The sequence below is a fragment of the Aquarana catesbeiana genome, linkage group LG08 (genome assembly GCF_042186555.1).
Source record: "Aquarana catesbeiana isolate 2022-GZ linkage group LG08, ASM4218655v1, whole genome shotgun sequence".
Taxonomy (NCBI): domain Eukaryota; kingdom Metazoa; phylum Chordata; class Amphibia; order Anura; family Ranidae; genus Aquarana; species Aquarana catesbeiana.
The window spans coordinates 291,376,673-291,448,761 of NC_133331.1; the positions used below are offsets into that span (position 1 = coordinate 291,376,673).

General features: G+C 45.7%; 2 protein-coding genes and 1 pseudogene across 4 annotated transcripts; all 3 read right to left on the bottom strand.

Annotated features, from left to right (window-relative positions):
• Positions 1-1,442: 1,442 nt before the first annotated feature.
• On the bottom strand, positions 1,443-19,549 carry LOC141104776 (uncharacterized). 3 transcript variants are annotated; one of them, XM_073594509.1, is made up of 7 exons: positions 19,452-19,546; positions 9,574-9,687; positions 9,022-9,156; positions 4,712-4,918; positions 4,401-4,622; positions 4,152-4,293; positions 1,443-3,537 (listed from the first exon to the last, which is right to left on the bottom strand). In XM_073594509.1, the coding sequence occupies exons 2-7, from the start codon at positions 9,667-9,669 to the stop codon at positions 2,084-2,086; spliced, it is 2,256 nt and encodes a 751-aa protein (XP_073450610.1). In that variant the 5' UTR covers positions 9,670-9,687; positions 19,452-19,546; the 3' UTR covers positions 1,443-2,083. The 3 variants fall into 3 exon arrangements, with proteins under 3 accessions (XP_073450610.1, XP_073450611.1, XP_073450612.1); XM_073594510.1 differs by having other exon boundaries at positions 9,574-9,683; positions 19,452-19,532; XM_073594511.1 differs by lacking the exons at positions 9,022-9,156; positions 9,574-9,687 and having other exon boundaries at positions 19,452-19,549.
• Positions 19,550-21,087: 1,538 nt separating this feature from the next.
• Positions 21,088-58,058, bottom strand: LOC141106796 (uncharacterized). Its single transcript, XM_073597724.1, has 13 exons — positions 57,918-58,058; positions 57,726-57,839; positions 56,922-57,056; positions 56,712-56,835; positions 56,498-56,595; positions 56,254-56,401; positions 54,113-55,092; positions 45,901-46,029; positions 45,689-45,812; positions 45,475-45,572; positions 45,243-45,384; positions 37,331-38,795; positions 21,088-22,496 (listed from the first exon to the last, which is right to left on the bottom strand). The coding sequence occupies exons 2-13, from the start codon at positions 57,819-57,821 to the stop codon at positions 21,956-21,958; spliced, it is 4,080 nt and encodes a 1,359-aa protein (XP_073453825.1). The 5' UTR covers positions 57,822-57,839; positions 57,918-58,058; the 3' UTR covers positions 21,088-21,955.
• A 6,561-nt stretch (positions 58,059-64,619) lies between these two features.
• Positions 64,620-72,089, bottom strand: part of LOC141104995 (uncharacterized) — a 23,073-nt pseudogene continuing 15,603 nt past the window's right edge.

Genomic DNA, 72,089 nt, shown 5'->3' on the forward strand with positions numbered 1-72,089 from the left:
TCATCTCCCGCCTTGACTACTGCAACTCCCTCCTCATTGGTTTACCTCTAAATAGGCTATCCCCACTTCAGTCCATCATGAACGCTGCGGCCAGGCTCATCCACCACACAAACCGCTCAGCGTCTGCTACACCCCTCTGCCAATCCCTCCATTGGCTGCCACTCAGTCACCGAATTAAATTCAAGATACTAACTATAACTTACAAAGCCATCCACAACCTGGCCCCTAGCTACATCTCTAACCTAGTCACAAAATACCAACCTAATCGTTCTCTTCGCTCCTCCCAAGACCTCCTGCTCTCAAACTCCCTTGTCACCTCATCCCATGCTCGCCTCCAGGACTTCTCCAGAGCCTCCCCCATCCTCTGGAATGCTCTACCCCAATCCGTCCGATTTTCTCCTACTTTATCCACTTTCAGACGATCCCTGAAAACTCATCTCTTCAGAGAAGCCTATCTGGCATCCACCTAACAACTGTACATTTTATCTTCTCAATCAGCACATCACCCACAGTTATTACCTCTTGTATCTCTTGACCTTCCCTCTTAGATTGTAAGCTCTAAGGAGCAGGGCCCTCAGATTCCTACTGTATCAAATTGTATTGTATTTGTACTGTCTACCCTCAAGTTGTAAAGCGCTACGTAAACTGTTGGCGCTATATAAATACTGTATAATAATAATAATAATAATAATAATCTTTTTCCTATTGGGTCACCAATATAGGGGACTGCTACACTGACCACTGATAGAAAGGGTTCCTTCTTCCATTGGTCGCCAATGTAAGGGACGACTACACTGACCACTAATATAAGGGGTTCCATCTCCCATTGGTTGCCATTGTAAGGGACCACTACACTGACCACTGATATAAGGGGTTCCATCTCCCATTGGTTGCCATTGTAAGGGACCACTACACTGACCACTGATATAAGGGGTTCCATCTCCCATTGGTTGCCAAGGTAAGGGACCACTACACTGATATAAGGGGATACTTTTCCTAGAGAGCAACAATTTCAGGCCCATTATTCAGCTCCGTCCACATCCACCTGTCCACCGTTTTCCACTACTACTCCTCAGTAGCTTAGTGGGCCCCGCCGTGCACTCTCCACATGTGCACTTAACTTAACTCTCAAACTTCCGTACCTCTCTATGTGAGGGGAACCTCTGGGGAGCAAATCCACTCCTGTTGCTCTGAGAGACAGACCGCTGGCAGGAGTGCCGAATATCTTTCTCGCTGCTAGAGTCCGCTGCCACTTATAACAGGGACACACTACCGACAGGCTGCTAATAAAATGTCCATTACTCTTGGCAACCACTTATGTCTTTGCATTACTCCACTTAACACCTATATCTTCATACGCCAATGTGTTAAGACCCACTCGGTGAACTATGTGTGCTGGTTACTTGCAATACACCCCTTTCAGTAACTTCAGACCATGTAAGGACAATGTTTCAATACTTTACTTAATAAAAGTGAAAAAAAACATTTACAGAATCCAGCAGTCACCAACGTAATTCTTCCCTACTTCCCCAACTCTAATTACAGGCTGCCCCAGCATACCCTCAAAAGTAGAGTCCATAAAAATACAGTCCTTCAGAGTCTCATGTCGAAGTAAATCCTTCAGAGGCATACTCCAGTGTTGGTGTGTTCAGGGCGAACCCCGGCTTCAGAGGTCTTTGCATTTCACTGGTGATAGATGAGCTCCTTCTTCTCCCCATGGGTATATTTCTCTGTCTCTCTCTCCCTTACGGGCCCCGGTACTCAGCCAATGAGAGGTAATGACTCCATTTTTATTTTTCTCCTGCTATCAATGGCCAACACAGTACAACACTTCATCCATGTCTTTGGTGATCTCTGATCTCCTTATCAACTGTTTCTTACATGATGAAGATCAGCCATGGAGTATATCTGAGGTGTATATCAGGGTGTGCTTCTTCCCCACATGTCCAGCAACATTCATATACAAGACATTTCCCACACTCACTAATACACCTCGAGGGTTGTGTGGGACCCCCTGATGTAGAGGAAGACTGGACTTTAGTCAGGAACAATTCCCTAACTCAGGACAGGGAAGTAGCTTTTTTCACTTGTGAGATCTTTGATGTCTATAAAGGTTGGATGTCCTTGAAAAACATTTCCCGCACTCAGGACAGGAATACGGCTTTTCCCCCGTGTGAGACCTTTGATGACTGGCAAGCTCTGATTTTCTCACAAAACATTTCCCGCACTCAGAACATAAATGTGGCTTCTCCCCCGTGTGAGACATCTGATGTGTGAGAAGATCCGATTTTTGTACAAAATATTTCCCGCAGTCAGTACAGGGATACGGCTTCTCCCCTGTGTGCAATCTCTGATGCCTGTAAAGACTACACTTGTATGAAAAACATTTCCCGCACTCAGCACAGGAATACGGCTTCTCCCCCATATGAGACCTTTGATGTGTGACAAGTTCTGCTGCTTGTAAAAAACATTTCCCGCACTCAGGACATGCATGCAGTTTTTCCTCCGTGTGAGATCTCTGATGTGTGACAAGATCAGATTTTTCTACATAACATTGCCCGCACTCAGAACAGGTATACGGCTTTTCCTCCTTGTGGAGTGTCCGATGTTTGTAAAGATTGGACTTCTGTGAAAAACATTTCCCGCACTCAGAACAGGAATGTGGCTTCTCCCCCGTGTGAGACTTCTGATGTTTAGTAAAATCTGCTTTACGTATAAAAAAATTCCCGCACTCAGCACACGAGAACAGCTTCTGGCCCATGTGAGATCTTTTATGCATATTAAGATTGGATTTGAAATGGAACCTCTTCCCGCACTCAGTACAGGGAAACCTCTTATCTGTTGGAAGGATGGCACCGTCCCTCACAGTCTGAGGTTCCTCAGGATAAGAGGAATACGATGGTCCGGCACCGTCCCTCACAGTCTGAGGTTCCTCAGGATAAGAGGAATACGATGGTCCGGCACCGTCCCTCACAGTCTGAGGTTCCCCAGGATAAGAAGAATACGATGGTCCGGCACCGTCCCTCACAGTCTGAGGTTCCTCAGGATAAGAGGAATACGATGGTCCGGCACCGTCCCTCACAGTCTGAGGTTCCTCAGGATAGGAGGAATACGATGGTCCGGCACCGTCCCGCACAGTCTGAGGTTCCTCAGGATAAGAGGAATACGATGGTCCGGCACCGTCCCGCACAGTCTGAGGTTCCTCAGGATAAGAGGAATACGATGGTCCGGCACCGTCCCGCACAGTCTGAGGTTCCTCAGGATAAGAGGAATACGATGGTCCGGCACCGTCCCGCACAGTCTGAGGTTCCTCAGGATAAGAGGAATACGATGGTCCGGCACCGTCCCGCACAGTCTGAGGTTCCTCAGGATAAGAGGAATACGATGGTCGATCTACACTGTGTGGTGCCGGATGGACATTTGAGGTAGTCGGGTTTTCTCCTGGACTATACTGTGTGATGTCCTCATCTTCTACTTTACAGTCTGGAGACAAAGTGAGACAATCCTCTGAGGTTTTCCTCATCTCCCGTCCATCTACTAAAATAGAGATACAAAGAGTGACAGTGATGAGGATATAGTGCAGGGGTCAGGAGTATGTAATGTACAATATAAATTATCTATTTAAAGAGTCAGGACTTATATTACTGGTGCTTAGAAATCAGTGGTGGCTAAATATTTACTTAACTGAGACAAGTTGCAGAGGTCCCACACCGCTGCCTCCCATCTCCTGAGACTGCACTCAGTGACTTGGGTCTGAGACTATACAGACATATCCCTCCACCCGGCACAGCCAGCAGATAACAGAGCAAGTAACCCCGGGAGAAGTGTTTTGTCAGAGATCCTACTAGACCCGAACATGGGGCAGAAGACTCAAGGTACATGCCCAAGGTGCCCAGGCCGAGCACATTTATAAAGAGAATTAACATTCTGCTTCCTGCTAAACCCCAGAATCTCCATAAATCCAGTCTAGATACATAAATTGTGTCTGCAGCTTAGAGAAGGAAGATTATCCGAGAGAAATACAGGAATACAGGACGGGGAACACAGCTCAGGAAAGTGACCACAGGCTGATATCACCCAGTCCCCGCCCTATTCTGGACCAATCAGTGAGCAGTATGGGTGGAGGAATGTATTTAGTGTTAATGACCCACCTGTGCTGATCTCTGTAGGAGTGTCCTCCTCTATAAATGTCCCCGTTATTCCATCCTCCTCCATAGACTGCTGATCATCCTTCACATACGTCTCTTCTTCTTCTGATTTAACCTCAACTTTTATATCCATCAGATCTTCATCCTGAACCAAGAAAATTAGAGAAAATATCATCTGTAAAATATAACCTCACATAATAAATCCACACATCATCTCCATGAGTCCATGTCCTAGATGCTCCATCCACCTACCTGATGATGGTGAGGGATGGTGTGACCTTCCTGTGTGGAATCCCGGGAATACAGAGGACGGGGACATCTCTCTGGTGGGTTCCTGTTACTTGAAGGCTCCATCTTGATGTTCTTGTAGAAATCCTTGTGTCCTTCAGAAAGCTGCTTCATCATCCAATCCTCATCATCCTTCTCTTTTACCTCTTCTTTAACCTCAACTTTAGAATCTCTCAGGTTTCCACTCTGAATATATAATAAAAATGACATCAATGGTAACAATGCAGATAATGTACAGATCCTAATGATACTATCAGTGATTGTTCCTCATCTACCTGATGATGGTGAGGGATGGTGTGACCTTCCTGTGTGGAATCCCGGGAATACAGAGGACGGGGACATCTCTCTGGTGGGTTCCTGTAACTGGGTGGCTCCAATGTGACATCCATATGTCCTGAGAACTCCTTCATCACACCGTAGGACTCATCCTCCTCTTTATACTCTTCTTTAACAGAGATGTTATATTCCTCGAGGGCTCCACTCTAAATATAAAATAAGGAGATTCATTGTAAGAAACATGATTGTGCATACAGTGGGGGGAAATAGTGATTCGATCCCCTGCAGATTTTGAAAGTTTGCCCACTTACGAAGAAGCGAAGGGTCTATCGTTTTTAAACATAGGTGTATTTTAACCCCTTGCCTACCGGGCACTTTCACCCCCTTCCTGCCCAGGTCAGTTTTCAGCTTTCAGCGCCGTCACACTTTGAATGACAATTGCGCGGTCATACAACACTGTACCCAAAATTACAGTTTTATCAATTTTTTCACACAAATAGAGCTTTCTTTTGGTGGTATTTATTTTGCCTGGTTTTAATTTTTTGCTAAACAAACAAAAAAAAGAACAAAAATTTAAAAAAAAAATAAATTAATAAAAAAATAATTTTTCATATTTTGTTATAAAATTTTGCAAACAGGTAATTTTTCTCCTTCACTGATGGGCACTGATAGATGACACTAATGAGGAGGCACTAACTGGCGGCACTGTAGGGACTGCACTGATAATCAGTCTTGCCTTTTTTTTTTGGCCGTTTTTGCGCATTTGTATGCAGCGTTTTTGGGCTTCAGCGTTTTTTTTTTTTTTTATTAGCCAATAGAGAAAACTATTATCTGTTGCATCATTTGTTGCTATGTATTTTGTTTTTTTTAGCTTTTCCATTAGCTTTTATTTCTGTTTTTTATTATTATTCATTTATTATAATTTTTTTTCGTTAAAGTAAGGGGTTGGAGTTCAGTATAGGTTAGCGGTAGGGTTAAGAGTTGGGGTTATCTATTATTTTTTTATTTATTGTTTATTTTATTTTATTAATTATTATTATTATTATTATACGTATAATAATAAATGAATAAATAAATGTAAAATGAATACACAAATAAATAAAAATAAATAAGTTCAATAAATTAATACTAAGTAACAATAAATAAATAATTAACCCTTTACTTTAACCCTTACCCCTTAAAAAAACTAAATAATAATAAATAACTAAACACCCTAACACAAAAATAATAATAATAATTATTATTATTATTATTATTATTATTATACAAATAATAATAAATGATTAAATAAATGTATAATGAATACACAAATAAATAAAACTCCTAAATAAAAAATAAATAAATTCAATAAATTAATACTAAGTAACAATTAATAAATAATTAACCCTTAACTTTAAACCTTAGGAGTTGGGGTTATTTATTGTTTTTTTATTTATTGTTTATTTTATTTTATTCATTATTATTATTATATGTATAATAATAAATGAATAAATAAATGTAAAATGAATACACAAATAAATAAAAAATAAATAAATTCAATAAATTAATACTAAGTAACAATAAATAAATAATTAACCCTTAACTTTAACCCTTACCCCTTAAAAAAATAAAATAATAATAAATAACTAAACACCCTAACACAAAAATAATAATAATAATTATTATTATTATTATACAAATAATAATAAATGATTAAATAAATGTATAATGAATACACAAATAAATAAAACTCCTAAATAAAAAATAAATAAATTCAATAAATTAATACTAAGTAACAATTAATAAATAATTAACCCTTAACTTTAAACCTTACCCCTTAAAAAAAATAAAAAATAATAATAATAAATAACTAAACACCCTAACACAAAAATAATCATTATTATTATTATTATTATTATTATTATTATTATTAAACGAATAATAATAAATTAATAAATAAATGTAAAATGAATACACAAATAAAAATCATAAATAAAAAAAAATAATTAATACTGAATTATTATTATTATTAATAATGTATTTTTTTGTTCAAGTTTGTTGTTATTTTATTTTTATTAATAATAATAATAATAATAATAAATTTAATATTTTTTAAGGTTAGAGGTTAATTATTATTTATGAATGTATTATTTCATATTATTCATTTATTTTACTTATTTATGATGATTTTTAGTTATTTGTGTATTATTTGACATTTATTTATTCATATATTATTACTATTTTATTTTTTCCATTTGAGCAGAAAATCGTGCAAAAAAACGCGCGACAAAATGCGCGAATACGCACAAAAAGCGTGCTTCTATTTATTTTAAGCACTGCGTAAACTGTTGGCGCTATATAAATCCTGAATAATAATAATAATAATAATAATAATTTCTATGAGAATACAAAACGCCCAAATCTGCCCGATTCGAGCAACAAAAAGAAAGCTCCAGAACTCGTTTGAGCTTCAGACGACACGGAGGAGTGGAGATAAGAACCGTCTCCATAGAGAATCATTGACTTTTTTTTTTCCCCTTCAGCGTTTTGGAGCTTCAAGCTACAAAATGCTGAGGTGTGAATGGGGCCTTAGGACTCAGTGATCACAGAGCGCAACCACCCACGCACTGCAGGGGGCACCGCGGGCAAAGCCATCACGGGAGGGTGTCAATGTATGCCATCCCGGCAAATTAAAGGGGTTGTAAAGGTTTGTGTTTTTTGTTTTAATTAAAATAACAAACTGACTGACAGCAGTGGGAGTCAATGGCCCCTGCTGCTATCAATCTGTCCAATGAGAGAGACAGCGCTGGATCAGATCGGGGCGCAGGTAAGTAAAAGGTGGGATTTGGGGGGGGGGAGCTAAGTCATTCCCAAGCAAAACATGACTTAGTAGTTGGTGGAGAAACCCTTGTTGGCAGCACAGAGGTCAGACGTTTTCTTGTGGTTGGTGACCAGGTTTTCACACATCTCAGGAGGGATTTTGGTCCACTCTTCTATACAGATCTTCTCTAAATCCTTAAGGTTTCTTGGCTGTCGCTTGGCCACTCGAAGTTTCAGCTCCCTCCATACATTTTCTATAGGATTAAGGTCTGGAGACTGGCTAGGCCAATCCCTGACCTCAGTGTGCTTCTTCTTGAGCTACTACTTTGTTGCCTTGATGGTATGTTTTGGGTCATTGTCATGTTGGAAGACCCATCCACGACCCATCTTCAGTGTTCTGGCTGAGGGAAGAAGGTTCTCATCCAAGATTTTACAATACAAGGCCCCCGTCCATTGGCCCCTCAATGTGGCAAAGTTGGTCTGTACCATTAGCAGAGAAACAGCCCCAAAGATCATGTTTCCACCTCTGTGCTTGACTGTAGGGATGGTGTCCTTAGGGTCATAGTCAGCATTTTTCTTCCTCCAAACACGGCGAGTTGAGTTAATGCCAAAGAGCTAAATTTTGGTCTCATCTGACCACAGCACTTTCTCCCAATCCTTCTCTGAATCATTTAGATGTTCATTGGCAAATGTCAGACGGGCCTGTACACGTGTCTTCTTGAGAAGGGGAACCTTGCGGGAGTTGCAGGATTTCAATTCATGGCGGCGTATTGTGTTACCAATGGTTTGTTTGGTGACTGTGGTCCCAACTGCCTTGAGATCATTCACAAGCTCCTCCTGTGTAGTTCTGGGCTGATCCCTCACTTTTCTCAAGATCATCCTTACCCCATGAGGCCAAATCATGCATGGAGCTCCAGACCGAGGGGCGATTAATGGTTATTTTGTATTTTTTCCATTTGCGAATAATCAATCCAACAGTTGTCTTCTACTCACCAAGCTTCTTGCTGATGGTCTTGTAGCCCATTCCAGCCTTGTGCAGGTCTTCAATCTTGTCCCTGACGTCCTTTGACAGTTCTTTGGTCTTGCCCATGATGGTGAGGTTTGAATGGAAGAAAGAGATTCTGTGGACAGGTGTCTTTTATACACATAACGAGTTGTCGTTAGGAGAACCTTCTTACATTGACAGGACTAATCTGTGTACCACATGAGCACCTACTGTAGTCAGGCTGTAGGGAACACACACTGGCTGAATACATTGTTTCTATGTGTTTATCAGATGATGGGGGATCTAGGTGGAGCCTCCGTACTGCTCTCTCCTTTACAATAAAGTCTCCTCTTACCCGGTGATGTGAGGGGCGGCTGATTATCCATCATGACGTCCTTGTAGAGATCCTTGTGTCCTTCTACATACGCCTACATTACAGAAGTAGACATGTATAGTACAGTCACCCTCTAGACACCACCCCTGTATTTTACTGGATAATGTCCCAGAATTCCCGGCACCGCTCACCTCTCCTGTCAGCAGCTCCATCATCTCCTCAGTGACTCTTAGGATCTTCTCCATGTTGTGTCTCTCAGGTTTTAGGGAGTCACATGGAGGCACTGTGATGGTCATATGATCACCTGACTTCACAAGAGGAAATCTCTGTATTGGAGAACCAATAGGAATATCATGTTAGAATCCCAGAATCCACCTCACCTCTCCGGTCAGGTCTGTGTTTTATTAATAGAGATGAGAGTGATGTCATGTGACCTCCCAGAATCCTCCTCACCTCTCCGGTCAGGTCTGTGTTTTATTAATAGAGATAAGAGTGATGTCATGTGACCTCCCAGAATCCTCCTCACCTCTCCGGTCAGGTCTGTGTTTTATTAATAGAGATAAGAGTGATGTCATGTGACCTCCCAGAATCCTCCTCACCTCTCCGGTCAGGTCTGTTTTATTAATAGAGATAAGAGTGATGTCATGTGACCTCCCAGAATCCTCCTCACCTCTCTGGTCAGGTCTGTGTTTTATTAATAGAGATAAGAGTGATGTCATGTGACCTCCCAGAATCCTCCTCACCTCTCCAGTCAGCAGGTAGATGATCTCCAGGGTGAGGTTTAGTATCTTCTCGGTCATGTGACTCCGGTCCTCCTCCATCCTCATTCGTGTCATCATTTTATCTATTCAGGCTTTCTTATAGAGAGATCATTTTGGCAAATTAAAGTAAGAATTATTTGGAGTTTCTTGTAAATAAAAAATAATATAATTTTACCTCCTCTGCTGCCAGGTCCAGCAATGTCACCTCTTTACTTTGTAGCGCATGGAATGTCCTGTCTTTACCTGACATCACTTCCTGTCTGACCCTTACATCACTTCCTGGCTGTACCTGACATCACTTCCTGTCTGACCCTTACATCACTTCCTGGCTGTACCTGACATCACTTCCTGGCTGTACCTGACATCACTTCCTGTCTTCCATAGAGACTTCTTGTCTGGGCAGAATGGAGATTACCACCTTGTGGAGCTCAGAGTAACTGCAGCCCTAAAAACATCTCTTATGCCCCGTACACACGGTCGGATTTTCCGACGGAAAATGTGTGATAGGACCTTGTTGTTGGAAATTCTGACCGTGTGTAGGCTCCATCACACATTTTCCATTGGATTTTCCGACACACAAAGTTTGAGAGCAGGCTATAAAATTTTCCGACAAATCCGTTGTCGGAAATTCCGATCGTGTGTACACAAATCCGACGGACAAAGTGCCACGCATGCTCAGAATAAATAAAGAGATGAAAGCTATTGGCCACTGCCCCGTTTATAGTCCCAACGTACTTGTTTTACGTCACCGCGTTTAGAACGATCGGATTTTCCGACAACTTTGTGTGACCGTGTGTATGCAAGACAAGTTTGAGCCAACAACCGTCGGAAAAAATCCTAGGATTTTGTTGTCGGAATGTCCGAACAAAGTCCGACCGTGTGTACGGGGCATTAGTGTGAACACGCCGTTGTGTTGTGTGTGTATGTACTGTATATCTGTAGGGTCGGTGCTGGGCTTCTACTTTACAAAAGGAGGTAAATGACACACAGGGTTCTCAATAGTGCATGTTGGTTACACAATAATAGGATGTGGATGTGAGGAGGGTAATAGTAGGTGTATTGAAGATTTAGGAACTACTTCCCCTCATAGGAACACACTTAGTCTGGACTGTTTAGTGATTGCTACAATTGTGAGGACTCAGGACCTTCTTGGACCAACAAATTCTCTGTTGGTTTTCTGCACAAAGAGACCACCTCTACCAACTAGTGATCTCCAAGGGGTTAAGGATCACTCTTCTTCATTCTTGGTATCCTAGAACATATCACCTGGGGAGTGATATGGTGAGAAGGTGAAAGCCCAAAAAATAAGGGCAGATGGGGAGGGAGGACCATCACAGACCCAGAGACCCCCTCTCCCTCAGAGTCCCCCCCCAGATGTTCAGCTTCCTATTCCCTCAGAGCTCTCCCATCCGAGAACCCCATCAGAGTTCTTAACCACTCCCTACCGGGCACTTTTACCCCCTTCCCGCCCAGGCCAATATTCAGCTTTTAGCGCTGTCACACTTTGAAGGACAATTGCACGGTCATGCAACACTGGACCCAAATTACATTTCTGGGGGTGCACCGAATGGAAATTTTGGTGCCAAAACTCGAAAATGCAGGATGCACTTAGCCGAAACCGCAAATTACGATTTTTAAAAAATATTTATATATTTTTTTTCCAATTGTACTATATTCGATTTTTTAATTAATATCATCAATTTAAGTTAATATGAATTTATTGTTGGCCATTATTGACAACTTTAGTGCAAGAAAAGCTCAAGAAAAATGCAGCCTGCAGTCTCTGACCATCTCCTGTATCATGTCTGCAGTCTCTGACCATCTCCTGTATCATGTCTGCAGTCTCTGACCATCTCCTGTATCATGTCTGCAGTCTCTGACCATCTCCTGTATCATGTCTGCAGTCTCTGATCATCTCCTGTATTATGTCTGCAGTCTCTGACCATCTCCTGTATCATGTCTGCAGTCTCTGACCATCTCCTGTATCATATCCGCAGTCTCTGACCATCTCTTTTATCATGTCTGCAATCTCTTACTTAAACTTAAACACACTGCTAATAGTATTTGTAGTCAGAGTCTTCGAGTGAGAAAGTGATACTCCTAAGCACCAAGGCCTGAGGTGTGCCTTGGCCTGACTGGTCAGTATGCCTGAAAAGAGGGCATACCCTGAATATAAGAAAAAGTAATATGAGTATGTATGAAGATTGGGGGAAACGGGTGGGTGGGAACCCAGAAACTCCGACGAGCCCTGGCCTGACAGAGGAGGAGGCTTAAGTAGCCCTCTCAGCCTCCTCCCACAAATACAGGCTAGCCTCCGGCTAGCCTTTACACTTGTAGTCAGAGTCTTCGAGTGAGAAAGTGATACTCCTAAGCACCAAGGCCTGAGGTGTGCCTTGGCCTCACTGGTCAGTATGCCTGAAAAGAGGGCAAAAAGACACAAATTTCGGTGAAGAAGGGAAGGTAACAATCCATCAAGAGGAGTAGCGTGCGCCCGAATGGCAACAGTATATATCCGAAAAGTGTCCACTATGACCGGAGAACCCCCCCCGACTCCTGACTTGGTGATGAGACAGAACCCCCTACAGAACCTGCGAAGCTACCCAGAACCCAACTAAACGTCCCGTGAACGATTGGACAGAGCCTGAAGTCCGAGACAACCCAGACATGAGAATGAACTGCTTGTGAATGAGGATGCGTGGGGGAAGGGGAGCAATGGCTGTCCTGAGGAGCACCTGCAAAATGAATGGCCGAGAGACGATCGAAACTTCAAGTGGACACCAGTGAAGTGCTCAGTGAAACCCCTCCCAAGCCCTGGCCTAGCCATACTGGTATGGGGAAGTGCGAGGGTAAATGCCAAAGGACAACTGGTAGGAGTTCAAAATGCTAAATATCTGAAGGATGTGATGGAGTAGGTGGATGAGGCCCATGCACTATGGCAATAAATATTGACATCATGGAGAAACCATGCCAGACACAGAATACTGGTCCCACCTGATGCGATCGGGTCATGCTTCAGTCTGTGACCTGGCAACCGAGTCTGACACCTGAACCGAGGAAGGAGGGCCAGACTCCACCCCAGGGATATAAGTCCCATGGCATGAAAACAGTCATACCCAAAGTGACTGAAACCCCCCTACCTGGAACCGGCTGAGAAACGGAAAAGATGACTGGACTGACGTCCCTGAGCAGTCTTCCAGGCCACATCCTAGCCAAGAGATCCGAGCCGAGAGTGGAATCCAGAATCATGACGACATTTGCCCAAACCTACCACTTAAGGACCAACAAGGGGATGACGAATGCCAATACAGCCCAACCTGAGAACACGAACAAGAGAAATGACAGACAACAAGACATGAGATCAACAATGCCCCTCTGTGCCTACGAGAACATAAGAAGAAATGTCAAGACCACTGTGCGTGAATGAACCTGATGATGGACCCCCCCCCCACCCTCGTGTAAGTAGTGAGTGAGCCCGAGTAACCTGCCGCGCAGAGACAGGTAATTAACTGAAAACTCAGGGCTGGTGTACCCACAGACCGTGGTGGGTAATCGTACAGGTGTGGTAAATGAACGTGCATCGTATGACGTATGTTATACGGGCGAGAAGATTGTGATCAACAATCATTAACAAATGAAACCTCAGCCCGTATGGATCTGTAGACGTGACAGATCCTGACATGTGAGCCCTAGCTACCTGACGCAGGTACAAACATGAACAAACAACGATAAGACATGACAAACAACGAAGATAAAACAGCTACCAGAGTATGCCGTGACTGAACAACAATGCCCCTCTGAGAAATACTGAGGCTGAACACTGAAGCAGAAACGTTGTGACAGAAATCTTGGGGCAGAAACACAAGGACAACAACGCTATGACAGAAAATGCTATGACAGAAATGCTATGACAGAAATGCTGAACTAAATGCTAAGACAGAAACTTGATGACAGAAAAACCTGGGGCAGAAATGTAATGACAGAAACCCTGGGGCAGAAATGTAATGACAGAAACCCTGGGGCAGAAATGTAATGACAGAAACCCTGGGGCAGAAATGTAATGACAGAAACCCTGGGGCAGAAATGCCATAACAGAAAATGCTGGGGTAGCAAACGCTCTGACAGAACGCAGAGGCAGAAACACGATGACAGAAATCCTGGGCCAGAAACGCTGAGGCAGAAATGCCATGACCGAAATGCTGAGACTGAAATACTGATGGCAGAAATGCAAAGACAGAATCCTGGGGCAGAAACGCTATGACGGAAATGCTGAGACAGAAAAAACTGAGCCTGAACGCTGAGCCAGAAATGCTGGGGCAGAACACTATGACAGAAAAACGCCATGACCGAATAAAGAAAAAACGCCATGACAGAAATCTTGGGGCAGAGATGCCATGACAGAAATCCTGAGCCAGAAACGCTATTACAGAAATCGTGGGGAAGAACGCTATGACAGAACCCTGGGACAGAACCGCTATGACAGAAATGCCGAGACTGTGCGCCGAGACAGAAATGCCGGGGCAGAATGCTATGACGGAAAAGCTAGGGCAGAACGCTGAGACGGAAATACTAGGGCAGAACGCTGAGACGGAAATGCTAGGGCAGAACGCTGAGACGGAAATGCTAGGGCAGAACACAGCGAAGGAAATGCTGAACGCTTATGACAGCAATGCTAGGGCAGAACTCTAAGAGAGAAATGCTGAACGCTATGACAGAAATGCTGAGCAGAACGTTAAGCCAGAAATGTTGAACGCTATGACAGAATGCTGAACGCCATAACAGAAATTCTGAACGCTATGACAGTATGCTGAACGCTATGACAGAAATGCTGAATGCTATGACAGAAATGCTGGGTAGAACGCTATCACAGAAATGCAGAACGCTTATGACAGCAAAGCTGGGCAGACCGCTACAACAGAAATGCTAAACGCTATGACAGAAATGATGGGCAAAACGCTATGACAGAAATGCTGAACGCTGCGACAGAAATGCTGAACGCTACGACAGAAATGCTGAACGCTACGACAGAAATGCTGAACGCTATGACAGAAATGCTGGGCAGAACGTTTAAGACAGAAATGCTGAACGCTACCCTAGAAATGCTGCACGCTAGGCCAGAAATGCTGAACACTATGCCAGAAATGCTGAACGCTATGCCAGAAATGCTGAACGCTACTCCAGAAATGCTGAACGCTACTCCAGAAATGCTGAACGCTATGACAGAAATGCTGGGTAGAACGCTATGACAGAAATGCTGAATGCTATGACAGAAATGCTGGGTAGAACGCTATCACAGAAATGCAGAACGCTTATGACAGCAATGCTGGGCAGACCACTACAACAGAAATGCTAAACGCTATGACAGAAATGCTGGGCAAAACGCTATGACAGAAATGCTGAATGCTACGACAGAAGTGCTGAACGCTATGACAGAAATGCTGGGCAGAACGTTTAAGACAGAAATGCTGAACGCTATGCCAGAAATGCTGAACGCTACCCTAGAAATGCTGCACGCTACGCCAGAAATGCTGAATGCTATGACAGAAATGCTGGGTAGAACGCTATCACAGAAATGCAGAACGCTTATGACAGCAATGCTGGGCAGACCGCTACAACAGAAATGCTAAACGCTATGACAGAAATGCTGGGCAAAACGCTACGACAGAAATGCTGAACGCTACGACAGAAATGCTGGGCAGAACGTTTAAGACAGAAATGCTGAACGCTACGCCAGAAATGTTGAACGCTACCCTAGAAATGCTGCACGCTAGGCCAGACATGCTGAACACTACACCAGAAATGCTGAACGCTATGACAGAAATGCTGGGCAGAACGTTTAAGACAGAAATGCTGAACGCTATGCCAGAAATGCTGAACGCTACTCCAGAAATGCTGAATGCTACGCCAGAAATGTTGAACGCTACGCCAGAAATGCTGAACGATACGACAGAACTGCTGGGGCAGAAACACCATGACAGAAATAATAGGGCCGAACGCCATGACAAAAAATGCTGGGGCAAAACGCAACAACAGAAATGCTGAAGCAGGAAATGCTATGACAGAAAAACAAGGGCTGAGACTAAACGCCTAAACAGAAACGCTATGACAGAAAACCTGTGCCGAAACGCTATAACAGAAATCCTGGGGCCGAAATGCCATGATATGAACACTTGTGACTGAAGCGGTGGATGCCCGGGAGGCGTGCGGGGATCCCCCCCACATGATGCCCCACGTGAATACCGGGAGGTGAGCGGTCGGGTGAGCGCCACCCCCGGCCATGAGAACTGGGAGACGTGCGGGCGTCCCCTCCACGATGTACCAGGGAGGTGAACTGGCGGGCGAGTGGCAAGTGGGTGGGTGGAGAATGGACGTATGGACGGACGCGCCCCTCCCCCCGGCATGAGAGCCGGGAGAAGTGGGCGGGCAGCACCCCGGACAGATGGCGCTGTGGGGAAAGTGGGTGGTTGGAGGATGGATGACTGGACAGACGGCACAACCCCCCCCCTCCCCCGCGGTGTGAGTGCCGGGAGAAGTGGGTGGGCGACCCCCCGGCGCTGTCAGGAACAGAGGGATGAAAGGAAGAAGTGGGCGGTACCCCCCCCCCGACTATGCGGGATTGTGCCCAGATGGATGGATGCCCCCCTCCGCATGGGAGCCGGGAGAAGCCAGTGGGCAGGCAGCACACTGACCAGATGGAGCCGTGGATGATGGATGGGCTCCCCCCCGCTCCCCCCGGCATGAGCGCCGGGAGAAGCGGGCGGCCCCCACAGCTCTGGCAGGCACCTGGATGACAGCTGAAGAGAGAGGCGGGCGGCGTATGCAGAGATGAGCAGGCAGCTGGCTGGACATCCCCCTCTAACACCCGGAAAAGTGGGCGAACTCCCCGGTGAAGCACTGAGAGAGGCACCGCCACCATGTTGTAGCCGTCCCGGAAGTGACATGTAGGCCCCACCCCCTATTGAACCCAGAAACTACGACGAGCCCTGGCCTGACAGAGGAGGAGGCTTAAGTAGCCCTCTCAGCCTCCTCCCACAAATACAGGCTAGCCTCCGGCTAGCCTTTACACTAGCACAATTTCCATTTGATGCACCTCTAGCAGACACGATACAAGAGATGGTCAGAGACTGCAGGCATAGTGCAGGAGATGTTTAGAGACTGCAGACATAATACAGGAGATGATCAGAGACTGCAGACATAATACAGGAGATGATCAGAGACTGCAGACATAATACAGGAGATGATCAGAGACTGCAGGCTGCATTTTTCTTGAGCTTTTCTTGCACTAAAGTTGCCAATAATGGCCAACAATAAATTCATATTAATTCAAATTGATGATATTAATTAAAAGTCGAATATAATACAATTATATATAAAAAATAAATATTTTTTAAAAAATGGCATTTTCGGTTTTCGGCAAAGTGCATTTTCGGTACCAAAATTTCCATTGGGTGCACCCCTAGTTTGTATGTGTATGTTTAGACACCCCGCAGCTTCTGCAGCTAAAGGGGAGCAGTTTGGGGTGGTAAAAACAGCTCAAACGTGGTTTTACCGCCTTTCCAACCTGACAAGTGAACAAGCCCTTGGTTCATATCTCACCAACAAAAACAAGAAAGAAAAACCGCGCTTTAGCTAAAAAAAAAAAAAAAAAAAAATTATAATACAAACAGGTTCATATCTACGTGTAGGGCAGTCCATTCGTTTCAATGCAGGGAAAGCCATCCCCTATACTTTTTTAACCGCTTGCCAACCGCCGCACACAGATGTACGTCGGCAAAATGGCACAGGCAGGCAAATGGGCGTACCTGTACATCCCTTTGAATTTGCCGCCTGCCGGGCACGCGCGCGGGTCGCGGGAACATAATGTTTGCCGGCGGTGAGGACAGGCAGATCGGGGAGATGCCTTTGCAAACAAGGCATTTCCCTGTTCTGCCTAGCAACATGACAGGGATCCACTGCTCCCTTGTCATCGGGAGCGGTGATCTCTGTCATGTTGTAGTGAGCCCCTCCCCCCCCGCACAGTTAGAATCACTCCCTAGGACACACTTAACCCCTTGATCGCCCCCTAGTGATAACGCCTTCCCTGCCAGTGTCACTTATACAGTAATCAGTGGCTATGTGTTGGAGCACTGATCGCTGTATAAATGACAATGGTCCCAAAATAGTGTCAAAAGTGTCCGATGTGTCCGCCATAATGTCGCAGTCACGGTAAAAAAAAAGAAAAAAAAAAAAATCGCAGATCGCCGCCATTACTAGTAAAAAAAAAATAATAATAAAAATGCCATAAAACTATCCCCTATTTTTTAGACGCTATAACTTTTGCGCAAACAAATCAATATACGCTTATTGCGATTTTTTTTTTTTTTTTACCAAAAATATGTAGAAGAATCCGTATCGGTCTAAACGGAGGAAAAAATTTGTTTTTTTTTTATATATTTTTGGGGGATATTTATTATAGCTTTTTTTTTTTTTTTTTTCAAAATTGACGCCTTTTTTTTTGTTTATAGCTCAAAAAATAAAAACCGCAGAGGCAATCAAATAGCACCAAAAGAAAGCTCTATTTGTGGGGAAAAAAGGACGTCAATTTTGTTTGGGTACAACGTCGCACGAACGCGTAATTGTCAGCTAAAGCGACGCAGTGGCGAATCGCAAAAAGTGCTCTGGTCAGGAAGGGAGTAAAATCTTCCAGGGGTGAAGTGGTTAAAATTGCGCCGCACCGAAAGAGCCCCATGTTTGCCAATGTGTGTGGGGGGTACCATTAAGAATGAATGGCACCCCTAAAGAGCAGAGCATTGGTCTGTGTGTCAGGAACGAGCGCGATGTTGCGCATGTTTCCGCGATACACAGTAAAGTAAACCAAGCCTTGGACAACAGTAAGGTGAACCAAGCCTTGGACCACGGTAAGGTGAACCAAGCCTTGGACAACGGTAAGGTGAACCAAGCCTTGGACAACGGTAAGGTGAACCAAGCCTTGGACAACGGTAAGGTGAACCAAGCCTTGGACAACGGTAAGGTGAACCAAGCCTTGGACAACGGTAAGGTGAACCAAGCCTTGGACAACGGTAAGGTGAACCAAGCCCTGGACAACGGTAAGGTGAACCAAGCCCTGGACAACGGTAAGGTGAACCAAGCCTTGAACAACGGTAAGGTGAACCAAACCCAGGACAACGGTAAGGTGAACCAAGCCCTGGACAACGGTAAGGTGAACCAAGCCCTGGACAACGGTAAGGTGAACCAAGCCCTGGACAACGGTAAGGTGAACCAAGCCCTGGACAACGGTAAGGTGAACCAAGCCCTGGACAACGGTAAGGTGAACCAAGCCCTGGACAACGGTAAGGTGAACCAAGCCCTGGACAACAGTAAGGTGAACCAAGCCCTGGACAACGGTAAGGTGAACCAAGCCTTCGACAACGGTAAGGTGAACCAAGCCTTCGACAACGGTAAGGTGAACCAAGCCTTCGACAACGGTAAGGTGAACCAAGCCTTCGACAACGGTAAGGTGAACCAAGCCTTCGACAACGGTAAGGTGAACCAAGCCTTCGACAACGGTAAGGTGAACCAAGCCTTCGACAAGGGTGCCTCAAGACTGAAAAATACTTTTCAAGGGCGCCTTGACTGGAAAAAGGTTGAGAACCACTGGTTTACTTTAGAGGAACATATTACTAGAATTGAACTTCGAAATTAAGGAAATGTTCCGGCCCCGTAAGTGGGGGAATGTTCTACCCCTAAAGGGGTTAATCTACGTATCCACACTATATGTGTGTATCATCATCCGCTGGAGATAAAAGACGTCACAGTGACTATGGAGGAAGAGGACGGACATGACGGGGATTACTGGGTGTAAATAGAAAATAAGATCTTATTACCTCCTCTGCTGCCACTTCCAGCAACGTTTCCTCTGTACTTCCTGCTGACTCACCTCTCACCCGGAACTTCCTAGTTGCCCCTGACATCACTTCCTGTCTACCATAGAGACTTCCTGTCTAGATAGAAATGAGCTCACTACCTTGTGGATCTCAGAGGAACTGCAGCCCCAAGAAACGTCTCTCTGTGTGAACACGGCCTTGCGCTGTGTGGGTATGTATTTGATGACAGTGCGCAGGGTCCTAGCATTGTGTAAAAGGAGGTAAATGGCACACAGGGTTCTGAAATTTGCAGCAGGAGGAGCTCCAGAATATCTATTATGAACAGAGAATAGTGGATTTTCATTGTTTTCTGGGTTTTGTAACTCCCGGATTGGGTTGGATGTTTGGGGGCTTCAAAGATTCTTTAGAGGCATGATGCCTCCAGCCTGGAGATGGTCTGAGGGAGTAGACCAAAGGCTTAGACTTGAGGCCTGAGCAGCGATACCACGAAAGAAAGAGACTTGGTGTAATTTTTCTTTGAGTTTGAAGTGATGATGGAAACCTCTGCCGGGCTTTCCTTTTTTAAAGTTTACTGTGGCCCAACAAGTTTTCAAACAGTATTTCCTGGCTGGAGTGAACTCACTGGAAAAGCACTACACCCCATGAATATCACACCTTATAGATGGAGTCATCTCCCATCCCACCAAAATATGTTACTGCCTAGTTCAACCTTTCTCAGCCAGGGTTCCACCAAAGGTTTCTAGGGGTTCCTTGAGCAATGAACAGTTTCTGTCTCTCAGTAACAACTGACATCAATGATCTATAAGGGGGCAGTCTTCCTACTGATAATGTAAAAATGTCCTCCTCCCACAGACCACTGATATAAGGAGATCCTTCTCCCATTGGTCACCAATGTAAGAGACCACTACACTGACCAATGATGTAAGGGGATCCTTCTCCCATTGGTCACCAATGTAAGGGACCACTACACTGACCAATGATATAAGGGGATCCTTCTCCCATTGATCACCAGCCCCGCCATGTTTCTCAGGCTTTTCTTTCCCACCTGTAGGCCCGGTCCCAGTATAGCAGATGTCGCCATGTAGAGGGGAAGGAGACAGGTGGACATCTGTTCTAATAGACCCCTGGTGTTTCATTAAAGAGAACCTGTCACAGCCACATCCTAGAACGTAGGCGGCTATTGGTCCCTTATGAGAGCAACAATTCCAGGCCCATTATTCAGATCTGTCAACATCCTCCTGTCCAGTGTTTTCCACATTAGCAGGGTGGGCCCCACCATGCACTCTGCGCAGGCTCCACACAAGCACTCAACTTAACTCTCAAAATTCCTTTCCTCTCTACAGGATGGAACCTCTGTGGTGCGAATCGGCTCCCGTATTGCAGGGAGACAAGCCACTGGTGGAAGGAGTGCCAACATCTCCCTTGCTGCTAGAGGCTTGCCACCTATAACAGGGACACGCTACCAACAGGCTACTTATTAAACGTCCGTTACTCTTGGCAACCACTTCTATCTTCGCAATGCTCCACCTTACACTGATATCTTCATACCCCCAATGTGTTAAGACCCACTTGGTGAACTTTATGCATGGTGGTTATGCAACACACCCCTTTCAGTAACTTCAGACCAGGCAAGGACAATGTTTGAATACTTTACTTAATGAAAGTGAAAAAACAATTACAGAGTCCAACAGTCACCGACAGTATTCTTCCCTAACTCTACTACAGGCTGTGTGCTGCCCCAGCATACCTGCAAAGGTAGAGGTCATGCAAATACAGTCCTTCAGAGTCACTCTCATGTTGATCCTTCAGATTTATACTCCAATGTTGCTGTTTTCAGGGCGAAGCCCAGAGTTCAGATGTCTGTACATTTCAGTGGTGATAGATGACCTCCTTCTGCTCCTCATGGGTATCATTCTCCATCTCTCTCCCTTACGGGCCACGGTCTCTCCAGGGGTCCCTTTTCTGTCCCCCCCCCGGCTTCTCTTGGCTCCTCCTGGCTCTGGACCATTGTGACCACTTTTTTAACACAGGATCAGTGGGCTAGCCCCAGAGAAGAACCCACCAAAAAGACTAAGGAACTGTGAAAGGCATTAACTCCTACCCTCTTGGCCGGGACAGCACCTATCTGGCTATTTCAACCTGCTTACAGATAGATGGTTTAAAAATGATTCTTTAATTAATGTTTGTTCTTCAATGTCAACTGTCCTCAGAAGTACATGTGTATCATCTCAGTTATTGGTATAAAACCATGTCTGATGGAGAAAAGAAAAGGTCCAGTCATAAAAAATTTGTTGGATGAATGTGACAACAAAAAATGATGTCCGTATTTAATTTAGCCCAGTTATTTTCTATGATCCTCACCTCCGTCAAGTAGCTATAATGTGTTTTTATATCCCAAAAATACTTAAATCTGGAAAAATGCTAGGCACTAATACACCTCGAGGGTTGTGTAGGACCCCTGATGTACAAGAAGACAGGACTTCCGTGAGGGACATTTCCCTCACTCAGGACAGGAAAGTGACTTCTCCCCCCGTGTGAGATCTTTGATGTGTGTAAAGACTGGATATCCTTGAAAAACATTTCCCGCACTCAGGACAGAAATACGGCTTCTCCCCCGTGTGCAATCTCTGGTGGGTGACGAGATCTGATTTTTGTACAAAACATTTCCTGCACTCAGGACATGAATACGGTTTTTCCTCCATGTGAAACCTTAGATGTGTGACGAGCTCCGATTTTTTTACAAAACATTTCCCGCACTCAGAACATGAATACGGCTTCTCCCCCGTGTGAGACCTCTGATGGGTGACAAGATCTGATTTTTGTACAAAACATTTCCCACACTCAGAACAGGAATACGGCTTCTCACCCGTGTGCAGTCTCTGATGTCTGAAAAGATTTGAATTCTTTGAAAAACATTTCCCACACTCAGGACAGGAAAATGGCTTCTCCCCCGTGTGAAGTTTCTGATGTTTGTAAAGATTGGACTTCTGTGAAAAACATTTCCCGCACTCAGGGCAGGAATACGGCTTCTCGTTTGTGTGACATCTTTTATGCACAGTAAGATGAGATTTAAAACGGAAACGCTTCCCGCACTCAGGACAGGGAAACCTCTTATGTGTTGAAAGGACGGCACCTTCCCTCACAGTCTGAGGTTCCTCATAATAAGAGGAATACGATGGTCCGGCACCATCCCGCACAGTCTGAGGTTCCTCAGGATAAGAGGAATACGATGGTCCGGCACCGTCCCTCACAGTCTGAGGTTCCTCAGGATAAGAGAAATACGATGGTCCGGCACCGTCCCGCACAGTCTGAGGTTCCTCAGGATAAGAGGAATACGATGGTCCGGCACCGTCCCGCACAGTCTGAGGTTCCTCAGGATAAGAGGAATACGATGATCCGGCACCGTCACTCACAGTCTGAGGTTCCTCAGGATAAGAGGAATACGATGGTCCGGCACCGTCCCTCACAGTCTGAGGTTCCTCAGGATAAGAGGAATACGATGGTCCGGCACCGTCCCGCACAGTCTGAGGTTCCTCGGGATAAGAGGAATACGATGGTCCGGCACCATCCCTCACAGTCTGAGGTTCCTCAGGATAAGAGGAATACGATGGTCCGGCACCGTCCCTCACAGTCTGAGGTTCCTCAGGATAAGAGGAATACGATGGTCCGGCACCGTCCCGCACAGTCTGAGGTTCCTCAGGATAAGAGGAATACGATGGTCCATCTACACTGTGTGGTGCCGGATGGACATTTGAGGTAGTCGGGTTTTCTCCTGGACTATACTGTGTGATGTCCTCATCTTCTACTTTACAGTCTGGAGACAAAGTGAGACAATCCTCTGAGGTTTTCCACATCTCCCGTCCATCTACTAAAATAGAAATACAAAGATTATTACTAGACATGAGCAGATTGGTTCCCCTAAACCAGGACTCCGCCCACATCAGGCAGCTTTGTCTCTGAGGATCTTACAATTCCCCCCTCAAGGTAACTAGTAAATGGGTCCTCTGATCTCCTACCAGTTCATTTCTTTATTCATGGACCTTAGTCAGAGAGTGAGGAAACAACGAGAACTATCTTTTATAGGAGTAACAGTGATGAGGGGATTATAGGACGAGTGTCCCCACCCCCTCTATCACTCACTGCCATCTTCCCAACACAAGAATCCACACACTTTCTTATTTAGTCCATGATTTAGTCATGAATAACAGCGGGGCTGAGCTCCACCAGAGGTCAGAGAGTGAGGATGGGGGGAGAACAACCAAGATGAAGACTGGACTGATCCTGAAGACCACCATCATTGGGTTATTGACTCCTCCCTCATTATCACTTTCTGTTTAAGATTCCAAAGTTGGAGGATGTTATCAAATTATTATCAACATGTAAAAGTCTGTACTCCAATCACATCATCAGATATAAAATGTGCAGCTGGTAGGAAATGGGAGTTACAAAAGAGAATACATATTATGTGTATATATAGCAGAGGGTAGAGGGGAGAGCCGAAGTCAGGACTATGTGTAGAGCTACCCCCGCAAGAATGTTCCCTGGGTCTTCCCCATTTTTACTCAGGCACAAGGTAGAGTCACACAGCCAGGTGCACACACACTTCCTCTCGTTACTCCAATGACCAGTCTAGGGGTTGTGTTTTTGTGGTTTCATTGGAGAACTTGGATAGGGAAGGCATATAGTGGGATACTTCCAAATTGAACTATTCACAACCAGGACTCTAACTCCCTTTCCTAGTGAAACCTGACTGAAGTCCTTGCAGAAGGCCGGTAAAGACTTCTTCACAGCTGCGGCAAACTGATTGCAGAACGGAAGCGCTAAGATCACTAACCAGGGTTCTCTTTGTGCGGACCTTCAGCTGACTTAGAGCACAAGAGGGGGAGAACTGTCTAAGGCTCCTTAGGGTGTCTGTACTCATAAGGCTCCTGGAGCACCACTGATAGCCTTCTCTCTCCACGATACCATACCAGATGCACTGAAGATCCTCCCACCAGAAGGTCCTGAGGAAGCGGTAATCTCGCGAAATGCGTCGACCCCAACTTTTTCCTATCTCAACCGAGCCACAATGGTCTTTATCCACGTGGTAGATGTTAATTGAGGGTATTAAATGTACAAATGCATATAGGAAACACATTTTTATTGAAGATGTTTTTATTGGACAAAATAAAGTTTTGTATATTTTTTATATGAACTATGTGATATGTGATTACTGGAGGGATATTTAAATTCCTACTATACAATTGTACCACTTATGAATTTATAGATGAGACCCACCACCAGCACATGTGACCAGAACTAACCCCCCCCATACACTCTAAACCAGGGGCCTCAAACTGGTGGCCCTCCAGCCGTTGGTAAACTACAAGTCCCATGAGGCATTGCAAGGCTGAGTGTTTACAAGCATGACTCCCCCAGGCAGAGGCATGATGGGACTTGTAGTTCCGCAACAGCTGGGGGGCCGCCAGTTTGGGACCCCTGCTCTAAACCTACTGTAGACTCTCCCTCTGTCAGCTATGGTAGGACCAGGGTCATCTTCCCAACACAAGAAGTCCTGCACTTCCTTATTTAGTCCATGATTTAGCCATGAATAGCAGCGGGGCTGAGCCCCACCAGAGGTCAGAGAATGAGGATGGGGGGAGAACAACCAAGATGAAGACTGGACTGATCCTGATCCACACAGACTTCAGGCCCTCAGGTCGCCCACCTGAGGCCACATGGCAGCAAATGTCAGGGGAGAAATCGCCTCTCCCCCAAGCCTTGGTGCAATCCTCTGCTAGGAAAGAACCAGAGCCCATGTGCTCCTAGAATATGAATACAGGCACCCAGCATGCCTAGGGGCACCTCCCCTTGTAATTGACCAGGGCGGTATGAATATTCATGCTCCCATCTGCATGGTTTCCACCTACCACTTACCATAGTTGCTAGGACAGTGTGGAACTTCAAGACAGCACGAGCAGCACCAGAGCAGACTGAGCAGACTACACTAGCCGATCATCGCTCTCTGTTAAGCAGACAGCAATTCGATTTACCCAGCTGTCTCTGTGTTTAGCAGAGAAACCAAAAACTATTCTTCACTACTCCTAGCACCTACCTAGGAGGGTGCTACAAACAGTATGTAATGTACAACATATTCCATAAAAATACAACATTTAGGAAAATATAGTATCATAATTATGTAGTTTACAACATAGAGTATATAGTGCAAGGGTCAGGACTCATACTATTGGTATTCAGTTATCCAGGTACCCTAGTGGAAGCTTAAATGTTTACTTAACTGAGACAGGTTGCAGAGGTCCCACACCGCTGCCTCCCATCTCCTGAGACTGCACTCAGTGACTTGGGTCTGAGACTATACAGACATATCCCTCCACCCGGCACAGACAGCAAATAACAGAGCAAGTAATCTTAGGAGAATTGTTCTGTCGGAGGTCATGCTAGACCTGGACAAGGTTGGACGCGTCCCTGGTGACTAGGTCAAGCTACGCCTATGGTGAATATCAACATTTTGCTGCCAGCTGAACCCCAGAATCTCCATAAATCCAGTCTAGATACATAAATTGTGTCTGCAGCACAGAGAAGGAAGATTATCCGAGAGGACTTGGACTTGATGGACTTGTGTCTTTTTTCATCCTCACCTACTATGTAACTATGAATACAGGAATACAGGACGGGGAACACAGCTCAGGAAAGTGACCAGGGGATTACAGGCTGATATCACCCAGTCCCCACCCTACTCTGGACCAATCAGTGAGCAGTATGGGTGGAGGAATGTATTTAGTGTTAATGACCCACCTGTGCTGATCTCTGTAGGAGTGTCCTCCTCTATAAATGTCCCCGTTATTCCATCCTCCTCCATAGACTGCTGAACATCCCTCACATACCTCTCTTCTTCTTCTGATTTAACCTCAACTTTTATATCTATCAGATCTTCACCCTGAGCCAAGAAAATTAGAGAAAATATCATCTGTAAAATATAACCTCACAAAATAAAACCACACATCATCTCCATGAGTTCTAGATTCTCCATCCCACCAACCTTGTCACTGCTAGATACAGTGTGACCTTCCTGTGTGGAATACAGAGGACAGGGACATCTCTCTGGTGGGTTCCCATTACTGGATCCATCTGTAGGAAACACACACACTGACTGAATACATTGTTTCTATGTGTTTATCAGATGATGGGGGATCTAGGTGGACCCTCCGTACTGCTCTCTCCTTTACAATAAAGTCTCCTCTTACCCGGTGATGTGAGGGGCGGCTGATTGTCCATCATGACGTCCTTGTAGAGATCCTTGTGTCCTTCTAAATACTCCCACTCCTCCATGGAGAAATAGACAGTGACATCCTGACACCTTATAGGAACCTGACACACACAATGATACAGTCACCATCCAGACACATCCCTTGTCTGTTACTGGATAATGTCCCAGAATTCCCAGAATCCTCCTCACCTCTCCTGTCAGCAGCTCCATCATCTTCTTGGTGACTTCTAGAATCTTCTCCATGTTGTGTCTCTCAGGTTTTAGGGAGTCACATGGAGGCACTGTGATGGTCATATGATCACCTGACTTCACAAGAGGAAATCTCTGTATTGGAGAACCAATAGGAATATCATGTTAGAATCCCAGAATCCTCCTCACCTCTCCGGTCAGGTCTGTGTTTTATTAATAGAGATAAGAGTGATGTCATGTGACCTCCCAGAATCCCCCTCACCTCTCCGGTCAGGTCTGTGTTTTATTAATAGAGATAAGAGTGATGTCATGTGACCTCCCAGAATCCTCCTCACCTCTCCGGTCAGGTCTGTGTTTTATTAATAGAGATAAGAGTGATGTCATGTGACCTCCCAGAATCCTCCTCACCTCTCCGGTCAGGTCTGTGTTTTATTAATAGAGATAAGAGTGATGTCATGTGACCTCCCAGAATCCTCCTCTCCTCTCCGGACAGGTCTGTGTTTTATTAATAGAGATAAGAGTGATGTCATGTGACCTCCCAGAATCCTCCTCTCCTCTCCGGACAGGTCTGTGTTTTATTAATAGAGATAAGAGTGATGTCATGTGACCTCCCAGAATCCTCCTCACCTCTCCGGTCAGGTCTGTGTTTTATTAATAGAGATAAGAGTGATGTCATGTGACCTCCCAGAATCCTCCTCTCCTCTCCGGTCAGGTCTGTGTTTTATTAATAGAGATAAGAGTGATGTCATGTGACCTCCCAGAATCCTCCTCTCCTCTCCGGTCAGGTCTGTGTTTTATTAATAGAGATAAGAGTGATGTCATGTGACCTCCCAGAATCCTCCTCACCTCTCCGGTCAGGTCTGTGTTTTATTAATAGAGATAAGAGTGATGTCATGTGACCTCCCAGAATCCTCCTCACCTCTCTGGTCAGGTCTGTGTTTTATTAATAGAGATAAGAGTGATGTCATGTGACCTCCCAGAATCCTCCTCACCTCTCCGGTCAGCAGGTAGATGATCTCCAGGGTGAGGTTTAGTATCTTCTCAGTCATGTGACTCCGGTCCTCCTCCATCCTCATTGGTGTCATCAGTTTATCTATTCAGGCTTTCTTATAGAGAGATAATTTGGGCAAATTGAAGTAAGAATTATTTGGAGTTTCCAGTAAATGAAAAATAATATAAAATTTTACCTCCTCTGCTGCCAGGTCCAGCAATATCTCCTTTCTACTTTGTACAACATGGAACTTCCTGTCTGTACCTGACATCACTTCCCATCTTCCATGGAGACTTCCTGTCTGGGTAGAAGTGAGAAGAAGATCACCGCCTTGTGGAGCTCAGAGGAAACGTCTCGTAGTGTGAACATGGTGTTGGGCGTTGATACTTTGTAAAGGGAGGTAAATGGCACACGGGGTTCTCAAGGCAGCTGATTAGTTAAACAGCAATAGGATGTGGATGTGGATGTGGATGTGAGGGTTTGGGTTAATAGTAGGTGTGTTGAAGGTTTATGAATTACTGCCCCCATGGGAACACACTTAGTCTGGACTGTTTAGTGTTTTGCTACAATTTTGAGGATTCAGGACCTTCTTGGACCAACAAATTCTTTGTTGGGTTTGTGTCGTTTATGAACTGGTTTGCTGAACAAAGAGACCACCTCCACGAACGAGTGATCTCCAAGGGGTTAAGGATCGCTCTTCTTCAGTTTGTACCCAGAACATATCACCTGGGCAATGATACAGTGAGAAGGTGAAGGACTAAAAAAATAAGTGCAGATGGGGGAGGGAGGACCATCATAGACCCAGAGACCCCCTGAGCTGTTCACCTCCCTATTCCCTCAGAGCTCTCCCATCCGAGTACAGGTCCTCAGTGTTCATAACCACTTGCCTACCGGGCACTTTTACCCCCCCCTTCCTCCCCAGGCCAATGTTCAGCTTTCAGTGCAGTCACGCTTTGAATGACAATTGCGCGATCATGCTACACTGTACCCATATGAAACAAATAGAGCTTTCCTTTGGTGTTATTTGATCACCACTGGGTTTTACATTTTTTGCTAAACAAATGAAAAAAGCAGAACATTTTTAACCACTTAAAGTGGTGTTCCGGCCGAAATTATACTTTTTAAATAAAAATACCCCTATAATACACAAGCTTTATGTATTCTAGTAAAGTTAATCTGTAAACTAAGGTCGTCTGTTTTGTTAGTTTATAGCAGTAGTTTGTTATTTTATAAACTTACAGCAGGCCGTGGCCATCTTAAGTGTGGGCATCTGAAGCCAGACTGTATTTCTTCCTGGATCTCATCCTTGCAGATCTCGCACATGCTCAGTGCAGCACAAGCAGTGTAATAGGTTTCAGGTCAGGTTTCCATAGCAATGGCAGTGTCAGAGGAAGTTGCCACCCCTTCCCAGAAGGCATTGCAAACAGGAAATGATGCGATGGGCCACGGCCAGGGAGGAGGAAGTGAAAAATGAATACAGCAGATATACAGGAGGTGCTGAGAAAAAAAAAAATTTATATATATCCAATTCGTTTACAGTGCACAGTTTAGTGAGGGATGCTGAAGAGTTGTAAAAGTGGGTGGAACTCCACTTTAAGGACCGAGACTCTTTCTGAGATTTGTTGTTTACAAGTTAAAAACTGTTTTTTTTTTTGCTAGAAAATTACTTAGAATCCCCAAACATTATACATTTTTTTTTCTAACACCCTAGAGAATAAAATGGCGGTCGTTGCAATACTTTTTGTCACACCATATTTGCGCAGCGGTCTTACAAGCACACTTTTTCTGGAAAAAAATACACTTTTTTGACTTAAAAAAATAAGACAGCAGTAAAGTTAGCCCAGTTTTTTTTATGTTGTGAAGGATAATGTTACGCCGAGTAAATTGATACCCAACGTGTCACACTTCAAAATCGCGCCCCGCTCGTGGAATGGCGACAAACTTAAAAATCTAAAAAATCTCCATAAAAAATTCTACAGGTTGCGTGTTTTGAGTTACAGAGCAGATCTAGGGATAGAATTATCGCTCTCGCTCTACCGATCGCGGCGATACCTCACACGTGTGGTTTGACCACCGTTTTCATATGCGGGCGCTACTCACATATGCGTTCGCTTCTGCACGCGAGCTTGTCGGGACGGGGCGCGTTTACAAAATTAAAAGCCTGCACTAGTCAGTTACCAGCTCTCTCCTCAGGCTTTTAACAGTGGAAAAGAATTCTGATAACGGGCAAGTGTTTTTAAATTGTGATCAGCTGTGATTGGACATAGCTGATCACGTGGTAAAGAGCCGCTGATTGGCCCTTTACTCCGATCTGTGACCAGCCGTGTCAGAAGGAGCGAGATCATGGGAGGACGTCATATGACGCCCTCCCAGAACTGGCCAACTGCGCTGTAACTTGTCATTTTGCTATAGCAAGGTCAGCAAGTAGTTAAACACCACTAAACCCCTCAGCTCCTCTATGTCCCTCAGAACTAAGGATGGGCTCAGGCGTGCTCGCGACTCCACGTGCCCGCGCCCGCCAGGAACCTGACACTGCGCACCGGTAATCACAGTCAGTGAGACATTTGCCGATCCGTGGCTGCAGAGATCTGTGCTTAGTCAGCTTCCTGGCGGGCGCGGGCGCGGGCACGTGGAGTTGGGAGCATGCCTGAGGCCATCCTTGCTCAGAACTAGGGTTGCCACCTCATCCCTTTAAACCCGAACACATATGAATTTGAGGCTTATTTCATGCAGATAAGGCACCAAGTGAGTTTAATTACCAATTTAATCAGCCTCAGAACCCGTGTAATTAATATGTGTTCGGGTTTAAAGGGATGAGGTGGCAACCCTAGTTCTGAGTAAGGATGGACTCAGGCGTGCTCGCGACTCCACGTGCCCGCGCCCGCCAGGAAGCTGACACTGCGCACCGGTAATCACAGTCAGTGAGACATCTGCCGATCCGTGGCTGCAGAGATCTGTGCTTAGTCAGCTTCCTGGCGGGCGCGGGCACGTGGAGTCGCGAGCACGCCTGAGCCCATCCTTACTCAGAACTAGGGTTGCCACCTCATCCCTTTCAACCCGAACACATATGAATTACAGGGGTTCTGAGGCTTATTTCATGCAGATAAGGCACCAAGTGAGTTTAATTACCAATTTAATCAGCCTCAGAACCCGTGTAATTAATATGTGTTCGGGTTTAAAGGGATGAGGTGGCAACCCTACTCAGAACCCTCAGTATTTTCCTCCCTCTGACACCAATGATGGAACATATTATTGTAGCAAAGTCCCCGGCACCTCAGAGGCCTAATGGTGACCTCAAGAGTTAGGGAGAGCTGACATCTTTTCTTGTAAAGTGGGTTTCCAGAGGCATGGTGGGTGTAATGCAAGATGAAATGATGGGCGCCAGTCACTTTTTGAATGCGAACAAGAGATTTATTGTCTCTTAACAAAGAACTGTGGGAGAGAAGGTAAGGGACAGGACACCCTTAGGTAGATGCAATGGTAACTGGCAGACTCCGAGACACTATGGGTAGACAGTTATACAGGGAAAGGCCTCCAGCCGGATGCCACTTCTGTACAGGTAGGGCCGCTGTCTCCTATGGCAACTAAACTTGTAACAGTTACTAAAGGTAGTTATACATAACTCTTGGTAACACAGAACAGTCCATTTCTTATCTCACTGTATCCCAATGTAGGTCTTCAATCACCGAGCTCCCAGTCTCTCACTAGACTTCCAGATCCCAGTCGTCACCAGTCACAGCTATCCCGCTGTATACTCCTCAAGCTTCACCCCAGCCAACATGCTGGGTCCCTGGCTTGGCACTCGCTGAAGCTTTTCCACCTCTTCACCGTCCCCGGCTGGTGAGAAGACTGCTCTGGTACTTGCTCAAGATTACTCAGTGTAGTCTCCGGTAATAAGGTGGATGGTCCCCCTTAGTGGCGGACTCTTCTTCTTTACCTCTGACCACAGCTGGTTCCCCGTCCAGCTGAACCTTCTCAACTCGGTTGGACTCCAATCCTGCACTCCCAACCCTACGCTGCTTCTCCTGCTCCTGGATAGGCCTCGGGCAGCCAGGTGTCCCCAGGATAGGCCTCTGGCTTAGAGTTGCCACCTCATCCCTTTAAACACGAACACATTTGAATTACACAGGTTCTGAGGCTAATTAAATGCAGATAAAGCACCGAGTTTAATTACCACCATCAGCCACAGAACCTGTGTAAAAAAAATACGTGTTCGGGTTTAAAGGGATGAGGTGGCGACCTTACTCTGGCTTCCGGCCTGGTAGCCTGGGAACGACATAACACACGTCCACCCAGACAGCTGTCCAGGCGGCACCGAACCCCGATCACCTGACTCCGCCCAAATAAATAGGCTCTCCCAGCAGGCCAAGGGACTAAAGAAACCCCTGCCAATTGGCTGAGACACCCCATCCATTCATGATCTGACCTTGCTATGCACTTGCCGATCTAATGTCACCAGCCACAGTGCCACCTAGTGACAGAAGAGAAGAGGTGCAGCAATTCCAGAATTAGGAGGGAAATCAGTGGATCTTCTAACAATTAGCCAGGACAATTACTACCTGGCAAACTAAATTTGTTAGCATCCCTGCCTAAACACCAGGGTGTTACATTCTTTATGTTTTCTTCCTCCTGACCAGCAATGTAAGGGCCTCTATGCTCCATACTCCTGACCCCGACACACCATCATTGTGTTGGCTGCATATTGTAATGATTGCCCATTGGCTACCTGTGTAGTGTACTAATTGACCTTTGTAGGCCATGTATGGTCAGGATGGTCCTTGTCTTGTCTATTTATTGTCTATGTGGACCATATTGCTAGATCTATGGGGAGTTACTGGGCTCAAATAGAAAATAAGATCTTACCTCCTTTTCTGCCAGTTCCAGCAATGTCTCCTCTCTACTTCCTCCTGACTCACCTCTCACCCGGAACTTCCTGTCTGGATTAGACATCACTTCCTGTCTTCCATAGAGACTTCCTGTCTGGGTAGAAGTGAGATCACCACCTTGTGGAGCTCAGAGGAACTGCAGCCCAGAGAACCGTCTCGTAGTGTGAACACGGCCTTGTGCTGTGTGTGTATGTACTGTATATCCTTATAGATGGGGTCATCTCCACTCCCACCAAGGGGGAGAGAAACATATTACTGCCTAGTTCAGCCTTTCTCAGGCAGGGTTCCTCCAGGGGTTTCTAGGGGTTCCCCTGAGCAATAAACAATTTCTGTCTCTCAGTAACAACTGATATCAACGACATGTATGGAGGGCAGTCTTCACACTGATGACAATGTAAGAATGTCCTTCTACCACTGACCACTGATATAAGAGGGTCCTTCTCCCATTGGTCACCAACATAAGTGACCACTACACTGACCACTGATATAAGTGATTTTTTTCCCATTGGTCACCAACATAAGTGACCACTACACTGACCACTGATATAAGAGGATCCTTCTCCCATTGGTCACCAACATAAGTGACCACTACACTGACCACTGATATAAGAGGGTCCTTCTCCCATTGGTCACCAACGTAAGTGACCACTACACTCACCACTGATATAAGGGGGTCCTTCTCCCATTGGTCCCCAACATAAGTTACCACTACACTGACCACTGATATAAGAGGGTCCTTCTCCCATTGGTCACCAACATAAGTGACCACTACACTGACCACTGATATAAGTGATTTTTTTCCCATTGGTCACCAACATAAGTGACCACTACACTGACCACTGATATAAGAGGATCCTTCTCCCATTGGTCACCAACATAAGTGACCACTACACTGACCACTGATATAAGAGGGTCCTTCTCCCATTGGTCACCAACATAAGTGACCACTACACTGACCTCTGATATAAGAGGGTCCTTCTCCCATTGGTCACCAACATAAGTGACCACTACACTGACCTCTGATATAAGAGGGTCCTTCTCCCATTGGTCCCCAACGTAAGTGACCACTACACTCACCACTGATATAAGGGGATCCTTCTCCCATTGGTCGCCAACATAAGTGACGACTACACTGACTACTGATATAAGAGGGTCCTTCTCCCGTTGGTCACCAATGTAAGGGACCACTATACTGTCCTTCTCCCATTGGTCACCAGCCCTGGCCATGTTTCCCAGACTTCGCTATCCCACCTGCGGTCCTGGTATGGCAGATGTTGCCATGTAGAAGGGAGGGAGACCAGCGAACATCTGTTCTAATAGACGATTTCTCATTAAAGAGAACCTGTCAAAACAACATAGGAGGCTATTGGTCACTTATGGGAAAGCCCTAAAGTTAGGTAAAAAAAAAGTCTAAAAGTGAAGTTACACCCAAGTACCTAAACCTCTTTCACACCAAACTTTTTGAGCCCCCACATACACACACACATATGAATGTAAACGCACATGTTGTGGGCACATTTATATGACAATGTTGATTGCATTACACACGTTACATATCCCTGTAAAAACAGGAGTGAGAGAAAAAATTCCAGGCCTGTTATTCACAATCACATAAAATCTGATGACTTGTAAAGGCTTTTATTCTCCAGGGCCTCTGCTTTCAGAAAAAAATAGGTTTGGGGGTTTTTAACTAATCTTCAGTCCCAAAAATGTGTGCAAAGAGAAAAAAAAAGGAAAAACAGCTCTGGCAGTGAAAGGGCTAATGTGAGCTAGATGGAATCACTCTTCTCTGATCACACTCTAAACATGAGAGCTCCCCCTAGCTGCAGTCTGGTAATAACATTGCTAGGAGGTCTATTCATTGAGTGGCTACATACATATCCTCAGGAACCTCAGACTGTGAGGGACGGTGCCGGACCATCGTATTCCTCTTATCCTAAGGAACCTCAGACTGTGAGGGACGGTGCCGGACCATCGTATTCCTCTTATCCTGAGGAACCTCAGACTGTGAGGGACAGTCCAGGACCATGGTATTCCTCTTATCCTGAGGAACCTCAGACTGTGAGGGACGGTCCCGGACCATGGTACTCCTCTTATCCTGAGGAACCTCAGACTGTGAGGGACGATCCCGGACCATCGTATTCCTCTTATCCTAAGGAACCTCAGACTGTGAGGGACGGTGCCGGACCATCGTATTCCTCTTATCCTGAGGAACCTCAGACTGTGAGGGATGGTGCCGGACCATCGTATTCCTCTTATCCTGAGGAACCTCAGACTGTGAGGGACGGTGCCGGACCATCATATTCCTCTTATCCTGAGGAACCTCAGACTGTGAGGGACGGTGCCGGACCATCGTATTCCTCTTATCCTGAGGAACCTCAGACTGTGAGGGACAGTCCAGGACCATGGTATTCCTCTTATCCTGAGGAACCTCAGACTGTGAGGGACGGTCCCGGACCATGGTATTCCTCTTATCCTGAGGAACCTCAGACTGTGAGGGACGATCCCGGACCATCGTATTCCTCTTATCCTAAGGAACCTCAGACTGTGAGGGACGGTGCCGGACCATCGTATTCCTCTTATCCTGAGGAACCTCAGACTGTGAGGGATGGTGCCGGACCATCCTATTCCTCTTATCCTGAGGAACCTCAGACTGTGAGGGACGGTGCCGGACCATCGTATTCCTCTTATCCTAAGGAACCTCAGACTGTGAGGGAAAGTGCCGGACCATCGTATTCCTCTTATCCTGAGGAACCTCAGACTGTGAGGGACGGTGCCGGACCATCGTATTCCTCTTATCCTGAGGAACCTCAGACTGTAAGGGACAGTTCCAGAGCATCGTATTCCTCTTATCCTGAGGAACCTCAGGCTTTGAGGGATGGTGCCGGACCATCATATTCTTCTTATACTGAGGAACCTCAGACTGTGAGGGACGGTGCCGGACCATCGTATTCCTCTTATCCTGAGGAACCTCAGACTGTGAGGGACGGTGCCGGACCATCGTATTCTTCTTATCCTGAGGAACCTGATAATTAGGGATTTTTGGGTAGACATTCGCCCAGTGAAAGTGCATTCCTTCTGTGTGAATGGGGATAAAAAAAATGAATGCTAATAGGTTTTTTTGCTGGACGAATGTCTTCATTTGATTTAAAATGGAAAATACCACATTTGGCCACTAGATGGTAAACCCCTACGATACTTAGCGCCATCTAATGGCAAAATTGGGTATTTTCATTTTTAAATCAATGGTTGGTTTATTATTGTTAGTTGAATCAACTTATATTTTTCAATGCCTACTGTACTCTGCACGGATATGATCTCAGATATTTCTATGAAGCCTTGCCTGATGGAGGAAACAACAGAACAATTCAGAAAACATTTTTGGGCAAATGTGACAAGCACTTGTCCAGCTGTTACAAAGTATGGTCGTATTTTATTTAACACAATTATTTCCTCTCACAATCTAGCAGATATAGTACAGTATTTATCCCGGAATACCTTAATCAGGAAAAAAAAAACAATACTGCATTTCAGCCACTAGAGGATGCCGATGATCATAGGAAACCACTGTGAGAAATAAAACATGACCAACGTTCGCCAATACTTGTCACATTCGTTTTTGTTTTTTTTTAATCAGACCTGTAAGTGTTTGTGAAATCTTCCACCACAAAATGTCCTCAGCCAATGAGAGGTAATGACTCCATTTTTATTTTTCTCCTGCTATCAATGGCCAACACGGTACAACACTTCATCCATGTCTTTGGTGATCTCTGATCTCCTTATCAACTGTTTCTTGCCGTTTCTTATGTTGTTGCCTTTTTATTTGGAAAGTTTTATTATCCCCACATGGGTGTGGCCCCTTTCTCAATACTATGTTTCAATGGGAGAAACATTTACCAATCCAACCTCTAGATGGCACTGTTGTATCATCCATTCCATAGGACAGCTTTGTCAAAAGGTCAGGCTATGGTTGAGGTCTATGAACTGTTTCTTCCATGATGAAGATCAGCCATGGAGTATATCTGAGGTGTATATCAGGGTGTGCTTCTTCCCCACATGTCCAGCAACATTCATATACAAGACATTTCCCGCACTCACTAATACACCTCGAGGGTTGTGTGGGACCCCCTGATGTACAGGAAGACAGGACTTCAGTGAGGAACAATTCCCTCACTCAGACCAGGAAAGTTCATTCTCCTCCGGGCGACATTTCAGATGACTGTAAAGGCAGGACTTCCGCGAGTGACATTTCCCGCACTCAGGACAGGAAAGTGGCTTCTCCTCCGTGTGAGATCTCTGATGTGTGGAAAGAAAGGACTTTTTTGAAAAACATTTCCCACACTCAGTACAGGAATACCCTTTTCCCCGCGTGTGCAATCTCTGATGCCTGTAAAGAAAAGACTTGAAAGAAAAACATTTCCCGCACTCAGCACAAGAATACGACTTCTTCCCTCTGTGTATTTTCTGATGTTTGTAAAGACGGGACTTGTCAGAAAAACAGTTCCCGCACTCAGGGCAGGAAAAGGGCTTCTCGCCCGTGTGAGACCTTTGATGTACCACAAGTACGGATTTTTGTAAAAAAAATTTCCCGCACTCAGAACATGAATGCGATTTTTCCCCTGTGTGAGTCCTCAGATGTGAGAGAAGAGTTGATTTTTGTACAAAACATTTCCCGCACTCAGAACATGAATGCGATTTTTCCCCTGTGTGAGACCTCAGATGTGAGAGAAGAGTTGATTTTTGTACAAAACATTTCCCGCACTCAGAACAGGAATGTGGCTTCTCACCCGTGTGCGATCTTTGATGTCTGCGAAGGGCGGACTTGACTGAAAAACATTTCCCGCACTCAGGACAGGAATAGGGCTTCTCCCCCGTGTGAGACCTCTGATGAATGACAAGTTCTGTTTTTCGTAAAAAACATTTCCCGCATTCAGAACAGGAAAATGGCTTCTCCCCCCTGTGAGATCTCCGATGTTTGCCAAGATCTGATTTTTGTACAAAACATTTCCCGCACTCAGAGCAGGAATACGGCTTCTCACCAGTATGTGACCTTTTATGCAATATAAGATTGGATTTAAAATAGAAACACTTCCCGCACTCAGAGCAGGAAAACGGCTTATCACCAGTATGATACCTTTTATGCAATGTAAGCTGGGATTTAAAACGGAAACACTTCCCACACTCAGGACAGGAAAGCCTCTTACGTGTTGGAAGGACGGCACCGTCCCTCACAGTCTGAGGTTCCTCAGGATAAGAGGAATACGATGGTCCGGCACCGTCCCGCACAGTCTGAGGTTCCTCAGGATAAGAGGAATACGATGGTCCGGCACCATCCCTCACAGTCTGAGGTTCCTCAGGATAAGAGGAATACGATGGTCCGGCACCGTCCCTCACAGTCTGAGGTTCCTCAGGATAAGAGGAATACGATGGTCCGGCACCGTCCCTCACAGTCTGAGGTTCCTCAGGATAAGAGGAATACGATGGTCCGGCACCGTCCCTCACAGTCTGAGGTTCCTCAGGATAAGAGGAATACGATGATCCGGCACCGTCCCTCACAGTCTGAGGTTCCTCAGGATAAGAGGAATACGATGGTCCGGCACCGTCCCGCACAGTCTGAGGTTCCTCAGGATAAGAGGAATACGATGGTCCGGCACCGTCCCTCACAGTCTGAGGTTCCTCAGGATAAGAGGAATACGATGGTTCGGCACCGTCCCGCACAGTCTGAGGTTCCTCAGGATAAGAGGAATACGATGGTCCGGCACCGTCCCGCACAGTCTGAGGTTCCTCAGGATAAGAGGAATACGATGGTCCGGCACCGTCCCTCACAGTCTGAGGTTCCTCAGGATAAGAGGAATACGATGGTCCATCTACACTGTGTGGTGCCGGATGGACATTTGAGGTAGTCGGGTTTTCTCCTGGACTATACTGTGTGATGTCCTCATCTTCTACTTTACAGTCTGGAGACAAAGTGAGACAATCCTCTGAGGTTTTCCTCATCTCCCGTCCATCTACTAAAATAGAAATACAAAGATTATTACTAGACATGAGCAGATTGGTTCCCCTAAACCAGGACTCCGCCCACATCAGGCAGCTTTGTCTCTGAAGATCTTACAATTCCCCCCTCAAGGTAACTAGTAAATGGGTCATAGTTACATATTTAGTCAGGTTAAAAAAAAGATACAGGTCCATCCAGTTCAACCAATTAAAAAAAAAAAATCATACAATCCCATATACCCAATCCCTGGATCAACTTTACCTATAAATATATGCTTCCAGTTATATTATGTACATTTAGGAAAGAATCCAGGACTTTCTTAAAGCAATCTACTGAGCTGGCCAGAACCACCTCTGGAGGGAGTCTATTCCACATTTTCACAACTCTTACTGTGAAGAAACCTTTCCGTATTTGGAGATGAAATCTCTTTTCCTCCAGATGTAAAGAGTACCCCCGTGTCCTCTGTGATGACCTCAAAGTGAATAACTCAACACCAAGTTCACCATATGGACCCTTTATATATTTATAAATGGTGATCATATCCCCCCCTTATTTATTTATACATGGTGATCATATCCTCCCCCCTTATGTATTTATACATCGTGATCATATCCCCTCCATAGTCTCCTCTTCTCAAGAGTGAATAAATTCAGCTCCTCTAATCTCTCCTCATAGCTGAGCTCCTCCATGCCTCTTATCAGTTTGGTTGCCCTTCTCTGCACTTTCTCCAGTTCCCCGATATCCTTTTTGAGAACTGGAGCCCAAAACTGAACTTCATATTCCAGATGAGGTCTTACTAATGATTTGTACAGATGATGTCTCTCTCTGGAGTCCATACCTCTCTTATACAAGAAAGGACTTTGCTCGCTTTGGAAACCGCAGCTTGGCATTGCATGCTATTATTGAGCTCATGATCTACCAGAAGCCCCAGATCCTTCTCCACCAATGACTCCCCCAGATCCTTTTCCACCAATGACTCTCTCAGATCCTTCTCCACTATGGATTCCCCAGATCCTTCTCCACCACTGACTCCCCCAGATTCTTCTCCACCATTGATTCCCCCAGATCCTTCTCCACCATTGATTCCCCCAGATCCTTCTCCACCATTGATTCCCCCAGATCCTTCTCCACCATTGATTCCCCCAGATTCTTCTCAACCATTGATTCCCCCAGATTCTTCTCCACTATGGATTCCCCCAGATCCTTCTCCACCACTGACTCCCCCAAATCTTTCTCCACTATGGATTCCCCGAGATCCTTCACCACTGACTCCCCCCAGATCCACAGCCACCCCTCTGTCCAAGTCTATCACGTCCACCCCTCCATCCAAGTATACCACGTCCACAGCCCCCCCTCTGTCCAAGTATATTATGTCCACAGCCACCTCCCTGTCCAAGGTTTTACTTACCTCCTCATGAAAAGAAATCAGGCTTGTCTAACAACTTCTGTCTTTCATGAATCCATGCTGTCTATTGCTTAAAATATTTTTTTCCACCTGCATCCCAAGATGTATTTTCTGGCATCTCAATTACAGCAATTCGCTGGTTGGGGGCAGTGTGGTCATTTGGACCCTATAGTACAGTTAGAGTCTGTCTAACCCTACGTTGACAGCCAGTACCCAACTGGAGATGGATCTCCTGGGTATCCCACCTTCTTCCCCAAAGGCAGGACTATTGTCTTCCTACTGCTGGAGGTCCTCCAAGCTACTGCTCGGAAAGGCCTGATATTGCGCGTTTACTCTGTACTACTGTCTTCCATTCAGGATCGCGCTTCACTAAAATGTAGGGCTAATTGGGTTATACAGTGCCTTGAAAAAGTATTCACACCCCTTGAAATATTCCACATTTTGCCATGTTACAACCAAAAACAAGAATGTATTTTATTCGGATTTTATGTGATGGACCAACCCAAAGTGGCACATAACTGTGAAGTGGAAAAAAAATGATAAATGGTTGTCAACTTTTTTTACAAATAAATATGTGAAAAGTGTGGCGGTGCATTTGTATTCAGCCCCCTTTACTCTGATACCCCTAACTAAAATCTAGTGGAACCAATTGCCTTCAGAAGTCACCAAATTAGTAATTAGAGTCCACCTGTGTGTAATTTAATCTCAGTATAAAATACAGCTGTTCTGTGAAGCCCTCAGAGGTTTGTTAGAGAACCTTAGTGAACAAACAGCATCATGAAGACCAAGGAACACACCAGACAGGTCAGGGATAAAGTTGTGGAGAAGTATAAAGCAGGGTTAGGTTATAAAAAAATCTCCCAAGCTTTGAACATCTCACGGAGCTCTGTTCAATCCATCATCGGAAAATGGAAAGAGTATGGCACAACTGCAAACCTACCGAGACATGGCCGTCCACCTAAACTGACCGGCCGGGCAAGGAGAACATTCATCAGAGAAGAGCCAAGAGGTCCATGGTAACTCTGGAGGAGCTGCAGAGATCCACAGCTCAGGTGGGAGAATCTGTCCACAGGACAACTATTAGTCGTGTTCTCCACAAATCTGCCCTTTATGGAAGAGTGACAAGAAGAAAGACATTGTTGAAAGAAAGTCATAAGAAGTCCTGTTTGTAGTTTGTGAGAAGCCATGTGGAGGACACAGCAAACATGTGGAAGAAGGTGATCTGGTCACATGAGACCAAAATTCTACTTTGTGGCCTAAAAGCAAAACGCTATGTGTGGAGGAAAACTAACACTGCACATCACCCTGAACACACCATCCCCACCGTGAAACATGGTGGTGGCAGCATCATGTTGTGGATATGCTTTTCTTCAGCAGGGACAGGGAAGCTGGTCAGAGTTGATGGGAAGATGGATGGAGCCAAATACAGGGCAATCTTAGAAGAAAACCTGTTAGAGTCTGCAAAAGACTTGAGACCGGGGCGGAGGTTCACCTTCCAGCAGGATAACGACCCGAAACATCCAGCCAGAGCTACAATGGAATGGTTTAGATCAAAGCATATTCATGTGTTAGAATGGCCCAGTCACAGTCCAGACCTAAATCACATTGAGAATCTGTGGCAAGACGTGAAAATTGCTGTTCACAGACCCTCTCCATCCAAACTGACAGAACTTGAGATATTTTACAAAGAAGAATGGGCAAAAATGTCCTCTCTAGATGTGCAAAGCTGGTGGAGACATCCCCAAAAAGACTTGCAGCTGTAATTGTAGAGAAAGGGGGTTCTACAAAGTATTGACTCCGGGGGGCGCCTTACAAATGCCCCCCCCCACACTTTTCACATATTTATTTGTATTATTTTCCTTCCACTTCACAATTATGTGCCACTTTGTGTTGGTCTATCACATAAAATCCCAATAAAATACATTTACGTTTCTGGTTGTAACATGACAAAATGTGGACAATTTCAAGGGGTATGAATACTTTTTTTAAGGCACTGTAACTAGGTTATTGTACTTAGCCTGAAAGCTCATTGTCCAATCCTGGATAGCATCTACAGTGCCTACCAAAAAGCAGTGGATTGCTTAACCACTTAAGGACCAGGCCTATTCTTCAGACTCGGTGTTTACAAGTTAAAATCTGTTTTTTTTGCTAGAAAATTACTTAGAACCCCCAAACATTTTTAATTTCTTTTTCTAACACCCTAAAGAATAAAATGGTGGTCGTTGCAATACTCTATGTAACATCGTATTTGTGCAGCCGTCTTACAAGCGCACTTTTTTGAAAAAAATACACTTTTTTGACTTAACGAAAATTAAACGACAGTAACGTTAGCCCAATTTTTTTTTTTATAATGTGAAAGATAATGTTACGCCGAGTAAATTGATACTCAACATGTCACACTTCAAAATTGCGCCCGCTCGTGGAATGGCGTCAAACTTTTACCCTTAAAAATCTCCATAGGCGACGTTTAAAAATTTCTACAGGTTAACAGTTTTGAGTTACAGAGGAGGTCTAGGGCTAGAATTATTGCTCTCGCTCTAACGATCGCGGCGATACCTCACATGTGTGGTTTGAACACCATTTTCATATGCGGGCGCTACTCACGTATGCGTTCGCTTCTGCGCGCGAGCTCGGCGGGACGGGGCGCTTTAACTTTTTTTTTTTTTTTTTTTCTTATTTAACTTTTATTTTTTATTTTTACACTGTCCATTAAAAAAAAAAAATGCTTGGGTCACTTTTATTCCTATTACAAGGAATTGACAGGATTCTTAAATATGAGATCTGGGGGTCAAAAAGACTTCAGAGGTCTCATATTTACACAAAAATGCAATAATAAAAAAACAAAAAAAAAATTGAAATGTCCAAAAAAAAAAAAAAAATACATTTCCCCTTTAAGAACATTGGGCGGAAGTGACATTTGATGTTGCTTCCGCCATACAATGCTATGGAGCCGAGTTGGGGCCATCTTTCCCTCACTTGGCTTCAAGCTGTGGACATGACAGGACTCGATCATCTCCACCGCTACCGGCGGTGACGACCGGAGCGTGGCGGGAGGGGGCACCCGATAAAAGTGATCCCGCGGCGAATCCGTCGCTGAGACCACTTTTATCTGAAAGCAGACCGCCCACTCTAGAAGAGGATAGCTGCCATAACAATGGTATTCCTCTTCAAACAGCCGCCGTATAACGACGGCGAACGGTCCTTAAGTGGTTAAGTCAACTCTCTCTTACTTAGGGAACAACTGGCTTACCGCCATCGAAATGCTACGCCAAAAGTTTAGTCTTATTTGGCAAAATTGGAGAAAGAAAGATACAACACTTGTGAATAGAAATAAATATGTATACCTAGATGCAAATATACAACCAAAGTGAAAAACAGTAACTGATGATGGTGAAAATCTCTGTAACTGGCAAACCTATTGGTAATTGAATAAATAAATAATAGTTCAAAGTATTTGTGAACAAAAACAAAATAAAATCCCAAACAGTCCCTTGAATGATCCAGATGAAAGAGCTTCCGACGACGTCACACTTTGATGACGAAACGTGTAAGGCTGGAACGCACGTTGCGCCACGTCACGTCTTGGTGGAACGCACGCAGACTCTGCATTGGGTCTAGCGGCTTCCATCACCTCCGTTTGTCTACTGCAGTTGCTCGCATAGGAGGTTCATTGTTTTACTTGTTATATTGCTGCAGCCTTTGAGGCTTTTAATCTTAGAAACAACCTTACGGTATTACACTACGAGGGATCCGTCCTCTGTTATTTCTCTCCTGCATGGCTTTTGACATCCCGTTTGGAGCCACGTTCCATCTTGGCGAGGAGGACATTGGAGAATTTGTTTAAAGACCCAGGGAGGTCGGGAAGACCTGATAAGCCCTTATGATCCTTCCTGCCATAAGGTAGGAGGATCCACACCATCTGGTGAGTGAAAGTCTACGCTCTCTATTTGTTTGCATGATCCATGTAGGATATCTTTCATCTGGATCATTCAAGGAACTGTTTGGGATTTTGTTTTGGTTTTTTCACAATCAAATACTTTGGACTATTATTTATTTATTCATTTACCAATAGGTTTACTCATGTTTGCCACGTTATATAGAGATTTTCACCATCATCAGTTACTGTTTTTCACTTTGGTTATATATTTGTATCTAGGTACATATTTATTTTTATTCACAATTGTTGTATCTTTCTTGGGAAATTGGCAAGCGCTGTTTGCATAACAGATTCACTCACCAGATGGTGTGGATCTTCCTATCTTATTGCAGGAAGGATCATAAGGGCTTATGGGGTCTTCCCGACCTCCCTGGGTCTTTAAACAAATTCTCCAATGTCCTCCTCGCCAAGATGGAGCCAAAAACGATTTTAACTAGTCTAGCACCTCCCTAAGAGGGTTCTAAACTTACAGTGCAGGGGTCAGGACTATGCAATGTAAAACATAGAGAATATAGTGCAGGGGGGAGGAGTATGTAATGTATAACAGAGTATATAGTGCAGGGGGCAGGAGTATGTAATGTATAACATAGAGTATACACTATATAGATCAGGACTCATACTATTGGTATTCAGTAATCAGTTTACTGGAGACAAGTTGCAGAGGTCCCACACCGCCGCCTCACATCTCCTGAGACTGCAATCAGTGACTTGGGTTTGAGACTATACAGACATATCCCTCCACCCGGCACAGCCAGCAAATAACAGAGTATGTAACCTCAGGAGAATTGTTCTATCAGAGATCTTGCTAGACCAAGGCAAGGGGCAGAAGACCCAAGGTACATACCCCAGGTGCCTAGGTCTAGCAACATTTATAAAGAAAATTAACATTTTGCTGCCAGCTGAACCCCAGAATCTCCATAAATCCAGTCTAGATACATAAATTGTGTCTGCAGCACAGAGAAGGAAGATTATCCGAGAGAAATACAGGAATACAGGACGGGGAACACAGCTCAGGAAAGTGACCAGGGGATTACAGGCTGATATCACCCAGTCCCCGCCCTACTCTGGACCAATCAGTGAGCAGTATGGGTGGAGGAATGGATTTAGTGTTAATGACCCACCTGTGCTGATCTCTGTAGGAGTGTCCTCCTCTATAAATGTCCCCGTTATTCCATCCTCCTCCATAGACTGCTGACCATCCCTCACATACCTCTCTTCTTCTTCTGTTTTAACCTCAACTTTTATACCTATCAGATCTTCACCCTAAACCAAGAAAATGACAGAAAAAAACATCTATAAAATATAACCTCGCTTAATAAAGCCACACAATTCTAGATGCTCCAAAATACCAACCTTGCAACTTTGAAGGATGGTGTGACCTCCCTGTGTGGAATCCCGGGAATACAGAGGACAGGGACATCTCTCTGGTGGGTTCCCATTACCGGATCCATCTGTAGGAAACACACACACTGACTGAATACATTGTTTCTATGTGTTTATCAGATGATGGGGGATCTAGGTGGACCCTCCGTACTGCTCTCTCCTTTACAATAAAGTCTCCTCTTACCCGGTGATGTGAGGGGCGGCTGATTGTCCATCATTACGTCCTTGTAGAGATCCTTGTGTCCTTCTAAATACTCCCACTCCTCCATGGAGAAATAGACAGTGACATCCTGACACCTTATAGGAACCTGACACACACAATGATACAGTCACCATCCAGACACATCCCTTGTCTGTTACTGGATAATGTCCCAGAATTCCCAGAATCCTCCTCACCTCTCCTGTCAGCAGCTCCATCATCTTCTTGGTGACTTCTAGAATCTTCTTCATGTTGTGTCTCTCAGGTTTTAGGGAGTCACATGGAGGCACTGTGATGGTCATATGATCACCTGACTTCAGAAGAAGAAATCTCTGTATTGGAGAACCAATAGGAATATCATGTTAGAATCCCAGAATCCTCCTCACCTCTCCGGTCAGGTCTGTGTTTTATTAATAGAGATAAGAGTGATGTCATGTGACCTCCCAGAATCCTCCTCACCTCTCCGGTCAGGTCTGTGTTTTATTAATAGAGATAAGAGTGATGTCATGTGACCTCCCAGAATCCTCCTCACCTCTCCGGTCAGGTCTGTGTTTTATTATTAGAGATAAGAATGATGTCATGTGACCTCCCAGAATCCTCCTCACCTCTCCGGTCAGGACTGGGTTTTATTATTAGAGATAAGAATGATGTCATGTGACCTCCCAGAATCCTCCTCACCTCTCCGGTCAGGACTGGGTTTTATTCATAGAGATAAGAGTGATGTCATGTGACCTCCCAGAATCCTCCTCACCTCTCCGGTCAGGTCTGTGTTTTATTTATAGAGATAAGAGTGATGTCATGTGACCTCCCAGAATCCTCCTCACCTCTCCGGTCAGGTCTGTGTTTTATTAATAGAGATAAGAGTGATGTCATGTGACCTCCCAGAATCCTCCTCACCTCTCCGGTCAGCAGGTAGATGATCTCCAGGGTGAGGTTTAGTATCTTCTCAGTCATGTGACTCAGGTCCTCCTCCATCCTCATTCGTGTCATCATTTTATCTATTCAGGCTTTCTTATGGAGAGATCATTTTGGCAAATTAAAGTAAGAATTATATGGAGTTTCTTGTAAATATAAAATAATATCTTATTATTTCTTCTGCTGCCAGGTTAAGCAATGTCTCCTCGCTACTTCGTAGCTTGGAATTTCCTGTCTTTACCTGACATCACTTCCTGTCTTCCATAGAGACTTCCTGTCTGGGTAGAAGTGAGATCACCATCTTGTGGAGCTCAGAGGAACTGCAGCCCAGAGAAACGTCTCGTAGTGTGAACACGACCTTGTGCTGTGTGTGTATGTACTGTATATCCTTATAGATGGGGTCATCTCCACTCTAGGGTTGCCACCTTATCCTTTTAAACCCGTATAAACACATATGAATTACACAGGTTCTGTGGCTAATTTAATGTAGATAAGGCACCACGTGAGTTTAATTATCACCTTAATCAGCCACAGAACCTGTGTAATTAATATGTGTGCGGGTTTAAAGGGATGAGGTGGTGGCAACCTTACTCCACTCCCACCAAGGGGGATAGAAATATATTACTGCCTAGTCCAGCCTTTCTCAGCCAGGGTTCCTCAAAAGCTTTCTAGGGGTGTGTGTATGTATTATATATGCATTGTGACAGTGCTGGGCTGCTACTTTGTAAAAGGAGGTAAACAACATACAGGGTTTTCAAGGCTGCAGATTGGTTACACATGTAGCGGTACGCCCGTAGGGGCTGCTAAGTGATGTGGCCCACCCGTCACACTGCCCAGCCCGGCATTCACTTCCCAGTCACTTTGAGACAATGAACAGTCCATGTGCTTGTTTTTGTTTGTTTTATTGAGGTAATTTAACTTGGATGGGGTGAGGGAAATATGGGATGCCCGGTGGATTGTATATCAATCAATTGGTGGATTGTATATCAATCAATTGGGACAACTATGTACACCTCTCTGTACAAGTTACTACCTCAGTCTCCTCCAGCACTTTCCTTGCTTGCAGAATATTCTTCTTCCTTCCTCCTGCACAACTCTTAACTCCCAGCTGCAGCTAGCACATTTAAAGTCAGGCCTGACACTGGCTCAGCCCTCCTGGCTGCAGCTGCCCGACTCCACTGCCCATGACATTGCAGTCCTCACTACTGGCTCTGCACCCATCTTTGACTGCATGCTCCCAGTCCTCTTAGGCGTGCCTCCCCAGTCCTGACTGCACATGTAACTCACCAGCCCTCCTGGCTGCAACCGGTGTTTCGCTCCTGGAGACTTGCCTGGCAGTACTAGCTCCTGCTGCCCTCTCTTGCTCCTCCTGTCCAGAACCTTCACGCTTTCCTAAAGGGCTCCATCCTGCACCCCCTCCCAGACTGGGGAGCTCCCTCAAAGGCCCCAACAGCCTATGCTCCATCTCCAGTTCTTCCACCCAACAACAACTCCTCCCCAGCTGGGCTGACTCTGCCAATTGTAGGAGGCCTGCCCCCTGCCAATCCAGGTTGGGGATTGGTCAGGGCTCCTTAGAACACCCCAGGCAGCTCCACCTCTCCTCTCCTCCTCTCCTTCTAGAATCCTGTAGAAGAAAGAGGGAGGTCTCAGAGACGCTGCCTGTGAACCACCAGTTGCTATCTCTCCTAGCCCACACAAACCAAAACAAACAGGCCTGCCTAAATTTACCTACACTACAGAACTGTCATGTTGACTGAGCCGCGCATGCGCAGCTCAGCGAATGTCTATGTCCCAATCTGTGCCACGGTGATGTGACTCCCGTGCGCATGCGCGGGAGTGGTGACATTGCGGCCTGGCCTATCAAGTGGCCGAAGGCATGGGACACGGAAAGGAAGACTGAGCGAAGTTGGAAGCGCCGGGGGGGCCCGCCCGATGGGTCCCAGAGCTGTGCTGGGAGCACACCATATAACAGGTAAGTCTGCCATAATGTACTAATATGCTGTGTACACTAGGATATTGTGGCATAACCCACCTGGGGGGCCTTAAAAAATAAAAATAGCGGACTTTACTTCCGCTTTATTCTTCCAGTCATAAATGTGCATCTCAACACGTGTGCAAAAAAATGAAAAGCAGCCCTTGAAATTGAAAGGGTTACTGTGAGCGAGATGGGATCACTCTCTAGTGGTCATACGCTAAACATTAGAGCTCCCCTTAGCTGCAGCCCGGTAATAACAGTAAGGCTGCAATGGTGGGCACAGTGAGGCTGCGATGGTGGGTACAGTGAGGCTGCATTCACAGGCACAGTGAGGTTGCATTCACGGGCACAGTGAGGCTGCAATGGTGGGAACAGTGAGGCTGCATTCACGGGCACAGTAAAGCTGCATTTGATGGGCAATCATGCGTGATTGTGTAGACAGGGCCCCAGTGCACTGTTTTGCCCGGGGGCCTATAATGCTCTTAAGATGGCACTGCATCCCCCCTGGTCCAGCTGACCTTGAGTCCTGCGATCACCCGCTGTGACACATTGTATAGCCGCTTTACTGGTCTGGGGATTTGAAATCCCGCAGCTTTCTCTCCTCTTCTCCCCCCACTGACAGTACGGGCTACGCAGGTTCTGATTGGTTGGCGCCGTCACATTGGACCAATTAGATTGCCTCCTATACGTACCTTTTACGTTTAGGCGATTAAGCCGCAGAGATTTCATATCCCCGGACCGAAAAAGCGACTATGGATGTGTCAAAGCGGGAGATCAAGGCACTCAAGGTCAGCAGGACCGGGTTCAGGGGGGGTGCGGAGAGGGTCTAGTGTAAGTTCACCTTACAGATTTTCTTATATAAACGTCTCCTGACATTTAGGGGTCTGTTCATAAAAAGTTGCATCGCCCCATGCCCTCTGGCAGCAGCCGCAATCCACACAATTTCATTTTTCATTCCTCTTCTTCGTAAAACCAGCCACCCCTTCTCCTGTGCCCTCTGGAATGCCCGCTCTGTCTGTAACACACTCGCCTCTCTCCACTACCTCTTCATCGCTATCTTGTTTAATCCACTCGCCATTACTGAAACCTGGCTTCAGGAATCCAACACTGCTTCTCCTGCTTCCCTCTCCCATGAGGGACTTCTCTGGACTCACTCCCCCAGACCAAGTGGATGTAATGGAGGTGGAGTGGGAATCCTCCTAGCCCCACATAGCACCTTTTAGGTACTTCACCCACCTCCCTCTCCTCGTTTGAGGCACTTTGCATTCATCATTTCTCTACTGTTTCTTTAAGAATTGCTGTAATCTACCTGCCCTCTGGACGGGTATTCACCTTCCTCGATGACTTCTCTGCCTGGCTACCCTATTTTTTATTTTCTAAAATTCCCACAATCATTCTTGGTGATGTCAACCATCCCCCCTGGTAATACAACTCCTGTTACTTCTAAACGTCTCAATCTAAACTCCTCCTTTGACCTGAAGAAATGAATCCTATCTTCTACTCACTCTGATGGCAACAACCTTGACCTTGTATTCTCCCACCTATGCACCCCGTGAAACCTGTCCAACAATCCTCTCGCTAAACACCACCTTATGAGTTTCACTCTCTTCCAGTCTTCCACCTCCTCTCCCTCATAGGAACCTTCGCCACCTAACCCAGCTTAACCCTTCTCTTCTCTGCTACTGACCACCTCTATTACAAACTCCCACCCCTGTCCTGCCCCAACCTAGCCACTTCTATCTACAATAGATCTCTGTCCTCTGCCCTGGATGAGCTTGCCCCCCTCACTACACACAGAATCAGGTCCCAACCCCTACAACCTTGGCAAACAGATGACTCCATAAGTCTCAAAAAATGTAGCCACACTCTTGAGCGTCTGTGGCGTAAGACTAAATCTCGCAAAGACTTCACCCACTATAAATCTGTCCTCCAAAAATACAATTCTTGCCTCCACACTGCCAAGCAGACCTATTTTATCACTCTCATTAACAACCTGTAATCCCGTCCCCATTAACTCTTCTCTAACTTCAACTCTATACTTCATCCTCCACTGACTCCACCAACTCACTTACTGCCCAGGAGAACGCCAATCACTTCAATAATAAGATTGATACAATTTGTGAGATCTCCACTCTACAGATAACTTCTCCACTTAACACCCCACGTCCACAGGTACAATCATTACTTCCCTCATTCAACCGCGCTACTATAGAAGAGTTTTCTAAACTTTTTTCTAAAGTCCACCTAACCACCTGCCCCCTGGACCCTCTCAAATACTGCGGCCACCCTCTTTTTCTATCCTACACTCTCTAACGCACATCTTCAATCTCTCCCTCTCTTCTGGAATCTTCCCCAACTCGCTAAAACATGCGCTAGTCATCCCCATACTTAAAAAGCCCTGACTGGACCCTACCAAGCCTATGCCCAATCTCCTCACTCCTCTTTTCCTCCAAACTCCTTGAATGTCTACTCTACAGCCATCTCGCTGGGAACAACTTTCGTCATTCCCTTCAGTCTCGATTTTGCTCTCACCACTCCACAAAAACTGTTCTCCTAAAACTCACAAACGATCAAAAACAGCCAAAACCAATGGACACTATTCTGTACTCATACTCCTGGACCTCTCTGCTGACCTTGGCACAGTGGACCAACCCCTCCTTTTCAAAAACCTCCTCTCCTTTGGTCTTTGTGACTGTACTCTTTGCTGGTTCTCATCCTACTTATCCAACCATCATCACTTACAATTCTTCTTCCTCTTCTCCTCTTTCTTTCTCCATCAGGGTCCCCCAAGGTTCTGTTTTTGGACATCTTCATCTGCACCTCTTCTCTGAGTCAGCGAATAGCCTTCCATGGCTTTGAATACCATTTCTACGCTGATGACACCCAAATCTCTCTACCCCTCAGCTCACTCCTTCAGTCTCATCATGTATCACTAATTACCTAAAAAACATATCAATATGGATGTCACACTACTTCCTCAAACTCAATCTATCCAAATCTGAGTTCATAATATTTCCTCCCCCATATGCCTCTTCCCCTTACTTCTCTGTCAAGATTGAAAGCACAACTATCAACCCATCTTAGTATGCCAAGGTGCTAGGAGTAACCCTGGACACTGAACTATCCTTTCAGCACCAAATCAAATCACTGTTCAAAGCTTGCCGCCTCAACCTCCACAACATCTTCAAAAATACACCCCTTCCTAAGCAATGACACCAGGCTCCCAGTTCACTCCCTAGTCATCTCTCGCCTCAACTACTGCAACTCTCTCCTCATTGGATTACCTTTACATAGGCTATTCCCCCTTTAGTCCATCATAAATGTTGCTACCAGACGAATACAACTTACAAACCGGTCAGTGTCTGCTACCCCACTGCCAATCCCTTCACTGGCCTCCATTCAGTGTCCTTCGCCTCTCTCTAACAATTCCTCCACTGGCTTCCATTCACTGTCCTCCTCCACTCTCTGCCAAACCCTCCACTGGCTTCCATTCAGTGTCCTCCACCCCTCTCTACCAATCCCTCCACTGGCCTCCATTCAGTATCCTCCACCCCTCTCTGCCAATCCCTCCACTGGCTTCCATTCAGTGTCCTCCACCCATCTCTGCCAATCCCTCCACTGGTTTCCATTCAGTGTCCTCCACCCCTCTCTGCCAATCCCTCCACTGGCTTCCATTCAGTGTCCTCCACCCCTCTCTGCCAATCCCTCCACTGAGCTCCATTCAGTGTCCTCCACCCCTCTCTGCCAATCCCTCCACTGGTCTCCATTCAGTATCCTCCACCCCTCTCTGCCAATCCCTCTACTGGCTTCCATTCAAGTCCTACACTCCTCTCTGCCAAGCCCTTCACTGGCCTCCATTCAGTATCCTCCACCCCTCTCTGCCAATCCCTCCACTGGCTTCCATTCAGTGTCCTCCACCCCTCTCTGCCAATCCCTCCACTGGTTTCCATTCAGTGTCCTCCACCCCTCTCTACCAATCCCTCCACTGGCCTCCATTCAGTATCCTCCACCCCTCTCTGCCAATCCCTCCACTGGCTTCCATTCAGTGTCCTCCACCCCTCTCTGCCAATCCCTCCACTGGTTTCCATTCAGTGTCCTCCACCCCTCTCTGCCAATCCCTCCACTGGCTTCCATTCAGTGTCCTCCACCCCTCTCTGCCAATCCCTCCACTGGTTTCCATTCAGTGTCCTCCACCCCTCTCTGCCAATCCCTCCACTGGCCTCCATTTAGTGTCCTCCACCCCTCTCTGCCAATCCCTCCACTGGTCTCCATTCAGTGTCCTCCACCCCTCTCTGCCAATCCCTCCACTTGTTTCCATTCAGTGTCCTCCACCCCTCTCTACCAATCCCTCTACTGGCTTCCATTCAAGTCCTACACTCCTCTCTGCCAATCCCTCCACTGGTCTCCATTCAGTGTCCTCCACCCCTCTCTGCCAATCCCTCCACTTTCTTCCATTCAGTGTCCTCCACCCCTCTCTATGCTAATCCCTCCACTTGCCTCCATTCCGTGTCCTCCACCCCTCTCTGCCAATCCCTCCACTGGCTTCCATTCAGTGTCCTTCACCCCTCTCTGCCAATCCCTCCACTGGCTTCCATTCAGCGTCTTCCACCACTGGCTTCTGCTCACCCAACAAATTCAACTTACAAAGCCACCCACAACTCGGCTCCCAGCTACACTAGTCTGGTCTCAAAATACCAACCAAATAGTTGTCTTCGTTCCTCCCAAGACCTCCTGCTCTCTAGCTCCCTTGTCACCTTTATGCCATCTAAAGACCAAATTTAAGTATTTTTAGCGTCAGATTTTCAAATCAATGGTTGATGTACTTCAGTGTCTCCTGTACTCATAAGTGTATGATCTCAGGTATTTGTATGAAAACATGCCTGACAAAGGAAACTAAGGGGGTCTATTTATAACATTTCAGAGTAATGTGACAAGCATTTGCCCAGCCGGGACAACTTCTGGCCATATTTTAGTTAACACAGTGATTTTCTCTGCCCCTCAGCTCCATTTAGTGGCTATAATCTGGTATTTTTCCATTAATCAGGAAAAATAGCGCAATACTGCATTATGGCCACAAGATGAAGCTAATGATCATAGGAAATCACTGTATAAAAAAAAAAAAAAATACGGCTAAAATTTGTGAATCTGTGCCACTTTTATTCAACTATTTTTTTTAAATACAAGTGTTTGCGAAATCTTCCACCACAAAATGTACTCAGCCAATGAGAGGTAATGACTCCATTTTTATTTTTCTCCTGCTATCAATGGCCAACACGGTACAACACTTCATCCATGTCTTTGGTGATCTCTGATCTCCTTATCAACTGTTTCTTACATGATGAAGATCAGCCATGGAGTATATCTGAGATGTATATCAGGGTGTGCTTCTTCCCCACATGTCCAGCAAAATTCACATACAAGACATTTCCCGCACTCACTAATACACCTCGAGGGTTGTGTGGGACCCCCTGATGTACAGGAAGACAGGACTTCACTGAGGAACAATTCCCTCACTCAGGACAGGAATACGGCTTCTCCCTTGTGTGCACTCTCTGATGTCTGCAAAGACTGGACTTGTTTAAATAAAGTTTCCCGCACTCAGGACAGGAATGTGGCTCCTTTCCCATGTGAGATCTCTGATGGATGTAAAGATTAAACTTCCTTGAAAAACATTTCCCGCACTCGAAACAGGAATATGGCTTCTCCCCCGTGTGCACTCTCTCATGCGTGTAAAGATTGCACTTTGTTGAAAAACATTTCCCGCACTCGGCACAAGAATATGGCTTCTCCCCCGTGTGCGATCTCTGATGTCTGGAAAGATGTGAATTTCTTAAAAAACATTTCCCGCACTCAGGACAGGAATACGGCATCTTCCCCGTGTGAGATCTCTGATGTATGACAAGATGTGATTTGTGTACAAAACATTTCCCGCACTCTGGGCAGGACAATTGCTTCTCCCTTGTGTGCAGTTTCTGATGTACGTTAAGATTAGACTTCCGTGAAAAACTTTTCCCACACTCAGGACAGGAATACAGCTTCTCCCCCGTGTGAGATCTCTGATGTGTGACAAGGTATGATTTGTGTACAAAACATTTCCCGCACTCAGTACAGGAAAATCTCTTATATGTTGGAAGGACGGCACCGTCCCTCACAGTCTGAGGTTCCTCAGGATAAGAGGAATACGATGGTCCGGCACCGTCCCGCACAGTCTGAGGTTCCTCAGGATAAGAGGAATACGATGGTCCGGCACCGTCCCGCACAGTCTGAGGTTCCTCAGGATAAGAGGAATACGATGGTCCGGCACCGTCCCGCACAGTCTGAGGTTCCTCAGGATAAGAGGAATACGATGGTCCATCTACACTGTGTGGTGCCGGATGGACATTTGAGGTAGTCGGGTTTTCTCCTGGACTATACTGTGTGATGTCCTCATCTTCTACTTTACAGTCTGGAGACAAAGTGAGACAATCCTCTGAGGTTTTCCTCATCTCCCGTCCATCTACTAAAATAGAAATACAAAGATTATTACTAGACATGAGCTGATTGGTTCCCCTAAACCAGGACTCCGCCCACATCAGGCAGCTTTGTCTCTGAGGATCTTACAATTCCACCCTCAAGGTAACTAGTAAATGGGTCCTCTGATCTCCTACCAGTTCATTTCTTTATTCATGGACCTTAGTCAGAGAGTGAGGAAACAACGAGAACTGTCTTTTATAGGAGTGACAGTGATGAGGGGATTATAGGACGAGTGTCCCCTCCCCCTCTATCACTCATTGCCATCTTCCCAACACAAGAAGTCCTGCACTTCCTTATTTAGTCCATGATTTAGTCATGAATAACAGCGGGGCTGAGCCCCACCAGAGGTCAGAGAGTGAGGATGGGGGGACAACAACCAAGATGAAGACTGGACTGATCCTGAAGACCACCATCATTGGGTTATTGACTCCTCCCTCATTATCACTTTCTGTTTAAGGCTCCAAAGTTGGAGGATGTTATCACATTATTATTAACATGTAAAAGTCTGTGCTCCAATCACATCATCAGATATAAAATGTCCAGCTGGTAGGAAATGGGTGTAACAAAAGAGAATACATATTATGTGTATATATAGCAGTGGGTAGAGGGGAGAGAGCAGAAGTCAGGACTATGTAATGTACAACATATAGTGCCGGGGTCAGGAGTCATACTATTGGTGTTCAGTAATCAGTAGTGGATTAAATGTTTACTGGAGACAAGTTGCAGAGGTCCCACACCGCTGCCTCCCATCTCCTGAGACTGCACTCAGTGACTTGGGTCTGAGACTATACAGACATATCCCTCCACCTGGCACAGCCAGCAGACAACAGAGCAAGTAACACTGGAAAGCAGAAGACCCAAGAAACATTCCCCAGTTGTCTAGGTCAAGCAATGCCTATGGTGAAAATCAACATTTTGCTGCCAGCTGAACCCCAGAATCTCCATAAATCCAGTCTAGATACATAAATTGTGTCTGCAGCACAGAGAAGGAAGATTATCCGAGAGAAATACAGGAATACAGGACGGGGAACACAGCTCAGGAAAGTGACCAGGGGATTACAGGCTGATATCGCCCAGTCCCCGCCCTACTCTGGACCAATCAGTGAGCAGTATGGGTGGAGGAATGGATTTAGTGGTAATGACCCACCTGTGCTGATCTCTGTAGGAGTGTCCTCCTCTATAAATGTCCCCGTTATTCCATCCTCCTCCATAGACTGCTGATCATCCCACACATACGTCTCTTCTTCTTCTTCTTCCGATTTAACCTCAACTTTTATATCTATCAGATCTTCACCCTAAACCAAAAAATTATAAAAGAAAGTCCTCCGATATAACATACTGTAAATAAAATCCAAAGATTGTCCATGTTCTAGATGCTCCGACCTACCAACCTCGTAACAGTAAAGGATGGTGTGATCTTCCTGTGTGGAATCCCGGGAATACAGAGGACGGGGACATCTCTCTGGTGGGTTCCCATTACTGGATCCATCTGTAGGAAACACACACACTGACTGAATACATTGTTTCTATGTGTTTATCAGATGATGGGGGATCTAGGTGGACCCTCCGTACTGCTCTCTCCTTTACTATAAAGTCTCCTCTTACCCGGTGATGTGAGGGGTGGCTGATTGTCCATCATGACGTCCTTGTAGAGATCCTTGTGTCCTTCTAAATACTCCCACTCCTCCATGGAGAAATAGACAGTGACATCCTGACACCTTATAGGAACCTGACACACACAATGATACAGTCACCATCCAGACACATCCCTTGTCTGTTACTGGATAATGTCCCAGAATTCCCAGCACCGCTCACCTCTCCTGTCAGCAGCTCCATCATCTTCTTGGTGACTTTTAGAATCTTCTCCATGTTGTGTCTCTCAGGTTTTAGGGAGTCACATGGAGGCACTGTGATGGTCATATGATCACCTGACTTCAGAAGAGGAAATCTCTGTATTGAGAACCAATAGGAATATCATGTTAGAATCCCAGAATCCTCCTCACCTCTTCGATTAGGGTTGCCAACTTATCCCTTTAAAACCGAACACATATTAATTACACAGGTTCTGTGGGTGATTGAGGTGATAATTAAACTCACTTGGTGTCTTATCTGCACTAAATTAGCCTCAGAACCCGTGTAATTCATATGTGTTTGGGTTTAAAGGGATGAGGTGGCAATCCTATCTCCGGTCAGGTCTGTGTTTTATTAATAGAGATAAGAATGATGTCATGTGACCTCCCAGAATCCTCCTCACCTCTCCGGTCAGGTCTGTGTTTTATTAATAGAGATAAGAGTGATGTCATGTGACCTCCCAGAATCCTCCTCACCTCTCCGGTCAGGTCTGTGTTTTATTAATAGAGATAAGAGTGATGTCATGTGACCTCCCAGAATCCTCCTCACCTCTCCGGTCAGGTCTGTGTTTTATTAATAGAGATAAGAGTGATGTCATGTGACCTCCCAGAATCCTCCTCACCTCTCCGGTCAGGTCTGTGTTTTATTATTAGAGATAAGAATGATGTCATGTGACCTCCCAGAATTCTCCTCACCTCTCCGGTCAGGTCTGTGTTTTATTAATAGAGATAAGAGTGATGTCATTTGATCTCCCAGAATCCTCCTCACCTCTCCGGTCAGCAGGTAGATGATCTCCAGGGTGAGGTTTAGTATCTTCTCAGTCATGTGACTCCGGTCCTCCTCCATCCTCATTCGTGTCACCATTTTATCTATTCAGGCTTTCTTATAGAGAGATCATTTTGGCAAATTAAAGTAAGAATTATTTTGAGTTTCTTGTAATAAAAAATAAGATCTTATTACCTCCTCTGCTGCCAGGTTAAGCATTGTCCCCTTTCTACTTCGTTTAATGGAATTTCCTCTTTACATGACATCACTTCCTGTTTTCCATAGAGACTTCCTGTCTGGGAAGAAGTGAGATCACCATCTTGTGGAGATCAGAGGAACTGCAGCCCCCGGAGAAACGTCTCGTAGTGTGAACACGACCTTGTGCTGTGTGTGTATGTACTGTATATCTCCACTCCCACCAAGGGGGGTATGAATATAAGGGTTGCCACCTCATCCCTTTAAAACCAAACATATATTAATTACACAGGTTCTGTGGCTGATTAAGGTGGTAATTAAACTCACTTGGTGCCTTATCTGCATTAAATTAGCCTCAGAACCCATTTAATTCATATGTGTTCAGGTTTAAAGGGATGAGGTGGCAACCCTAGATTTTATTACTGCCTAGTCCAGCCTATCCCAGCCAGGGTTCCTCCAAAGGTTTCTAGGTGTGTGTGTATATGTGCTGTATATCTGTAGGGTCGGTGCTGGGCTGCTACTTTGTAAAGGGAGGAAATGGTACGCAGGGTTCTCAAGGCTGCAGTTTGGTTACAGAATAATAGGATGTGGAATAGTTATTAATTTGTTTACAATACACAACATGTTACATTATTATAACAAAGTATTGTAGAAAAGATCACAGCATAGAAAATGGGGGGAAAAGTAGAAAATAAACCCCGATATTAAAGGTAAAATTTGTGTGCGAGGAACACCTTAGCAATTACCACCGTTTTATTCTCCAGGGCCTCTGCTTTCAGAAAATATAGCTTTGGGGGTTTTAACGAATCTTCTGGTCATAAATGTGCATTTTACCATGTGTGCAAAAAAAAAAAAGGAAAAACAGCCCCTTGGAATTTAAAGGGTTAATGCGAGCGAGATGGGATCTCTCTCCTGTGGTCGCATGCTAAACATTAGAGCTCCCCCTAGCTGCAGCCGGGTAATAACATTGCTAGGAGGTCTATTCATTTAGCTTATACACGCTTCCAACCCTTAATACCTTGGCCCCGAGCAGCCACATATTTGCGTGCAATAGCGCCCATAGAACTGTGCAGAGGGAGCTCTCCCGAAACACTGTGACCGGCGGCTCACGGAAAGCTCCTGATCACTGCTTGCAAAAAGGAGTTTTCCGGTCATGTGACCACCGTGACAGTCAATCACAGCGGTCAAGAGCCCTGCCCTGCCTTCCGGCATACCAAACCCTTTAAAGGGCTGGTTGGAGCTCCCATCAAGGGGTTAAATACAAAGCAAAAATACACAGAAAACTACTTTGAAAAGCACCATACAGGTTGCAGGTGACCCTGTCTCTGTAATCAGCTCTCCTTCCACTTTGTAACATGTGCTTTCTACCACTCCTTCGGAAAGTTGTGTCCTCTCTCCTTCACCCCAACGGCCTGTATATATCACCCTCACTTCTGTCCTCTCCCTATTACTGCACTCACCAACTCCTGATAATTCTAAACCCACATGCTAATAAAACCTCCAGGACGCTGGGGCATGTCCCTTCATATAAATCACACTCCCATATTACCTCCCTCACCCTTCTGCTTCTCCTAACCTCTGGAGATATATCCCCAAACCCTGGGCCTCCATTTCTTAACTGTGCCCAACGCACTCATCGCCCTGCAACCTCTGGCAGCAGCTGCAATCCACACAATTTAATCTACATTCCTTATTTCCCCAAAACCAGCCTCCCCTCCTCTTGTGCCCTTTGGGAGGCTCGCTCTGTCTGTAACAAACTCACCTCTCTTCATGGACCTCTTCATCACTATCTCCTTTAATCTACCTGCCGTTACTGAAACCTGGCTTTATGAATCCGACACTGCTTCTCCTGCTTTCCCTCTCCCATGGTGGCCTTCTCTGGACTCACTCCCCCAGACCCAGTGGATGGATTGGAGGTGGAGTGGGAATCCTTCTAGCCCCACATACTGTAGCACCTTTTCGGTACTTCACCCACCTCCCTCTCTGTCCCTCTCCTCATTTGAGGCACTTTGCATTCATCTACTTTCTCCAGTTTCTTTAGGAATTGCCGTCATTTACCACCTTCCTCAAAGACTTCTCTGCCTGGCTACCCTACCTTCTCTCTTCTGAAATCCCCACAATCATTCTCGGTGACTTCAACATCCCTGTTAATACTAATACTCCTGCCACTTCCAAACTTCTCAGTCTAACCTTCTCTTTTGACCTGAAGCAATAAATACACGCTTCTACTCACTCTGATGGCAACACCCTCGACCTTGTATTCTCCTACCTATGCACGCCGTGCAAACTCTACTACAATCCTTTTCCTCTCTGATCACCACCTTATTATTTGTACTCTCTCCCTGTGTTCCACCTTCTCTCCCTCCAACCGCCTAACAGTTACTCGTAGGAACCTTCGCCACTTCAACCCTTCACTTGTCTGCTCTGCTACTGACCACCTCTATGACAAAATCTTATCCCTGCCCTGACCCAACCTAACCACTTTTGTCGAGAATCTATTGTAGTCCTCTGCCCTGGATGAGCTTGCCCCCCCGACTACACACAGAATCAGGTCCAGCCCCTACAACTTTGGCAAACAGATGACACCAGAAGTCTCAAAAAACGTAGCCGCACTCTTGAGCACCTGTTGAGAAAAGGGGGGAAATATGGGACTTTAAATGGATTATGCTGCCTCAGCTCCTAGGGATGGTATTCCCATGGTGCCTTCAGCTGTCAACACCGCTATTTGTATATTGAATCTACCTGTAGGTAAGAGTGGCTGGGAACTGTTTGTTCCAACTCTTCCTTTTATCCCCCTCTGTCCCAACCATTAGAGTACTTTGCATTTACTCCTATTTTTTTATTATAGATACATCTACTTTGAATTGCTCCTGATGATTGGGAATACCCATGAAACGCGTAGAGCTACCGTTACATGCTGCATCACTGCAAATATATGTTTGAGATTCATCTGTCTATTATGTCAATAGGCAAGTTATTACCTTTATTATTATTTTACAATTCTAATTTGTGTTGGATTATATGTATATACATGCCATATCCAGTTGTCATCTATTGTCATTGACTTTATATAATTTATTATTATTATATTTTTGTCTACCAGGAATCAATAAACATGATTGCATTTTATTCTTTAGTAGTGTGCTTCCTTTAAAGTCCCATAATTCCCCCCTTTTCTCAATATATTAGGGGTGGAGGGCATAAGAACCTATCTATTCATTGCCTCATATAAAGTCCCACCCTTGTTTCCCCCTGTTTCATGCTCTTGAGCACCTGTGGCGTAAGACTTATGCCCCGTACACACAATCAGACTTTCCGACAACAAGTTTTGTTGTCGGAAAATTTGAGAACCTGCTCTCAAACATTTGTTGGCGGAAAGTCCTACAGCAAATGTTCTACGGAGCATACACACGGTCGGACTTTCTGACGACTAGCTCACATCCAACATTTGTTGTCGGAAAGTCCGATCGTGTGTATGCGGCAAAATGCCGCGTACACACGAGCGGACTTTACGGCAGACTTTGCCCGGCGGACGGGATTTCGTCGGACAATTCGATCGTGTGTGGGCTCCAGCGGACTTTGTTTGCTCAAAAGTTGGACGGACTTAGATTTGAAACATGTTTTAAGTCTATCCGTTGAACTCGAGTCCGGTCGAAAAGTCCGCTCGTCTGTATGCTAGTTCAACGGACAAAAAGCCACGCTAGAGCAGCTATTGGCTACTGGCTATGAACTTCCTTATTTTAGTCCGGTCGTACGTCATCACGTACGAATTCGACTGACTTTGGTGGATTGTGTGTAGGCAAGTCCGTTCATTCAGAAAGTCCGTCGTAAAGTACGTCTAAAAGTCCGCCGGGCAAAGTCTGCCGTAAAGTCCGACCGTGTGTACGCGGCATAAGTCTTAGAAAGACTTCAACCAATATAAATCTGCCCTCCAAGAATACAAGTCATGCCTCCTCAGTGCCAAGAATATCTATTTTATCAATTTCATTAATACCTTCTCATCCAGTCCCCATCAACTCTTCTCTACCTTCAACTCTCTACTTTGACCTCCACCAACTAACTCACTCACTGCCCCGGAGATCGCCAATCACTTGAAACACAAGATTGATAAAATTTGTGATGAGATCTTCGCTGTACAAATACCCTCCCCACTTAACACCCCATGTCCACAGGTGCAATCATCAATTCCCTCACTCAATCCCACTACTCTAGAAGAGGTTGCTAAAAGCTTTTTTCTAATATCCACCTAACCACATGCCCCCTGGACCCACTCAAATACTGTGGTCACTCTCTTGTTCTATCCTACACTCTCTAACTCATATCTTCAATCTCTCCCTCTCTTCTGGAATCTTCCCCAACTCTCTAAAACACGCATTAGTCACCGTCATACTTAAAAAGCCCTCACTGGACCCCACCAATCCTAACCAATTATGCCCCATCTCCTTGCTTCTCTTTTCCTCCAAACTCCTTGAATGTCTAGTCTACAGCCGACTGAGTGACCATCTTGCTGAGAATAAACTTCTTCATCCCCATCAGTCTGGATTTCTCTCTCAACACCCCACAGAATCTGCTCTGCTAAAACTCCCAAATGGTCTACTAACAGCTAAAACCAATGGACCCTATTCTCTACTCCTGCTTCTGGACCTCTCTGCTGCCTTTGACACAGTGGACCACCCACTCATCCTCAAAAATCTCCACTCTTTTGGTCTCTGTGACTGTACTCTTCGCTGGTTCTCATCCTTCTTATCCAACTGCACCTTTAGCGTTACTTACAATTCTACTTCCTTCTCTCCTCTTCCTTTCTCTGTCAGGGTCCCCCAAGGTACTGTTCTTGGACCTCTCCTATTCTTCATCTACACCTCCTCCCGGGGTCAGCAAATAGCCTCCCATGGCTTCCAATACTATTTCTATGCTGACAACACCCAAATCCATCTCTCTGCAAATCCCTCTACTGGTCTCCATTCAGTGTCCTCCACCTCTCTCTGCCAATCTCTCCACTGACTTCCATTCAGTGTCCTCCATCCCTCTCTAACAATCTCTCCGTTGGCTTCCATTCAGTGTCCTCCACCCCTCTCCGCCAACCCCTCCACTGGCTTCCATTCAGTGTCCTCAACCCCTCTCTGCCAATCCCTCCACTGGCTTCCATTCAGTGTCCTCCACCCCTCTCTACCAATCCCTCCACTAGTCTCCATTCAGTGTCCTCCACCCCTCTCTGCCAATCCCACCACTGGCTTCCATTCAGTGTCCTCCACCCCTCTCTGCCAATCCCACCACTGGCTTCCATTCAGTGTCCTCCACCTCTCTCTGCCAATCCCTCCACTGGCTTCCATTCAGTGTCCTCCACCCCTCTCTGCCAATCCCTCCACTGGCCTCCATTCAGTGTCCTCCACCCTTCTCTGCCAATCCCTCCTCTGGCTTCCATTCAGTGTCCTCCACCCCTCTCTGCCAATCCCTCCACTGGGTTCCATTCAGTGTCCTCCACCCCTCTCTGCCAATCCCACCACTGGCCTCCATTCAGTGTCCTCCACCCTTCTCTGCCAATCCCTCCACTGTCCTCCATTCAGTGTCCTCCACCCTTCTCTGCCAATCCCTCCACTGGCTTCCATTCAGTTTCCTCCACCCCTCTCTGCCAACCCCTCCACTGGCTTCCATTCAGTGTCCTCCACCCCTCTCTGCCAATCCCCCACTGGCTTCCATTCAGTGTCCTCCACCTCTCTCTGCCAATCCCTTCACTGGCTTCCATTCAGTGTTCTACACCTCTCTGCCAATCTCTTCACTGGCTTCCATTCAGTGTCCTCCACCCCTCTCTGCCAACCCCTCCACTGGCTTCCATTCAGTGTCCTCCACCCCTCTCTGCCAACCCCTCCACTGGCTTCCATTCAGTGTCCTCCACCCCTCTCTTCCAATCCCTCTACTGGCTTCCATTTAGTGTCCTCCACCACTGGCTTCCGCTCACCCAACAAATTCAACTTACAAAAACATCCACAACTCTGCCCCAGCTACATTACTAGCCTAGTCTCGAAATACCAACCAAAATCAGTCTCTTCGTTCCACCCAAGACCTCCTGCTCTCTAGCTCCCTCGTTGCCTTCTCTAGTGCTCGCCTCCAGGACTTTTCCAAAGCCTCTCCCATCCTGGAAATAATGTACCCCAATCTGTCCGACTATCTCCTACTCCATCTACTTTTAGATGATTTCTAAAAACCCTTCTATTCAGAGAAGCCTATCCTGTCCCCACCTAACAATTCTATTTCCACTTTTTCCATCAGCTCATCCCCCACAGTTATTACCTTTTGTATGACTTGACCGTGCCTCCCAGATTGTAAGCTCCAACAAACCGCGCCCTCCGATTCCTTCTGTATTGAATTGTATTGTAATTGTACTGTCTGCCCTCATGTTGTAAGCATTGTTAACAAGCATTTGGCCAGCCGTGACAAATCCTGCCAATATTTTAGTTAACACAGTGATTTTCTGTGCTCCTCAGCTCCATCTAGTGGCTATAATCTGGCAATTTTTCCATAAATACCTTAATCAGGAAAAATAGCGCAATACTGCACTATAGCCACTAGATGGAGCTGCTGATCATAGGAAATCACTGTATGAGAAAAAATATTGCTAAAATTTGTGAATGCTCATCACATTTATTCAGCTATTTTTTTTTTTAAATACAAGTATTACTGAAACCACAAAATGTACTCAGCCAATGAGAGGTAATGACTCCATTTTTATTTTTCTCCTGCTATCAATGGCCAACACGGTACAACACTTCATCCATGTCTTTGGTGATCTCTGATCTCCTTATCAACTGTTTCTTACATGATGAAGATCAGCCATGGAGTATATCTGAGGTGTATATCAGGGTGTGCTTCTTCCCCACATGTCCAGCAACATTCATATACAAGACATTTCCCGCACTCACTAATACACCTCGAGGGTTGTGTGGGACCCCCTGATGTACAGGAAGACAAGACTTCAGTGAGTAACATTTCCCTCACTCAGGACAGGAATACGGCTTCTCCCCCCGTGTGAGATCTCTGATGTCTGGAAAGACTGGACTTGTCTAAAAAACTTTTCCCGCACTCAGGACAGGAATGTGTCTTTTTTCCCATGTGAGATCTCTGATGGATGTAAAGATTAAACTTCCTTGAAAAACATTTCCCGCACTCGGAACAGGAATATGGCTTCTCACCCGTGTGCAATCTCTCATGAGTGTAAAGATTGGACTTCCTTGAAAAACACTTCCCGCACTCGGCACAAGAATACGGCTTCTCCCCCGTGTGCAATATCTGATGTCTGGAAAGATGTGAATTGCTTAAAAAACATTTCCCGCACTCAGGACAGGAATACGGCATCTTCCCCATGTGAGATCGCTGATGTATGACAAGATGGGATTTGTGTACAAAACATTTCCCGCACTCAGGGCAGGAATATTGCTTCTCCCCCGTGTGCAATTTCTGATGTGCGTTAAGGTTAGACTTTCGTGAAAAACCTTTTCCACACTCAGGACAGGAATACAGCTTCTCCCCCGTGTGAGACCTCTGATGTATGACAAGGTGTGATTTGTGTACAAAACATTTCCCGCACTCGGAACAAGAAAACCTCTTATCTGTTGGAAGGACGGCACCGTAAGAGAAATACGATGGTCCGGCACTGTCCCCCACAGTCTGAGGTTCCTCAGGATAAGAGAAATACGATGGTCCGGCACTGTCCCGCACAGTCTGAGGTTCCTCAGGATAAGAGGAATACGATGGTCCGGCACCGTCCCGCACAGTCTGAGGTTCCTCAGGATAAGAGGAATACGATGGTCCGGCACCGTCCCTCACAGTCTGAGGTTCCTCAGGATAAGAGGAATACGATGGTCCATCTACACTGTGTGGTGCCGGATGGACATTTGAGGTAGTCGGGTTTTCTCCTGGACTATACTGTGTGATGTCCTCATCTTCTACTTTACAGTCTGGAGACAAAGTGAGACAATCCTCTGAGGTTTTCCTCATCTCCCGTCCATCTACTAAAATAGAAATACAAAGATTATTACTAGACATGAGCAGATTGGTTCCCCTAAACCAGGAAAGTGATATCACCCAGTCCCCGCCCTACTCTGGACCAATCAGTGAGCAGTATGGGTGGAGGAATGTATTTAGTGTTAAAGACCCACCTGAGCTGATCTCTGTAGGATTGTCCTCCTCTATAAATGTCCTCGTCATTCCAGCCTTCTCCGTATATTGGTGATCATCCCTCACATACGTCTCTTCTTCATCTTCTGATTTAACCTCAATTTTTATATCTATCAGATCTTCACTCTAAACCAAAAAATTATAAAAAAGATCTTCTGCTATAACATACTGTAAATAAAATCCATAGATTGTCTCCATGAGTCCATGTTCTAGATGCTCCAACCTACCAACCTTGTAACAGAGAGGGATTGTGTGATCTTCCCGTATGGAATCCCGGGAATACAGAGGACGGGGACATCTCTCTGGTGGGTTCCCATTACTGGATCCATCTGTAGGAAACACACACACTGACTGAATACATTGTTTCTGTGTTTATCAGATGATGGGGGATCTAGGTGGACCCTCCGTACTGCTCTCTCCTTTACAATAAAGTCTCCTCTTACCCGGTGATGTGAGGGGCGGCTGATTGTCCATCATGACGTCCTTGTAGAGATCCTTGTGTCCTTCTAAATACTCCCACTCCTCCATGGAGAAATAGACAGTGACATCCTGACACCTTATAGGAACCTGACACACACAATGATACAGTCACCATCCAGACACATCCCTTGTCTGTTACTGGATAATGTCCCAGAATTCCCAGAATCCTCCTCACCTCTCCTGTCAGCAGCTCCATCATCTTCTTGGTGACTTCTAGAATCTTCTCCATGTTGTGTCTCTCAGGTTTTAGGGAGTCACATGGAGGCACTGTGATGGTCATATGATCACCTGACTTCACAAGAGGAAATCTCTGTATTGAGGAACCAATAGGAATATCATGTTAGAATCCCAGAATCCTCCTCACCTCTCCGGTCAGGTCTGTGTTTTATTAATAGAGATAAGAGTGATGTCATGTGACCTCCCAGAATCCTCCTCACCTCTCCGGTCAGGTCTGTGTTTTATTAATAGAGATAAGAGTGATGTCATGTGACCTCCCAGAATCCTCCTCACCTCTCCGGTCAGGTCTGTGTTTTATTAATAGAGATAAGAGTGATGTCATGTGACCTCCCAGAATCCTCCTCACCTCTCCGGTCAGCAGGTAGATGATCTCCAGGGTGAGGTTTAGTATCTTCTCAGTCATGTGACTCCGGTCCTCCTCCATCCTCATTGGTCCCATCATTTGATCTATACAGGTCTCCTTGTAGAAGGATAACTTTGAGAAATGAAAGTAAGAATTATTTGGATGGCGTTGGTCACACAATAATAGGATGTGGATGTGAGTGGGTAATAGGAGGGTTGCTGTACATTTAGGAACTACTACCCTATGGGAACATACACTATATTACCAAAAGTATTGAGACAGACTCCTAAACCGTATGAACGGCCTTCCCAAAAGAGTTGAAGCTGTTATAGCTGTAAAGGGCGGAGCCAACTCAATATTGAACCCTACGGACTAAGACTGGGATGCCATTAAAGTTCATGTGTGTGTAAAGGCAGGCGTCCCAATACTTTTGGTAATATAGTGTACTTAGTCTGGAATGGAAGATCCTCTGGCCCCTCCCCCTGAGAAGATTCCCCGGCGGAGCGGAGTGGGCCTTCCGGCTCTCCCGTTCTGACTGGATGGCATATGACGTCCTTCAAAACAAGCCGCGTGTGCAGCACGGCGCTCCGACACACCGCATCTCCGATCACGGTAAAGAGCCTATGACATAGACTCTTTACCATGTGGTCAGCTGTGTCCAATCACAGCTTAACTAGGATGCCCATCAGTACCCATCAGTGATGCCTTTCAGTACCTACTCTTTAGTGCTGCCTATCAGTTCCATCTATCAGTGCCCTTCTGTACCACCCATCAGTGCCGCCTATCAGTGCCCATCGTGGCCGCCCATCAGAGCACACGAGTCAAGGAGAAAAATTACTTATTTACAAAATTTTATAACAGCATAAACTTTTTTTTCCCAAAATTTTCTTCCTTTTTACATTTGTTTAGCCTAAAACTAAAATAACCCCCCACCCCCGAGGTGATTAAATACCACCAAAAGAAAGCTCGATCTGTCTCAAAAAATGATAAAACGGTCCTATGTGTGCAGCGTTACACGACCGCGTAATTGTCATTCAAAGTGTGAGAGCGCTGAGAGTTGTCCTGGGCAGGACGGGGGGCGGGGGGGCAGTGCCCCCCCCCCCCCCGGTATTGAAGGGGTTAAATGCAATTGAGTTGATGTGTTTTTTTTAAACAGCAGAAGCCAAAATTCTTTCTTTCTTTATATTTCTAAGCGTCGCCCCCCACCATTTACAGGGAGGGAAATGGAGATTTCTGCAGACATTTCCCATCCACACAGAAATGTGCGGAGCTCTGCAGACATACACCGGTGATAATAATACTGAATGAATGGTGCCCCCCCCCTCCCCTCCCCCACACAGAAATGTGCGGAGCTCTGCAGACATACACTGGTGATAATAATACTGAATGAATGGTGCCCCCCCCTCCCCTCCCCCACACAGAAATGTGCGGAGCTCTGCAGACATACACCGGTGATAATAATACTGAATGAATGGTGCCCCCCCCCTCCCCTCCCCCACACAGAAATGTGCGGAGCTCTGCCCAGGACAATGCTCAGCTCTCAGCGCCGTCACACTTTGAATGACAATTACTCGGTCATGTGACACTGTACACATAGGACATTGTTATCATTTTCATCACACAAATAGAGCTTTCTTTTGGTGGTATTTATTTAATCACCTCTGGGGGGGGGGGGTTTGAAAAAAAAAGAAAAAAGTTTTTTTTAAGTTTCTGTTACAAAATTTTAAAATAAGTCATTTTTCTCCTTCACTGATGGGCAGAGATGAGGTGGTACTGATAGGCGGCACTGATGGGCACCCTTTATAGGCACTGGTGAGCACTGATAGGCGCCACCAATGGGCAGAATTTATGGGCACTGATAAGCGGAACTTATGGGCAGCATTTATGGGCACTGATAAGCGGAATTAATGGGTAGCCTTTATGGGCACTGATAGGCGGCACCGATGGACAGCCTTTTTAGGCACTGATAGGAGGCACTGATGGGCAGCCTTTATGGGCACTGATAAGCGGAACTGATGGGCAGCCTTTATGGGCACAGATGAGGTGGTACTGATATGCAGCACTGATGGGCGGCCTTTATAGGCACTGGTGAGCACCGATGGGCAGCCTTTATGGGCACTGATAGGAAGCACTGATGGACAGCCTTTATAGGCACTGATAGGAGGCACTGATGGGCAGCCTTTATGGGCACAGATGAGGTGGTACTGATATGCAGCACTGATGGGCGGCCTTTATAGGCACTGGTGAGCACCGATGGGCAGCCTTTATGGGCACTGATAGGAAGCACTGATGGACAGCCTTTATAGGCACTGATAGGAGGCACTGATGGGCAGCCTTTATGGGCACTGATAAGCGGAACTGATGGGCAGCTTTTATGGGCACTGATGGGCAGCATTTATAGGCACTGATGGACAGCCTTTATGGGCACTGATGGGCAGCATTTATAGGCACTGGACAGCCTTTATGGGCACTGATAGGCAGCACCGATGGGCAGCCTTTATGGGCACTGATGGGCAGCATTTATGGGCACTGATAGGAGGCACTGATGTGCAGCCTTTATGGGCACTGATACGCAGCACCGATGGACAGCCTTTATAGGCACTGATGGGCAGCATTTATGGGCACCGATGGGCAGCCTTTATGGGCACTGATAAGTGGTACTGATATGCAGCACTGATGGGCGGCCTTTATAGGCACTGGTGAGCACTGATAGGCGGCACCGATGGGCAGCCTTTATGGGCACTGATGGGCAGCCTTTATAGGCACTGATAAGCAGCACTGATGGGCAGCCTTTATGGGCACTGATAAGCAGCACTGATGGGTAGCCTTTATGGGCACTGGTGGGCACTGATAGGCAGCCTTTATGATAAGCGGCACTGATGGGCAGTCTTTACGGGCACTGATAAGCAGCACTGATGGGCAGCATTTGTGGGCACTGATAAGTGGTACTGATATGCAGCAATAATGGGCGTCCTTTATAGGCACTGGTGGGCTCCGATAGGCGGCACCAATGTGCAGCCTTTATGGGCACTGATAAGTGGCACTGATGGACAGCCTTTATGGGCACTGATAAGTGGTATTGATATGCAGCAATAATGGGCACTGATAAGTGGCAATGATATGCAGCACTGATGTGTAGCCTTTATGGGCACTGATAAGCAGCACTGACAGATAGCAATGATAGGCAGCGCTGACTGGCATCAATGATGGGCACTGTGTGTCTGAGTAACACACCGCACCACTGGGCAGACACAACGGCTTTTTCTGAAGGCCATCATATGACATCCAGTCAGGACAATGGAGCCCCCTCCCGGCTGTCATTCTACTATAGGTCGGACGGGAAGATGTTAAACATCACGCCTGCCTTACTTTTTGTGTGTTCCAGTGCGCCACATGTGAATACGTAAAACACGCGCCCGTTATGGTGTGCATTGGCCCTCAAGGTTGGAAGGAACTCCTCCATCCACCTAATTTGTGGACATAGAGGAATCTGTTTGGGTTTTTTTTTATTCAACCCGCCGACTGAACAAAAGAAAACGAACTGTCTTTGGCCAGCTGAACAAAGTCCCGCATTATATTGTACATTAGACATGGGTAGAACAACGCTTTTGTTTGATTAAACCATCGCCCTTTTAACCTCCTCCACCGCTAACGCAATATGGCCACATCCACCGTTACGAATTACTGCTCTCCTTAGGGCACCAAAAGGTGTCCCAGGTCTTTTACAATCCTTTAGCTTATTATACTGCTAAAAAAAAAGCTGTGTGTGGCTAAAGCGTTCGGGTTTGGCTTGAAGAAAAGGTGGCAACCCTACCTAGGACATATCACTTGGGTAGTGAAATGGTGAAGGTCTAAAAAATAAGTGCAGATGGGGGAAGGAGGACCATCACAGACCCAGAGACCTCCTTCCTCCCTCAAGAGTCCCCCTGAACTGTACAGCTCCCTATTCCCTGAGAGCTCTCCCATCCGAGTACCCGAATAAGGGTCTCAAAGTTCTAAAACACCACTAACCCTTCAGAGGCCCCTCAGTTTCTCTACTTCCCTCAGAACCTCCCTCTGAAACCAATGATGGAAAAGTTCCTTCATGACAGGCTGGGGAATGTTTTCTTCCTCCTGACCAGCGATGTAAGGGCCTATATGCTCCATACTCCTGACCCCGGCACTCCATCATTGTGTTGGCTGAATATTGTAATGATTGCCCATTGGCTGCCTGTGTAGTGTAATAATTGCCCTTTGTAGGTCATGTATGGTCAGGATGGTCCTTGTCTTGTCTATTTATTATCAGTGTTCTTTGTTTAGAGCAGTGGTTCTCAACCGCAGTCCTCGAGTACCCCCAACGGGCCATGTTTTCAGGTTCTCCGTTACTTTTCTCAGCTGCTTTAAATCCATATCAATGACACGGTACTGATAAGAGCTATTTTATCTAAGGGAAGTCCCAAAAACATGGCCCGCTGGCGGTACTTGAGGACTGAGGTTGAGGATCCCTGGTTTAGAGAAACATATTACTAGAATTTATCTCCGAAATGAAGAGAATGTTCCGACCCCGTAAGTGGGGGAATGTTCTGACCCTGAAAGAGGTTCATGTAGGTTTCCACACTATATATGTGTGTATCATCATCTGCTGGAGATAAAAGACGTCACAGTGACTATGGAGGAAGAGGACGGACATGACGGGGGGTTACTGGGTGTAAATAGAAAATAAGATCTTATTACCTCCTCTGCTGCCACTTCCAGCAATGTCTCTTCTTTACTTCCTCCCGACTCACCTCTCACCTGGAACATCCTGTTTACACATGACATCACTTCCTGTCTGTCTACCATAGAGACTTCCTGTCTGGGTAGAAGTGAGATCACCACCTTCTGGAGCTCAGGGGAACTGCAGCCCCAAGAAACATCTCGTAGTGTGAACACGTCCTTGTGCTGTGTGTGTATGTACTGTA

Excerpts from the sequence above, each read along its gene's own strand:
- LOC141106796 (XM_073597724.1), bottom strand. The coding sequence starts at position 57,821 with ATGGTGACACGAATGAGGATGGAGGAGGACCGGAGTCACATGACTGAG. Across the intron at positions 45,813-45,900 it reads TGGAGCTGCTGACAGGAGAG|GTTCCTATAAGGTGTCAGGA; the intron begins GTGAGGAGGATT and ends TGTGTGTGTCAG. Across the intron at positions 45,573-45,688 it reads GCCGCCCCTCACATCACCGG|ATGGATCCGGTAATGGGAAC; the intron begins GTAAGAGGAGAC and ends TGTTTCCTACAG.
- LOC141104776 (XM_073594509.1), bottom strand. The coding sequence starts at position 9,669 with ATGATGACACGAATGAGGATGGAGGAGGACCGGAGTCACATGACCGAG. Across the intron at positions 4,294-4,400 it reads CCATCCCTCACCATCATCAG|GATGAAGATCTGATGGATAT; the intron begins GTAGGTGGATGG and ends TTCTTGGTTCAG. Across the intron at positions 3,538-4,151 it reads TCCTACAGAGATCAGCACAG|TAGATGGACGGGAGATGAGG; the intron begins GTGGGTCATTAA and ends TCTCTATTTTAG.